General features: G+C 36.2%; 2 protein-coding genes across 2 annotated transcripts; one reads left to right on the top strand and one right to left on the bottom strand.

Moving 5' to 3' along the window:
• Window positions 1–22,065: 22,065 nt before the first annotated feature.
• Window positions 22,066–29,921, bottom strand: LOC121407465 (uncharacterized protein C20orf85-like). Its single transcript, XM_041598547.1, has 3 exons — window positions 29,710–29,921; window positions 26,932–27,013; window positions 22,066–26,075 (listed from the first exon to the last, which is right to left on the bottom strand). The coding sequence occupies exons 1-3, from the start codon at window positions 29,904–29,906 to the stop codon at window positions 25,818–25,820; spliced, it is 537 nt and encodes a 178-aa protein (XP_041454481.1). The 5' UTR covers window positions 29,907–29,921; the 3' UTR covers window positions 22,066–25,817.
• A 288-nt stretch (window positions 29,922–30,209) lies between these two features.
• Window positions 30,210–69,806, top strand: LOC121407464. The gene is made up of 4 exons (XM_041598546.1): window positions 30,210–30,812; window positions 36,502–36,534; window positions 54,821–55,207; window positions 68,704–69,806. The coding sequence occupies exons 1-4, from the start codon at window positions 30,755–30,757 to the stop codon at window positions 68,865–68,867; spliced, it is 642 nt and encodes a 213-aa protein (XP_041454480.1). The 5' UTR covers window positions 30,210–30,754; the 3' UTR covers window positions 68,868–69,806.
• Window positions 69,807–72,089: the final 2,283 nt, after the last annotated feature.

The raw sequence follows: 72,089 nt of genomic DNA, 5'->3' as shown, positions 1-72,089 counted from the left end.
TGATGTTCAAATATTTGCTAAGTTCGACACGTGAACGTCTGATTCGATGAGGGTATAAAATGTACGGCATGTGTTGTCGTAGGTGAAGTACGCCTGAATCCCAGTGGAAATGAAAACACAATGGCTTATACAAAATGTCATCTAACAAGGGGCAATACTTCATTTTTTTAATCTTTCAAATTTGCTGCAAGATTGCCTTCATCCCACATACAGCCATCGAATTAGATGCGGCGCACTTTTTACTATATACCCCCTGCAAATTTTGAAGAAAAAAAATCGACTTTGTATTTTGAAACTGTGTGAGCCATTTTAGTTTTGATCCGACCTAATTCAGATTCAGAATGCATTGTGCAAAAGAGATTGGTCAAAATAACTAAACTGTTAGGGAATATGTGTTCGATAGATAAATAATGGTCTAAATTAACGAACATTGTCATACTAACCAATAAATTGACTGATTTTGACATTGATCAGACACATTTGACATACTGACCAATTCCTTTTTAAGAGTGTAACAAACTTGAATTTGTTGGCAAACTTTAGTCTATCCATGTTGTTTTTTCACAGCTACCACTCTCTTATTTTATTCTAGGATGTAATTTTAAAGAAACGGCCGTGTTACAAAGCTAAATCGATATGTCTAATCTCGCTATGAGCAAGATATTTTGTATAATATACCGTAAATGTGACACAAGGTATAATATATTTATTTTTGAATTTCATTCTTGCCTTCAATAATTTTTTTTCATACATTCTTCAGAGAATAAATCTAAAGGTAACTAAATGTTAAATTGTATATCTCCCAACAAATTTTTACGAGGCCGCCATCATTATCAAACCTCATCGTTTACGATGGCGGTCTCCTGCATTCTTCTTAATCATCATTTTATTAAATGATTAATAATATGTTTTGTTATTCATTTTCATTGCTTACTACGACCACAGTATTGTTATATATTTATTACCTCTATATAATTTTATATTTCAATTCTCTGATGTGAATGCAAGGTCAAATCGAATAAAATATCTTTAATAGTTAATAACTTTGACGGGTTTTTTTATTTTTATCCCAAATCGATTAACAATGATTTTTCACTACTTGATGACGATCTTGTAAAGAAGATAATACATAACATGCTTCGACAACTCATTTAGGAGACTTAATAGGTAAAGAGAAGTGGAAACATTCAGCGAAAGTATCAAACAAGCAAAACAAAATCAAATACTAATCTTCATTGACATACTGGCGGGATGCCCCTTCCCAATTACAATATATTTCTAATCATGATAACTATAAGATTTTCCGACGCTTCAATCTCGAATGACCTCGCTAGCTTCACCAGTGCACGTTCAAGCGCGGATTTACTTTTTTTTTCCAAGGAGGGGGCTTGATTGAGAAATTTGACAACCAAAAAAAAATTTCAGGACCAAACGAAGGTCATTTTGGTACCACGAACTTTGAAAAGCACAAAAAAGGGGATGACTCCAAAACGTAGTTCATTTCTTGTTTTTTTACTTGGCAGCCCAAGGGGAGGAGGGGGGGGGGGGGGTTGAACCCCCTAACCCCCGTAGATCCGCCACTGACGTTATGAATCCATTCCAGAAAGAGATAAAGGTCAGACATGTGATTGTGCATATAGGAAAGGATGGATATTTTAGTGGTGATGCCCCATTTGGTTGATTCTCAGATTTTTTGTTTATTTAATTTTCTACTTTTTTGCGGGGTATTCACATGTATTATCTATCTGCGTTCATTTCATTATTCGTATTTATCAATTACTATTCATTATTTTATTATTACTATATAATTATATTGTAGTAGTAGTAGTATCTGAATATTTTATTATTATTATCATTATCATTATTATCATCGTTATTATTATTATTTGTTATTGGGTTTTGAGGATGGTTTTACCTTACAAAATCACCCCCCCCCATTTACGAATTCCTAGATCCACCGGTGCATATAACAAACAAAGATATCGGTGATTATCATTGGTATGCCATACATCGATAAGAAATTAATACGATCAATGAGGTAGGAAACAGTGCATAAATCATACCCATCATGAAAACTAGCGTTAGTGTAATAAGACCTCGGAACAGACAGAACAGGCATATGTAACTTGTATATTTGCTTTAACCGAGGAGGTTCCACCTATTAATTTATTTGACTGCAAATTAAAGAGCGATGACGTCATTGACAGACTGGAGACTCACGACTGTACAAGAAACACGATTTTACCTGCCATTTTGACCCTTTTTGATAACTTTCGTTGCTCTAGTTTCCTCTGTTCCTCAAACTTTTAAATCCATCCCCGCAGGCACATCAATGTTTTTTTTTCTTACTTTCAACTAATCATGTTTCGTTCTTATGCAAAATTCAACCGAATATGATGACAAGTAGTGATTCAAGCTTTTTCGGATATGGGATGATTGAATGTTTAGGGTGTAATGACGCATTAGTGATCTTTAATTCATGAAAATTTGAAAAAGTGTTGGGCGTTTGTAGTTGACTTTTTTGTTGTTGTTTAAGGGCATTTTTCTTGAATGGGGCACTATGCATGTCGTCAGAGCTGTAATGCTCAAACCCATGCAATTAAACAGATAATAAACGATGTTGATCTAATTATTGTATACCGTAGCATCCATGTTTCCTGTTTTGTTTTTTTTTTTAGGTTCAAGGATGGTGTTTCATAAAGCTGTTCGTAAGTTAAGAGCGACTTTAAGAACGACTGGTGATCCTATCTTGTGGTAAATGATATATTCACTGGCGATGGTTAAGCACAAGAAAGGATCACCAGTCGTTCTTAAAGTTGCTCTTAACTTACGAACAGCTCTATGAAACGGCCCCTGTTCTTAGGCACTAAGTCAGTTACATTGGGATATCACATGGCACAATAAATGGTCATCAGTCGTGCGTAAAGTCATTCGTAACTTACAAACAGCTTTATGAAAGGGGCCCCGGCCCCAGGCATTTCTTTGGGTCACCAACGAAAATTCTTCATGTTTGCTGGCATGCAGTCACCCCATGTGACTTTTGATGGCGCATGGCCCCATCAATCCCAATTTGATCATCATAAGTATTTTAAAAAAGTGACATTAATGGGTTTGCATTATGACTATTGATACATAGAGGTGTTGTGGCATAGTTGATAATTCTTCGGACTTTTAACCACAAGGACAGGGGTTCAAATCCCACTCGCGTCCTTCGGTATGGCGTTTATCTACATTTGCCACTCTCCACCCAGGTGTAGTTAATGTGTACCCGTATGAAGGAGTTCCTTTAATGGCCGACCGTCCAATCAGGATAGCCGCGTGTTAAAGGGATGGTCCGGGATGAAAATATTTATATCTAAATAAATAGAGTGAAATTCACAGGGAATAAAATGTTAAAAATTTCATCGAAATCGGATAAAAAATAACGAAGTTATTGAATGTTGAAGTTTATCAGTAATTTGAAAACGGTTTATGCACATCATCGTGAATATTCATCAAGTGGGCTGATGATGTCACATCCACACTTTCCTTTTTGTTATGTTATTACATGAAATAAAAAAAAAAATCATACACGTGCATATGTGAATGATGTGTCTCCATTATGGTGAAATAAGTTGCGGCAATAAACAACTACATTTAATCAGAACAAGTGGGGATATGACGTCATCAGCCCACCTAATGAATATTCATAAAGGAATGCCGAGAACTGCATGTTTTAACGGAAAAATGCAAATCTTTGAAATTCAATAACTTTGTTATTTGTTATCTGATTTTGATCAAATTTTCAGCAGTTTGCTCTGTGCATTTTACTCTATATGCATTGAGATATAAAAATGTCCAAGTAGGACCATCCCTTTAAAGCCGGGTTAATTGTATGCAGCGCTTACAGACATTAGCACTATATAAATGTGGCATATCATTATTAACATTATTAATAATGCATGTATATTACACATATTTAGGCACTTAACAGAAATATAATTGTGTTAGTGTTTGGGTGTGGGCGTGGATGCGACGTGTTCAACATTTTCATCAGTGCATTGTTATTTATGTGCAAAGTTTTTTTATTTTATGAACCAATTTAGATCATATCTGACATGCTTAAGAAAAGGACAAAATGTCACTGACCGGCCCTTTCTTTCGAAATAATATTCTTAAAAGTAATCAATATCATTAAAATAAACACAGGACTTCCTATGTCAGCAAGTCGGCCATAATAAAACAATTAATTAATTTACACAATTAATCAAACCCTACTTTATATCATTCTTTTTTAAAAGATATCAATAAAGAGAGTAAGGGTTAGTCTTATGCGCGAATACACTTTCCATCGTGTCCATAGCTTGCTGTTTTTATTTTCATTTCATCGGTCATTCGTCTGCGAACCAGACAATAAGAAAACCTGCACTTTTGTTCCGTCTGTTCACCAAAGTATGCCTAATGAACAGACATACAAGGTCTGTCAATAAATGAAAAAGGGGAGATGGAAATGAAATATGATTTTTATGTCTGTATCGCTTAGAAGGTTTAGATTGTATCAAGCATAGCAGTGAACTATAACCAATGATTTGATATATTGGGTTATTATTATTATTAGTGTTAGTATTATTATTATTATTATTATTATTATCATTATTATTATCATTATCATTATTATTATTATTGTCATTATCATTAATATAAGTAGTAGTATTAGTAGTAGTATTATTATTAAAATTATTATTATTATTATTCATTCTCTAACACTCTCCCCCATATGTCTTCCTGTCTCTCTTTATAAATCTCTCTTTCTTTCTTTCTTTCTTTCACTTTTTCTTTCCAGACCCTTTCAATTGTTATTCCTTTCGCCCTCTCCATATCTCCATCAAGGGTTTGATGACACGAGATCATTCTTTTTTTTCAGAGCCAGACATGAAATGGTAAAGCTACATTGAAATGTCAAGCGATTTGATCGGCCATTTACCTTCATATAGAAACCCATACGCACTTTCCAACAAGTGTCATTTGTTTGATGTTGAAGGAAGAAGTCCATTACATGGGAACACCTAGACTAAAATCAAAACGATTCGTAAAGTTAGAGCATAAAGATGTATAATAGTGAAAAACTCAACAGAATCATCAGATGGGGCATTTTTAAACATAAATACTAAAGCGAAAACGGGAACATGATTATGAGAGAAAAAAAATTCTGGCCGAAATCTTGCTTCATTTTGGCACTTCAATGATTTCTTTTCATTTCCTTTCTTTAACCCCCCCCCCCACCCATTAGAGATATCTGGCCGGAATTAATGAATTCAGATATTTAAGCATGATTAGCATAAATTGCACAATTTTCTACTCATGATCTGCAAATCGATCAATCTATTTAATTATTTTGTTGATAAATATGATAATTTTTAAGATAATTGGCTATGGCTTAATATGACACACCCTTCAAATGTCTTTCTTTATGCATTATTCATCAATTTTCATAAATGTGTACATGAATGATCACAATGTCATTCAGCTAAAAGAAATGACAAGAAAAGAAAATTTAATAAATTGTGTATATGAATAATCACAATGTCATTTAGTTAAATGAAATGCCAATAAAGATGTGAAATATATTGTTTCCTAAATATTATTTCAAAATCTATCAAAAAAGTGGGTATTTTGTTACAAACGTCACGGTTTTTGCTCGCTCGCTTTGCTCACTCGCGGCTTTTTGGAAAATGTGTCCCTTGCCCTGTGTCTGCCCCTCAATTTTTGGCGTGTATACGCCTCTGTTTGCAAACATAATTATAGTCATACATCAAAACAATTACAGAAGTTTCCTGAATATACCTGGAAGGATAAAGCATACTAAAAATAATGAAAATTATATGTATTGATCGTTCAGTACTACCTTGAATGTGCCACACCTGAATGACCATCATTAATAATTTGTCTGTGCGATTTGAAAGAAAGGGTTGTCCAATTACACGGTTGCTGCCGAGCTCAATCATTGAATATATTCCCCATTAGTATTTATTTTGTAGATTATTTTGGAATATACTTCCAAGGATAGGGAGGTTGGGCGTGGGAGAACTTGAAATTATCGAGAATGGGGTGGATCAAGGTTGATAGGATGGGAGGGGTTCAGAAACAAGGGGTGTGGGATGGATAGAGAGAGGGGTTCGAGGGGTTGGGACCACTGGCAGATCCAAGGGGCGGGGACACAGCTGGCCCGTGCCCCCCCCCCCTTTGAGAGGCACAATTAAAATGTGTGAATTAAAAATGCCGTTAAAACAGAAGTGTGCCCCCTTTTGAAAGTGAATACCCCCCCCTTTTGGGGGGTGTGTCAAATTCTTCCTCGGGTAAATGTGCCCCCCCCCCTTTCGAAAAATCCTGGATCCGCCCCTGGTTGGATTGAGAAGAGAGAGTCACGGGAGAACGTAGGAGTGAACAAATGGGGAGAGTGGAGAAGAGAGAGAGTTTGTGTGGGCGGGGTGAACAAGGGAAGCGATTAGGGGCGGGGTTTCATGTCTGAGTACCCCATCGTCAATAACGAAGTCCTTGTCACAAGGGGCGTATAGAGAGGGTGAAAGGGGATGGGTGGGTTGGAGGTTGCATCCCCGAAATTTCCGGGTGGGGGATGCAGCATATAATCAACGCTCCCAGGTTTCAAGGTGAAATATATATTAAAATTTTGCATGATATTCTTCAAATTATATAAACTAATAAATTATTGTTAGTATACTGAGTGTGGATATTACACGATGAAATCAAGTCAGAAAATTATATTTTTTATTCTTATTCGCTCCTATCAATCTCTATATTCAGTTTTGAAAAAGATAAGGCACTCGCATATGCCTACATGTATATACACACAAATACATTGACGTAAACATTGGGGCTTTGAGAGTACCCCCCCAAAAAAAAAAAACAATATCATTATAATAATGATAAATTAGAAATAGATAAAAGACAAGAGATTGAAAAAAGCAAAACAACGGTAAAATATGATATCATTATAAAAAAATCTATCACAAACATTAATCTGTAATTGTGAAAAGGAAAACATTATTGCTTGTGTTCTTTGCTCGCTTGCAATTTTAAAGAAAATTTTGCCCCAAATGCCATTTGTATTTCATTTGATTTTATATCTGCATTCGCATTAGTATCAGAATTTCAAAATCTACAATATACAAAGATAAAATATAACAAAACTTTAGTAATAGCAGTAGTATATAGGCAATGAAAATAAATATCAAGGAGATGTATTATTCATTTTACAAAAATAATGATTTTTAAAAGGAATGCAAGAGACCGCCATCGTGAGCGTTTGGGCTGGATGATGATGATGACGGCCTATTCTGCAGACCTCAAAAATATTAAGCGCATGACGTAACTGCACACACCGACTTTTTCAACATGTTCTTATTAAGGATTTCATTCAACAATTTACATAAACTTAAGGTAGATAATTACAACAAAATTTACAAATCTTCATTTACTTATATCAAAAAGAAACTACAAAAATACATATACATATGTATTCCTTTACCCCCACCAACACTTACCTACACACTCACCCGCATATGCATAACACAATTAATGTAAATATCATCGCGTTGCCCTTTATGAATACCCCCCCCATAAGAAGACATATCTACGGTACAGCATGTCACGGTGTCTATGTACATAAATTGTGTGTAATGGCTCAGAAAATAACATGTCTAGACAGATTTAAATCTCCCCGATCATATAGAACAAGCCATATAAGTCGAGAGCGTTAGGGTGTTCATTATAAGGGTAAGATCAATGAAAATAATTGTTTTCCCTATTGTGATTGTAAATGAATTATTATCTTATTCCTAATGAAAAACTTTCGCGTTTCCCAGAGTATCGCTACACATTTATAATCGTATGAAGCCAGTGGTATTTTAAAGTAGGTCTTTTCTGAATGTGGGCATGCAAATATCACATACTTTTTTAAAGTTATGATTTAGTTTAAACGTTTCCTATATATGAAAGAATATTATTGTGTTTTTCTGTATTCTTCTGATCTCATAATTTAACAGTGTTGATCTATTGAATCACGAGGAAGGTAAGGATGGAGTTTATGCAGAATAAAAGTGAGTTGCAATAAAAAAAAAACTAGCTCAAGTCCCGAAAACGCGCATTTCATCGATTGAAAATCAAAATTGCGCCCCATCTTTTTATAGAGTTGCGTTTACTTTCTCTTTTTTAGAAAAAGCAGGCCCCAGATCGCCTCGGAAATGATCGTTTGTGTCGTAACTTTCATCCTCGGCATATTATTTGCTTTCTTCAAAGAAAACGAAAGCGATTGGGAAGAAGAAAATGAAACGAAACAAAGCAAGAATCTTCAAGGTGACAACGCCAGACTTGATCATTGTGATTCAGCAAACAGGATCAATGACGGACACGGAGTGCGTATACCAATTTGAAGAGGAAGTAGTAACTGGCGTAAGGACATCTGACAAGAAGAACAATTATCAGGTGAACAAAACAGAGGGGTAACAACCCCAATACATCGGATGAAACCAGAGGTTGGACGAGATCGATAAAAAATGTTGTGATGAATAAGATGAATGTCATTGAGGGAGGATAAACAGAGAAAGTTGTTAAATGAGACGGTTTCTTTCATCACCCAAACTTTAATCCCCACACCTCTTATCTCCCATTTATCCTTCTCCCCGTTCACACTGACAGAAGGTCGTATCCGGGGGGTGAAAATATAGCAACGTCGCGTCGCGGCGAACAGAGGGCCGGCAAGGATGAGTACAGAATACGCCAAAATAACTTTCGTTTTTACTGTTCGTAAAAAAAAGGAGGCCTAATTTGATGATTATTTATTATTTTTTTTATGTGGAAAATGGAGGATCCTTGGGGTCTGCGTAGAGATTTCATCCAAATATCTTTTTCGAATATGGATGGAAATTTAATCCATGAACCATCAAACTCATTTTTACTAATGCATTTACTTTAATCCAAGGAGGTGGGGGTTGCGCAATGGCAAGTGTCTATTTTGGATTAAGAACATTTTTTATTAGGAGGTATAAGATTTGAGAAATTTTGAAAACGGCGGTAATTTTAAGTATAAAAAGTCCTACCGCGGGACATCAAAGTGACGAAATTAACACAGTGTTCTGCTACCCCCATTATTGATGAAATATTAGGCCTGCACTTCGGCTAAAATATGAAAGGGTAAAAAAGGTATATTACCCTTCAAAAGTCCTGAGGAGTGACAACATTATAAGGGTGGAAAACACTGTCATTTTTACCCTCTTCTTTTGTGTTTTTAGAGCGGCCCATATACATAGGTTTATTTCATAAGACTGGGAACTATTTCTTTCTTGTACAATCACACTTATTAAGATTGAGATTGACTATAATCAGGAAAATGATTTATGGAATATAATAACATATTACAAACCAACTGATCACTTTGACATATCTTCGGAGGGGGGGGGGCAAGGAGAAGGTTTAGAAGAGGGTAGACCCCTATCCTCGGTAAGGCATCAGTTTCTACGCACTGAGATGTAAAAAGGGTTACGCCAAGGAGCTTGGGTGGGCAGAAAGTGAAAAAAAAATCAGTTAAATGATATATAATAATTATGTGCCCTTTCAGCATTTTCAATAGAGGCACTATGCATGAAGCAATGAATGTGTACGTGTACACATTAATGAACATAAAATGAACATAAACACTCTTAAATGAACACATATAGGCTAAGTTCTGAAATACATTAAAACAAAAGTATAGCAATAGCAGTCCACAACAAAGGAGGATTTTTCATTGGTTTTTCTTTCTTCATTTACTTCCTTTTTCTCCCCCCTTCCTCTTCCAATCATTCGAAAAAATCACAGTGACGCCCCCCCCCCCCGATGGCGATCCAGCCTCTGCACCACAACACAGCATACGTAGACAATACGATCATGCCAAACACCCCTAAAATACACCTTCAAGATTTCGACCATTGAATATCACTTATCGTTCAATTTTCGTCACTTTTCAGCATCGATGATACAATAACACCACAGATGAGAAAACACTTGACCCGCTTTCACCATCAAAGAGCTGTTTCACACGTAAAACTCACTTTGAAGAAGGCGTTCGATTGGAGAAGAAATGGGCTACGGATATTTCTTTTTATCTTCATTTTTTTTTCTGTAATAGCTTCATGCAAATCTCACTTTCGCAACTCACTAATTTGTACGTCCTGACCCCCTAAAATAAAGACATACGTGGCCTCATTGCTTTCAGTACATATCTCAAACACATATTGGTGATTTTGACCTTAGCGGATTCGATAATCGATTTGTTATCGTCCATTCACTTTTTTTAGTCGGTTAAAATAAACTCAACTTCCGTAATCTTCGTGATGTGGAATGCCTGACATCTGATAATCAGCTAAAAATTCCGTCTCGAAATGTTTAAAACTTACCTTCGGTCGTTATCAATTTCATAGTTTGGTTGGTTTTCTTTGTTAGTTTGTTTGATCTAATTTTGTTTGGTTTGTGCTATTAAAATGATAGTGAAAAGGCAAGACAGAGAAAGCTAGAGGGAGCTGGGGGGGGGGGTCCCAATTTCTTCCCCCATCCCTTCCAACTTTTTTTATTTTTTCCCCTCCTTTTAAAAACACCCCCACAATCCAGTAGGATTGTGGGATGTGCGTTGTGGCGCGCGCCTGTAATCCAAGTTGTGGGGAAGTTGCAAATTGATGGAGAGTTTCTAGGTTCGAGTCCTGGTCACGTCTTTCGGATGGTGACGTTAAAGGTCGGTCCCACGTCTGACAAAGCTCAAATATACACACACACAGAGTAGAAAGGAAAGCTTATCGTCATTCAGTAGTTATCCTTCACGGTCTAATCCTCTTTTAGAGTAAAATGGACATGGGAGGTTATCTTATCGATCGGACAGAGAACAACAACATTATTTCACTCGTATAATGGTGTCGATAATGTTATATATAGATCAAGTCAGATCAGACGATGATCTGGACCTTTATAATAAGTGTATATAGGTCACCATATCCCTTATTCCACATTCCATCAGTTTTGTCAATTCTCCCCGCTTTCCGATGTTCCACTTTCATTGGTAGGCTCCACAAATCGGGGGGGGGGGGGTGAAAAGCGACCGCCCCTATAAGTTTTCAGACATGCTAAAATAATACTAAAGGACAACAAGAATGAAAGGAGAAGAAGAAGAAAAGGGAGAAAGTAGAGCAAACAAAATAATGGTCGTTTAACTCTACGTAATACCCTTATCAAATTAAAACCTTCTTAAATGTTATGATATATAAAATACAACCTTATTCATATTTTTTTTATTTTTTTAAATTTTGTTATGTACTATGTATTTTCTTGGTTATTTTGTAGTTGAAAAGTTGCAGAAATAATAAATGAAAATGAAAATGAATTAGGGTGCTATCATCCATGTGGGTACAAGACTACACTACTCAAAATATTACCTCGTGGGTTAGTAATTAACGTGGCCAGAGTGAAGTAGTTGAGGATTTGAGGTGTATTTGCTTCAAAAGAAAGTAATTTGGTATAATCCTTGATGACTCACTGATAAACGCATGATGCAGGTGTCTTCCTAGTCAAAATAATACTACAAAGAAGAATATTCAATTTCTACTTAACCTGCAAACTGTCAGTGTATCAATACACCCTTAAGGATAAACCTTAAAATCAATATTCAAAAGGGCTTTAAGGTGCTACTTTCTTTCTTCTTCAAAATAGTAGATTTTCATTTTCATATGTTGGATCTAACACTATAAGTACATGTATCTATGAAGATTAGGATGGTAATAAGTTGTCACTATGAGACTGTTAAGGGAGTGAAATTGGGAGAGTTTGGACTGCGTCATTCAACAATGTCGCCCATTAAGCACCGCTGTCACGGGGGGGGGGGGGATTAAACACCGAATTGAAACTGCCCCTACCTGTCTTTCATGTTCTCTCTAGTTATTTCTACTAGTTTTGTTTTCTTCCCAGTTATTACTTATGCCAATTATTTTCAACTTTTATTCAAAATATTGAAAACAATATTTCTTCAGATTGACTTTCCATCCATTTTCATGTAAAATACACAAAATCAATAATAACATGAAAATAGTAAAAAAAAAATTAATGTAAAATACAGTATGTAAATTAAGTATTATGGAAGAAGGCCAGAAGGCAGGTACTCGGGGCATCAGGATACGCCTCTAAAGCTATATATGATTTAACTATTTATGATATAAATACTATGGAAGCTTAAAAGTGCCACCGAGATGTTGAGATAATTATCTCGGGAAGTCGACATCTTGATAGCAAAAGATAAGATGACGAGATCCCGGATCTCATCATGTCGACATCTTTAAGAAGAGATGATGAGATGACAAGATCCCGAATCTCATCATGTCAACATCTTTGAGAAGAGATGATGAGATGACAAGATCCCGGATCTCATCATGTCAACATCTTTTAGAAGAGATGATGAGATGACAAGATCCCGGATCTCATCATGTTGACATCTTTTAGAAGAGATGATGAGATGACAAGATCCCGGATCTCATCATGTCAACATCTTTTAGAAGAGATGATGAGATGACAAGATCCCGGATCTCATCATGTTGACATCTTTTAGAAGAGATGATGAGATGACAAGATCCCGGATCTCGTCATGTTGACATCCAGTGGAAGAGATGATCAGATGACAAGATCCCGGATATCGTCATGTCGACATCTTTTAGAAGAAATGGTCAGATGACAAGATCTTCGGTCCATGATCATGTCATCTCATCATCTCTTCTTAAAGATGTAGACATGACGAGTTACAAGATCATGACATCTGATCATCTCTTCCACTGGATGAGATGTTCAATCAACAATTGAAAGGTTGGAGGACATTGAGGGGTGACAACCTGTTATGAATGTTGCATGTACCACTTTAAATGTTTCGACCCAACACTAAAGTTGGATTCAGCTTTATGCAAAGTTGGATAGAACATTTGGAAATGGTTTTCACTCCTCCAACTTTTCAATTGTTGACTTCAGTTTTTAAGAGTGTAATGTACGACTATAAATCATCTTTTATATTTTCTTACTCTACGCAATTATTGCTTCCAAATTATTTTGATGAATACTTTCAATATAAATAAATATAACACACGATGCGCCAACAAAATGTATGAAACATTTTATCATTATGTTTTTTAAGAACAACTGCCAGTTTAAAAATCTTGGAATCTCTTGCCCGATTACCTCAAAGAAACATCAACTACTAGTTCTTTCAGGAGAAAATATTAATTATATCCCCTTAAGTCTAAATAATTTCATCTTAATTGATTTCCTTTTATGTGTTTATGTGTATGTTATTATTAGTTTTTGAAGCGGGGTATATATTTTTGATGCGTTTTTTTAAAGTGATGTGAATAAATTGAATTGAATTCTGTTGGAATGCTTGGGGCCACGTGCTCTGTAGGAGGTAATTTACTAACTCCCCGAATGAAATCATTTTAAAAGTGGTTTGTATTTTTACCACATTTTGATAGTTTATATACGATAAGTTAAAAAAAATGCATTGAGGGGGGGGGGGAGGGCGTTGCATTAATATTTCTTTCACTTGAATGCGCTTTCGATATTTTTGTTTTCACTTTTTTAAATTTAATTTTAATTTAATTATTTGATTTAATTTCCAGGAACACAATTACGCTCATAACAATAGTAAATTTCAGTACACTGAACGGATTCACAGCCCTTCAAGTTACAAGTTTCAAGTTTATTTCATTTCTCAACTCAATACAAGATAAGAAATAATTGCACAGATATAAAATGATAACCATATACAAATCAATACAAATGAATATACATTGCAAGAAATATGACTATACAAGAAAAGTAAATAAATTTTTATGGTGAACACTGTATAACGTGATAATCATATTAACAATAACAATATATACAATGGAAATAGAACAAAGTGTATGCCATTCTCAATGAAAAAAGAACAAATAATTGCAAGGCTACCTTTATAACTCTTTTTTTTCAATAAATAAGGTTGAGTAAATGGAGGGATCCACTAAAAAGTAGGGCTTGTTGGGTGTGGACCCCTCAGAGAATTAATCAAAGATTTGTCAGTACAGGTATAAATGAAAATGAAAATGAGAGAGAGAAAAAAAGAGGAAGAAAGGTTGATGTGATGGTAGATGAAGAAATACCGAGATAATGGATGAATAATTTAATCAAATGGACAAGGTGGTGCACATATGTGGTTGAAAGAGGAAGAGAAATGGAGTAACAAAAAAAAAAGGAAAAGGGTGAAGGGCATAAGACCGATGAAGGAGAATGAGCGGAAGGGGGAGGGAGGGGGGGGGAGAAAGAGGAGGGTAAAAGGGATCGGTTATCGACTGTTCAATCGGAATTTGCTTTATATGATTCAAGAATTTGTTTCTTCAGTTTGATCTTAAAACAGTTCAAACTGGTCATCATTGCTGAGTGAGTTCCAGTATTTGGGGCCATATAGAAAGCAATTGTTTTTTGTGCGAAGAGAGTACGGATACGTGGAAGGTGGAAGCGACGGGATTGTGTGGTTGGATAATTGTGAATAGCATTGTTTTTTGTAAACATGATCATCAAAATGTTTGGTAGTTTATTTGTGTTCAGTTTGTACATGAATTGTCCTGTATGAAAAAGAAATAAATCCGGAAATTTGAGGAGATTCGACTTGTAGAACAAACCATCAGTATGACATCGAAAATGAGCATTGTGTATAATCCTTACAACCTTCTTTTGTAGAATAAGCATTTTGTCGATGAGACTCTTGTAGGCGTTACCCCAAGCCAGTATTCCATAATTAAAATACGCAAGTATAAGTGAGAAATAAAGTGTAAATAGTGTTGATTTTGGAAAGAAATGTCGAAGTTTGTTCATTATACCAACATTCCGCGTATTTCCCTTTACGTATTTGATTTTATGTCCATTTCCAACATTTATAATTTGTTTCGAATCTTTTGAAATACAGATATAAGCATAAAATACACACAAACAAATTACGTACAAAAAATGTAGTCAAGATTATCAAACATACAGGTTGGGATTTAGAAGGGGTCGCCTTATGTGATTTAAGGCGCTATAATAGATATCTTCATAAGATGTAGACATACGACCCTATACACATAAGGGAAAATGAACATATGATACTTCTTTCATTACATTTTATCCCTCCCTCCTTCTCTCTCTCCCTCTCTATCTGTTCCTCCCTCTCATGACCCCTCCCTCTCCCTCTCTCTCTGTCAGTCTGTCCTTACATGTACGTCTGACTTTGTCGCTGCATATTTTTCATCTTCATTGTCTAGAAATTTGTTCTCATTATCACCTCCGTAATTGCTTTATATCATATTGCTTCTTTTAACCGACGCTTTTACAATCCCGTTTTACATAGTTATTGAGCATCCATCCCCTAAAAGCGCGCCTTTTTTTTAAGAGGCGCGCTATCATTAAAATATGACGTAATCAGACAGACGCCAATATGATGGTATCGATCCGAGAACCCTATAGTACCGGCGTGTTCTCAATGACCTTGCCTCATAAAGCGCCGGAGCAAAAATTAAACGAGAAAACCACCGTCTCAACGGAGAAGATATTATATCTCTTGTTGTCCCGCGAATTTACACTTCTCAGTCTGATATCGATTATGTCGTTAGTATCTCAGGTGAGTGATATCGATTGACTCTCGTCTGCGACCGTAATTAGTCGTGTGGAGTTGGCAAGGACGAGTTTATAACAAAATCTAAACCGGGGGAGGGGGGGGGGTATGGTGTTTGAAGAGAGAAAATGCGATATAAAGGCGATCCACTAGAAGAGATAGAGATTGCCTTGGATAATGCTCTGCCATTAGCGCTGGAAATTCCGATTAATTTTGTTCGTTTAGTCTAGATCTATTGTTACGACATGATGATCCTCGTCCTTCAGAAGTTTCGCCCATCTGGAATGATCACGGTTGTATCTGTTGGATTTATGAAGCAAGTAGGTCCATGATATACTGTACCAGAAAATATTGATATATTCATATAAATTCATAGGTTAGTTAAAAATAGCCCCGATTTTGACCATTGAGTAATCGAAATGGTCGCGAAAGAACCCCAATATGAATATTATAAAGCCGAAATCATCCCTTTTCTTCCCCTCCTCCCCATCCTCCTCCTTCTCTTCCTCTTCATTTTTCTTGTTTTCGTCTTTCTTCCTTCTCATTTTTTTTATTCATCGCCTTTTTAGAAAACTGAAATGACAAAACGAGAAATCCCTTCATTTTATCCCTCATGAACTGATTAAGTTATTTTAATATTTCATCATTTTAATACTTTATTTTCATCTCGGACTTAAAAAATATATATATATTTGTGGAACTAGTCATGCACTTCATTCATCTCTTCATTTATCTTTAAGCAAAATGTATTGAAATTTCTTTTGATATTTTCCAGTTTTCAGAGCGTAATATCATTTAGCAATGGATTATTTAACAAAGTTTGAGTGCATATTTTTTTTTCTACGGGACCCATGTGGGTATATAAGAAGGGTTTCAAAATGGATTTTGCCCGGTCTTTTTTTTATATTTTAATATTTAAAAAATGGTCGCTTATGTCTATATTTAGGTAAAGGGGTGGCGGTCTTGAATCTATCCTAAAATTCTAAGTCCTAATTTTACAAAATAACAGAGCACTAAAAATTTTGACATGAGAGGGGCGAACCACCCTTTATTATATCTCCGTAACAGAATATATTTTTAGTCATAAGAAAAATTGTATTTGTCAATATACGAGAGAGTGCAGTGCCGAGTAGGAAAAGATATAGGATGAGATTGCGAATTTTTACTGTTTAAATTTGCAATGGGGATGTAATCCATTATGACGTGAGTTGTTTCTGTTTCATTTACAAGTGGGTTTTGAGGCGGGTGATGGGAAGAAACTCGAATTTTGAATTATTATATTCAATTCAAATCGACTATCTATTTCATTTCCATTCAAAGTGAACAATACAAAGTGATATCGATAAAAACATTATTGGGGCGCCACCTCCACATCCTGCATCCCTAATAAATAACAGAACGAAAGTGAGACAAAATTCCACTTGAATGAAAAAGGGGCGTTGACCGAGGTGGATTTTCAGGTCTGCTTGTCACACGAAAAAACCCTTTGGTTTCATCCTGCTTAACTTCAATGCGGTTAAATCAAATACGAAGGTTTTTAATTACACTGGAAAGCATTTAAAATCAATATAACGGTGTCATTGAAGACATAATAATGTAATGCCAAAATAATCGAAAAAAGGGGGATCAACTAACCGATTTCCGATTTACCTTGCACAGTATCAATCCAAAATCTCCCCCAATCCTTTTCTTTGTAAAATGTACTTTGTTTGCAGAGAATACCTTAATGTAATATTAAAGTTGCTGATTGGGCACCCCCTCCTCATTAGTGGAGAGGATGAAGAGGAGAAATCAGTTTTTTTAAGCTTGTGTATGGGGGGGGGGGTGGTTACATTGTAATAAAAATGAAGTGTTTTTAAATGTGAAGGAGACAAAACAAAACGAAAATATTGATTGATGTGCGGTAATTTTATTTGTACCAAAGTTTATTTTTGTTTATCCCGGTTCTACAAATTATGATATTTTTAACATAATTATGAAATTAATCGCTTTGGGAATAACTGAAAACACGCGTCTGGACCGTAAAACATGAGGTGTTAACACCGACACCAGTTGGTGTCCCTTGAGGACCACATCCTGAGGTGTTGTATAACACCAAAGAGTGTTAAAGTAACAACCAAAGATGTTGTAATAACACCCAAAGGTCCAGATTAACACTGTAAATTTAACACCGAAGTAACATGACTGTTATCGTCATCTATATCTACACCAAAGATTATGCTGTGTAATAACATCAAGGTATATATACCATTGGAACTCTGATTTGAATGGTTGCATGATGAGCCCTGTTGCCATAGATACCTGATAAATAGTAACTTTTTATGCAACGGGTCTCGATCTCCAAGGTTATAGTCGCATGTCTGATGTCTGAGATGAAGTGTTTTATTGTATCGTTGTCAGTATCATCACCATTATCCTAATCAGGTTTAACTCACTTCAGAAGGCTGAAGTTGGGAACAGGGCTCTGGTGATACAGTCACACCAAACAAACTGTCCCCAAACCGACCGATGGTCTGTCGTTGGTAATAACGTAATGGTTTTAATCGATCTGGAGTTGTTTCGTAATAGTATGACTGTAAAGGAGTGAAGGGCAGTCTGATGACAAACACATAAACATGGATGATTGTACAGGATTTGGTGTGGGTGTGGGAGCCTTCAAAATGCATTGGCCTTTCTTATATCCCTACCATTATTATCATTATTATTCTGATGGAATTGGAATTAAAAAATATACGATTATTGGCTTTTGTCTGCATGGGAAGTTAAGGAAATAAACATAAAATTACATATACATATATAAAAGTATGGTATAATGGAATAGCCTCGACTGGCGAATTTAGATTTTTTTTGTTGTTGCATGGGCGGTGCTAGTGGGATGGGAAGGGTTAGTGGGTACATGGCTGGGGTGTATAGTGTATCGCAGTGTCGGGTTGAAGATGACTTTCTAAACAAGATCTAAAAAATGTGAAATTCTACCATGGTAGAAGGGATTGGGGGATTCGTCAACAATTAGATCCTTCATTGTATGGTTCAGTGCCAAATGTTTATTGACCTCGCATCGCAAAGTCCCTGGTTCGAAACCATATTATGCCTATTGATCACTTCGCCACCTGTTAACCCCAATTGCACACTTACATCTATGCGCTTAGAAAAGCATCAACAAACAATCCATGTCGTTCAGTGATCCTCTACAGTTACATGTATTGTTCAGTATTACAATACCTGTCACTAATAAATCATAATCATGCTCACCAATAAAAATACAATTTCATACAAGGCTGATGGGTTGAAGGCCCCTATGGTTATATAATCAAGATAAACTATGATATAGGGTCAGCGAATCCTTCCAAATAGAATAGGCTATTATTTTCTTGACATGAAGGTCTCTTAATTATCCCATTCACAACAATTACCAGGTACATAATACTCGTATTTGTGCCTAAGTTTATATTCATTTTATCTTATCTTATCTTTTATTTATTTATTTATTTATTTATTTATTTATTTATTTATTCATTTATTTATTTATTTATGTATTTATTTATTTATTTATCTAATTATTCATTTATTTATTTATCTAATTATTTATTTATTTATTCATTTATTTACTTATTAATCAATTACTTAATTAATTAATTAATTTATTTATCTATTTATGTATTTATCTAATTATTCATATATTTATTTATCTAATTATTTATTTATTTATTCATTTATTTACTTATTAATTAATTAATTTATTTATCTATTTATCTATTTATTTATTTTATTAATTTATATATATATATTTATATATCTATGTATTTATCTATTTATTCATTTATTAGCTATTATTATATTTTTGGGGGTATTGAATAAATATCTTGTCAAGGGGTGTCAAGAAACTTGGCTCGGATTTGAACCCTTAAACTTATCGATTTGACGGCGTAAATAGGATCGCGCAGATCGATAAAGGCAAACACTCCTCCCCGCCATCACCGTGATCATGGCCATCATGTTTGAAGATGATGTGCCATAAATAAAGTCGTATTAATGCAGTGATGGACAGTCAATTTAAGGAGCACCAGATATCACTACAATGGTAAATGTGCTGTTGCAGTGGCGTACAGATGCGGGGGGGGAGTGGGGGCCATGTCCCCGAAAGGTCAACGACCAATAAAAAAGGAGAAGCATAAAGAAAAGGAAAGGACAAGGTAGAGACATGATGTTATCAATTTTTTAATTTTAGGTCAAAATTTAACAAAATATTATATTTTTTATTTTTTAACGATAAAAATATTTGCTCGGTCGCTTCACTTGTTTGAGATTTTTAAAAACATACACGCAATGTTGTACCCCTTCATTTTTTTTTTTAAATCCCATTGCGCCACTGTTATGTTATTTATGATTAAAATCTTACACTTAAACACGGATCGTCTCTTGAAGGTCTTCTATAACGATTCTCCTTTTTTAAACCTTCATTTTTAAGGAGAATAATCCCCAAATTTGAGTCCTTCTAAAGTAAACATGATCCAACTTATTGTGATTCGTGTTATTATATCAAACATGGTTGTTACGGGCGTCTTCGGTAACCAGTCAAAATGTGTACAGTTATCCTCTTCAGAATTTGTATCTCGTGCCCCTACATTACCCCGCCCCCCGACCCCCATCTGAAAATCACGGCACGACATCAGGGAACTTCCAGCATTGCGGATCTATTGTCTTTCATCCCAACCCCCTCCCCTAATAGCAAAGATAAAAATATTCCTATTGCTATAAAGAGAGCTTTTTCATGCTAACGTCTTTTATTGTGTTTTTTTTTTTGACAAACAGGAAAATATCAGAGGGTTAGAAAGGGAGTGGGACACTCCCGCCCCCGATTTGCGCCTGCTTCCGAGGTCCCTATAGCCTCAACAGTTATGGAACCTCAGATGAAAAAAAAAACATTGCATGCTTGTATGCGATCCTATACGTGTGTCCAATGATATTATGTGTTTCCCCTATAAAGAAAAAATTCACCCCCAACAAAACATTGATTTGAATAAAACCCCCCCAAAAAATCTAACAAACATAACACTGAAAATTTCAACATAATCGGGTGTAAAATAGGAAAGTTATGGCATTTTTATCTTTCTCTTAATTTCACAAAACAGTTATATATAACTATAGTCGGAATGCAAATGAGGGGACTGATAATATCACCCACTATTTATTTTATGTTTTATTGTAATATTATAATTTTTCATAATTTACTTTTAAAAAATGTATTCCTCCCTGGACATTTGATATTACCATTGTGTTAACATTTCATGAATTAAATCTATAAAATAAACAAAGAATTGTATGATTTAAACAGTAAAAAGCAAAAGCAAAAGTGAATTCGGGACATATCGACTCTTTCATTCGCACGTCACTGATTTGTGCACATACTGTTTTGTAAAAAATAAGCAAAAATTTGAAATTGTCATAACTTTCTTGTTTTATATCCGGTTTTGATGAAATTTTCAGCGTTATTCATTTTTTCATTTTTTTTCTTTGTTGATTCAAATCAACATTTTTGTGGGGATGAGTTGACATTTAATATACAGTTAAAAATAAAAATTAGGTTCATACATCGGTCATCGAGTCAATTTTTAATAATTAAATTACAATTCTATTTATTGCCTTTCGATTGTTTGATATACATAAGGGCGCTTTGTTAGCAATAAACGTCTGCCTGAAATTTATACATTATCATCCTTCATATAAACAAAGCACGTCGCTTGCATAGTATACAAGCGTAATAAACATTATTTTGATCATCTATGCTTTGATCATTGACAAGAAGAAAATTTCTGTACAGACGCAGCAAAAATATGTATTGAAAAAAAGTATGAGTGTGAATGGTTTTCATTGCCCTTATTTGCCCACGAATTAAGGAAAGAAATTTTTAGTCATGTAGTATTAACGGAAATGCCTTGATATTCTCCAAAGTACCGCTATATCATTGAAATACGCCTTCTTATATAAACATTAAACATGCACTGCGAATAATATTGTTGTACCAAGCGACACAGTCGAAAATGGCGCCCGCAAAGCATGCTTAAAACTTCTTGATCACGTGACTTGCTGACTGGCGCCGCACGGCATGACGGCGCCAAGTTCATTGCAATCCGATTCAGCAGTGACACAATGTTTTGCATGAGATTTACAAGTGTTTAGAAATATCTCTCCAATGAAAGTGTGTCCAGATAAATCAACTCGTGTTGCACATGTTGGGCAACAGTCCAAATCGTGATTACTTTCTCTAACATCACACCACACTCATCTCATCCCTTTTATCCATCAGTAATTTGTACACTCAAATCGCAATCATCAATGGGGGGAAATTATGAACAATAATAAGACACAGGCAGTCACGACGAGTATATATTTTGATGGACGGCGTCACTGATTTATTCATTCATAAAAACATTTCTCCTCAAAGCCCGCTGAAGAGATATAACAAGATATTTTTCTTTTGCACAACAGTGATATTTTAAGAACAAAAAGAACGTTTGAAAAATATTTTTAGAACAAAGTAAACGGCACATATCAAATCAAACAATTTAAGACACAATGAACATTAATCAAATAGATAACCACTATTCTGTTAGTTAAAATACTTGATTGCAAACCCAAAGGACAATTAAGAAAATTACCATATCGAACTGCATAAGCTTTTTTGATTCTACATGTATCTACAAAAAATGCCCTTATTTGTTTACAAAATCCTAATTCCTAAATATGTATAGTTTCCTCACAATTTACGTTTCAATGATTGAAACCATCCAACGTGGACGGTTTCAATGATTGAAACCATCCAACGTGGACTTTGAAATGTAAACGTTACAAAGAACCAGCATTGTAACACACCTCTTTTAAAAAAATACATCACAATTTAAAAAACATTGTAAAAAGCAATACAAGTTCATTCATTCTTTAGCTATTAGAATAATCGCAGTAATTGATGATATATCACGAACCAGGCAGATGTTTTTATTTTATTTGTTTATACGCCTGCCTACCTCAATATTTTCAGGATTGATGATTTTATGAAGTGAGAGTTCTGTGATTAAAATCACTGTCATAAAATATAAGTGGTCGAGGTGAAAATTTATGAGACCTCTTGGGTAAACTTGGCAGATATTTGCAATGACGTATGAAGTACCAGAAACATTAAATATGTTTTTTTTAAAGATAGATTTATGTAAATCTGTAAATATATATCCAGATATATATGTATTCATATTTCTTTTGGGAAAGAAAGAAAAATTGAAAATGCTAAATACATGTATCTAATCTGGCTTCTTATTTGGCAATAGCAATTTTGAAGAATAAAACCAACCATTTTTTTTCTCGCATATATAGGGTGGGGTAGGGGGTTATCTCATGTTTTCAACCAGCAGAACATTCACTGATAAAGAGGATATAAAATGTCCTTCCATAAATGAACCATTATTTGCTTTGAGGCAGGACAGACAATTGATAAACACTGTTAAATAATTGAATAAATATATTAATAATATTAAAAAATATTAATAAATAAAAGGGATAATCATTGAAAACCACATAGTCAAATTTTTATACCATTGCATCCATTAACTTTGATAAACATGTCTGTATGTATAAAGGTAGGCAAATTGTCACATAATATTAATGTCATTATCATGTATGTATTCTGCTACACTCCAATCACTTATACCATGTATATTTTTATTCTAATCTTACCATGCTCTAGACTGTGAACAAACTGACATTAACACACCAAACTAGTCTTGTGTCAACCACGCATGTATAAGTTCAGGAAAAACCCTACCCCCTTTTTTTTAAGGGGGGGGGTATAAACATACATGTATTCAGGTCTTGCAGCATTTGTTAAATGTAGACTTCCAAGTAAATTGCATACATGGTACAAAGCGTGCTCTTTTCAACATTAAACTCTGATTTTCAGGTTCACAATATTTATAGTTATCTTCATCAGATGGTGTGATGTAAGAATATATCTTTAATGAAGTATATGTGTATACCTGACAGCATACATAAATTTCACTCACAATACTTTTTTTTTCACTTTGACATTCTATGATAATAAATAATATACAAAGTGGTGTATCCATGACTTCAAAACCCAGGCGAAGCAAAGAGCAAACCTAAAAAAAAAGAGGGCGTACAGATGACATTTTTCTTAGATTTAATATGCATGTTCAGTTAGGGATTCTGAAAAACAGAGGGGGTGCATGCCCCGGGGTGCGCACCTCTCACACCCCTACCAGGATCTACCACTGTGTAATCTTTTACTCTGAATACATGACTAAAACTTCACTCTTTACTATTTTATTAATGTTTCATTTAGAAATATCAGAATATACATATACATAGATTGTGCATATCAGGGTTAGTATCAGATTTGATACATGAATGATTCCTCACTTAAATTCGAACCCCCATAAAAATAAATGGATCAAGAGAAGTCATGGGATATTCAAGAATATTGCATCAAGGTCTTCATACAAAATTATCATAACAAAATAAATTTTGAAAAATGGTGATAACCTGCAATGAAACTTTCTTCAACTGACGATGAGTCACATCACGATGACTTATGGCAAAGAACTTGGTAATCAGGGATAGGAACTAAGGATTTGATATGAACGACAATCAGCAGGAGACTAGATAAGTACTAGGGCAGAACAACAGCAATGCATTTTGTTTGATCTTGAACGCTGTGAAATCATCATCAATCCAAAACTACTCTACCACCTTATTACTGCTTCCTGATACAGAATAGGATAGACTATGTAGAGATGGCAAACAGGACACCTGGAGACAATCATGTTGAAATGTGGCTTGTTTCTGTTCCTGGTTAGCCTTTTAAAGTACAAAATACTAAAGGAATAAAGAATACCTCATTAAGAGCTGAAACTCCAATCACCAAATCCCAAATGGCCACATACAAAAAAATTTTGTGGGGGAGGGGGGGGGGGCAGCAATGGAAAAAACTCAAAAGTGAGGGAGTAAAGCGACCAAGCTTGTCATTGAGTTGCTTTTGGATTTTGTAAAGTGAAATTGATGGAATTTGTGTATACTTTTGGTGAACTTTGTGAAAAAAAATCTTCAGTAAGAAATGCAAGTTTTTACAATTTCAGGGGAGGGGGAGGGGGGCAACTGCCCCCTCTGTCCCCTCCCTGCATAAGGCCATGAAATCCCACAGAAGCAGTTTTGAATACGTAAGTTATCCTATAGCAATTCTTTTGCCCATCAAAATCATTTAGAATTACACTGCCTATGAAAGTGTATGGAACATACATGTATGATTACAGGAGTCAATTGACGATAAAGAATACAAAAAACAAAAACAAAACAAATGTTTTTATAAGCATTTTTAAAACAAAATTTGATAATTTCCTGATACTCTGCCCTCTTTCGGGGAGATTTTGAAATAAGGTCAATCCTGGAACTAATGAAATATATGACCCTTAAAAAGGTCTGTTTGATTGAATACAAAGTGACTGGTTCTTTCATCAACACTAATAATTCACCATTATGTAATAAAACCCTGAAAGATACTATACTGAGACATGAGATACATTGCCTCTTGAAGTATACTCACATTGTCTACTTTCCATTTGGTCTCATCTAACAGTCTAATCCTGGTTAATCTACCAAAAATTTGGTCTAATTGTCATTTACTGGCGGCCCAGTTAGGCTTTACCCATTCCGACCAATACCTATCTGGTCTAAATTTCATTTGTCAAAGTTAATACAAGTGAAAATGAGACCATCTGGGCATTAGATTATGTGGTTATTAGACCAAGTATTTAGACTAAGAGATGTTTGGACCAAATTGTTGTTAGACCAAGTGTGCTTAGCAATGATTTTTGACGATCTGATAAATTAGACCATCTGCTTGTACACTAAGTGAACACAAACCATCCAAGAGACTTCTGTTCCCATAATTTAGCCTCATCTGATGCATAGTTTAATTTTTGTATGTTGCACGGACAATCCCATCATGCAATGCCATACAAGAAACGTCTTTGCTGGGACATCATGTTGACCACACACACGCACACACATGGTAATCCGTAATGTCTAAACACGTAGGGTCACAGACAATGGCAAGTGCGAGATGACTCCTTTATAAGACGCCCTCTGGTGGCCAGTTCAGCTGGTTGATCAGACCTCCCTTGGGTCGTGCGTAACTGCCGTAGATTTCAAGTGAGTGCTGCCGTTCGGACGATCTCCATCCGATCTTTCCTGCAGTGGTCTGGGGGAAGGGTTTAGGGGAGGGGTCAACCTTGATATACCTAGAGATTGGGGTGATCGGAGGGAGGACCAATGGTGGAGGGAGTTCTATCTTCTTTACCTCGCGCTTCACAAAGTCGTCTTTCACGAGCTAAATAAAAGGGGAAAGAAACGTAATAACAAAAAGTATATCATTTAGAGATAATTAGGCCTACATGTATATGTGCAGTGTAAAATTCTGTATCACAGTATTCTATATTCCAAGAACACACTGTCTGTCAAATTTGATTAATATAACTGGTCATCCCACAACACCATTGCAAAAGCATGCCTTCATTGATATAGTTAAATAATTTTGTTCTCAAAATTTGAATTCTTCAGACTTCAATACATTATGAAATACCGATTGACACACAAATGGACAATTTTATGAAATTTAAGTTAGATCAAGAATGGATTTTAATATTTTGAGGAAGTTCGATTTCGAATAACTAATGAGTTTTGATGAATGTGGGTAAATGGAATGAAAGGCAACAGAAACTAAAGCTTTTCAAAAGCATCGTTATAATCATCTCAAGGATATATTCATACCTTATCTAGAATGATCTTAAGTACATGTTCAAAACTTATTTCAGATATGAATTCATGCTACCTTGAAGCTTAAATTTATCATGGTTACACAGTGCTTCAAACTAAATCAAATATTAACCTGTTATAACCAGATAATATAAAATGTAAGTAAGACAATGTTCATTTAACTTGTTCTAATGAGGAATTTCATCTCTATGTAAGAATGCCATTTAAAATGCTGTTACAGTTACTTTACCGTTTAAACGAGAAACTGTACATGTATATTTATTCATTTTTTCGTTGAGTCAATGCATTTTTGCTACTGATAATTTTTTTTAAAATTGGGGTGGGCTCCCCCTTTTCCTGATATACATGTGTCACTTGTGTATAGCTCAACCTTTGTTTTTGTTTGTTTTTAATCATTTGTTAATACTTACATCTCTGTAATTACCGCCTAGAAAACCCCAGTACTCTGGCCAACGTTTCGATGCAGTCTCTTCATATCTGATGTGGTCCTTCCTAAAGATAGAAAAAAGCCAAAAAAGAAGAGAAAAAAGAAAACAGAATAGAAACAGAAAATAAGTTAATAAAAAACCACCCTGCTGTATGCACACAATGAGAAAAAAAGAGGAAAATTAGAAGACTATCAAAGAGATACAAGTGAATACAGATTGTGTAACTACAGTATATAATACACTATTATTCAATGGGGAAAAATGATAATAATAAATGATATTTTATTGTGTGATTAATAATAATGATATTTTTTGTTTGATTGATAATAATAAATGATATTGTAATGTTCGAAATAGAAATCCTCAAAAAATTATTTTTGCCCAATTGATTTTGAGCCCGACAGCCGCTGGGCAGCATTAGATCAATGTTACTCTATCCCTTAAATCACTAAATGCCAAACAGAGTAACAGCAATCACCATCTTTTAACATCTTTTGGTCTGACACAGTCGGGGCTTGAACCCCTGACCTTCCGGTTTTGAGGTAGACGCTCTACCAACTGAGCCAACACATCGGTTATCACCCTTGCCCCCTCTATCAAAATACACTGTCACCATCCCTGACAATAAGGCATCAACCAAATTGGTAATAATGAATATAACCCCATCAAATTTTAAAAGTCTTGATAATTCGTCAGCGATTTTACGAATCAGCTTAAACCTTGGCTGGTCTCCAAAACATGATTTAGAGATCACACACGTAGTGTTTAAAGTTTGGATGTTTTTCAGATGCTCCTGACAAAAAGTTCAGAGTAAAAATATTGGAGAAGGTTTGAGGAAAATCCATCAAAGAAAAAAAGAATTATTAGAATTTTAATTATTTGATTTGTGATATGCGAGCAGCTTTCCTACATATCATTTTACATTACATTATGGGGCAGCTGCTCATTTATGACGTCATAAATCATAAACTTGAAATTATAATAATTTTCCTAATATTTAATGGATTTTACTCAAACCTTCATCAATATTGTTAAAGATTTTTTCTTCTATTTTTACAACAAACTTTTCATCAGAGTGAACTTCCCCTTTGAAGAATACATTCTATTATTTTTATGAAATAAACAAATTTTTGTTTGCAATTAATTTTTTTTTTTTGAAATGGAGTGCAGGTATGTATTTTAGAAACTACATTTTTACCAAAAAAATAAGGAACTAAGGCTTTGTAAAACAATGTTTTGAGCCAGTTTGTAGAATCATTCAATACCATGCGCATGTTTTTAGCGGCACAAACCACACATACGCAACATCTTTGTCGGATTTTTTTTTTACCTCTAAGTGCCATTCCAGAGACTTTGTAGTACACAAAGAATGGCTTAGGCCACTTCAGAAAGTCAAAGGAGAGTTTTGAGCCTGTACTTAAGAAATTTCTTATTCTTTAAATAATATGAATGTTGATCTGAAATTTGGTAATTCAATAAAGTGAATCACAGGCTTGGAGAATATGAAAAAAAAAAAAATAAAAATAAATAAATGAAAAAAAAAAAGGTTCGTAAATTCACTGATTTATAATGTGAATATAGTTCAATTCAATTCAATTCAAATTTATTTCCACAATTAAAAATATACGTATATACAAATCATTGACATTAAAAGATATATTACACGTGGAGGGGTCAAAGAAAGCATAACTGCTTGTATAAATTGGCCCCTAAATTATAGAATAAATCATATTAATATATATTAATTGCAGGCATATAGTGATGTTAGAACTGAAAGTTAGCAAAATCTAAAGAAATTGTTAAACACCTTTGATCTGATCTTACATGCTCAATTAAACTGAACACAAGCAAAATAATAAAAAAAACTTGAAAGTCAACGCATAATCAGTGACAGTATATTTTATTGGAGTGGAAGTATAGAATTGACAAGAAATAAGGGAATAATTTCATGGTTCCAGACTAGACTGGAATACAATAATACAATACATGTAAAAGGTGGCTAAATACATGCAAATATCCATTTAAAATAACCTTTCGTAAAGGTTATTTAGTTGCAGGGAAGGGACCCCCCCCCCCTTATACATGTACATGTAAATGCATTAAAAGCATGTGTAGTTATTTTTTTTCTTTAATTGCAGGCATAAGTGCCATGTATCATTAAAAAAAGGTATTTCCTCTGGTTTGTGTGGTTTTATTATTCTTCCAGAAAACCTGCTAATTTCTCTAGGTCATGATGTAGGCCTACATCATCATATAAAGACCAGAATTATTAAAAAAAAACATGACTAATTACCACAGTAATATTCATAAACTCTGTGTTTGTGAACTCTAGTTTAGTTTAGTTTACTCCAACGATGTTGTAGGACGAAGCCTGTTCATCGATCAAAGTAGAAATGTCTATTGTTGCTCTCCTTCAGACAAAATTAGATGCGCTACTTATGTTGGCATGGAGGGGTGGCAGGGGTATCGTAGACAGTGAAAAATCCCATGGAAACACACAAGAAACGAAAATTACTCAAAGTCATAGGGAATATACTTCTGAAATACAACATTGAGTATAAACAGATTGAAGTATTTATATATTTCTCGGTATCTATACATATAGTACATTATTCCAGCGGACTGTTCCTTTTCACTATCACATGTAGAAGTAGTCAATATGATCCTGAGCCTATACTACAGTACAGTATAGGTCTATAGGGTTAATAATAATAATATTCCGAGAGCCAAAGTTCAGCGAAATGCCGCGCTAATACTCACCAAACTTGGTCATTTGCAACAAAGTTGAATCCAGCCAGCGCCTTGCCACTCGGTTGTGGAGGTTTCTCCGCCATTTTAATATCTAAAATTCCCCAAAATGGAAAATATCTTGTCGAAATAAGTCTTCTACCACCTGCTAAAACAAGTAACACGACCAAGAATGCTTGTACACTACACTCTATTTGTATGCACCGCATGAGTATCCATAACAACTGGACGCCCATCAAGGTCAACTGGCCCGTAATGAATTGATAGACGCGTCCATTACACGAAGGGGTGAAAAGTTTGCAAGTGAGATGAGCAAATATGCACCATCGTATAATCCCTGAATATATGTAATGCGGCAGTAATATTCATTGAATAGCAATGGATATGTATTTCACAATGAACTCACAATAAAGAAAGAATAAAAAAATGTGAATTGGCGATTCGATTTTAGACAGTCTGCAGTCCTTTCTGAGGTTTTCTCCAGACATTTTTATATCTTACCTGTCTGCATTTTGGTAGTCGCCCGTCTGGAGAGGCTACTCATTTTCCACACTAGGTACTCGCCCCATTTGCATCGAAAAAAATCGCCAAATTGTAAAGGAAGTATACCATCTGGTCGTATGAATTGGATAAGTTTATGCTCTGTGTTGTATATCAGCCCGGTGTTCCTACTGTGATTAACGGGAAAGTGATCATTTTTTGCAATATTTCTCGACTGAAACCAGGAGAGGTGTGGACTATCGGGACCTTTCGGCTGCATTCGGAAAACCTGGCTAGACTTCGGCCTTGCAGATATTATTAGCCAGACTGGTGCAAATATACATGGCATGTATGCACATTGAAACGTGGGTATAGCATACAGCTAGCGGAATGCTCCTCTTGTAGGGAACCATGCAATGTAGTGTGTGCGCATGCAATGCATGTTTCATCGGACGAAGAAAATCATGGCAGGTGCAGGTACCACATGAAAGGTTGTAGGCCTAGATAGGCGCAGGATCTTACGCGGAGGTTAGCCGTTTTCCCGGGGAAGGTGCCGAGCCTGCCCATTCCTGCATATATGTGTCACATGAGTATGGACCGCCAAACCGAATCTTTTGTATGTTTAGGTCTGATAGGTGAGTATTTTTTAATACTAAGTTTAGGAGTCTAACGACACGTAACCGTACATTTAAGGACAGGGTCTTGTTTTAACAATAACATTTTGTTTCTTGGAAAGTGAGCTCAGCACGGGCTCAGCACAGCAGAGTCACACTCACTCAGGTCTGAGTCTTAACGACAACGTTTTTTGAGCTATTGACATAATTGAGGAAGACTCAAGCTCGAGTCAAGAGGAACAACAATTTGAAACAAGCTCAGCTCACTCAGGAGGTAGAGTGCACCTAGCTTGCTTGTGTCTTGTGAATGTTGACCCTGGCCTGGGCCTGGCTGTAGTGTAAGTTTGTAACTTCGATCTAGGCCCCTAGGCCCTACCAATGCCTACCCCTGGCCTGGCCCTGGGCCGCTGGCCTGAGTTGAGCGAGGCTGGACTTGGCCAGGTCTTTGCCTTACGACTTGGTGCCCGAGGTCTCGCTTCGCCCCTGGCCCTAGGGCTAGGCCTAGCCGCCTGGTGTTAGGGCCTGGCTCAGTAGCTGAGGCCTTAGCCCTGGCTTTGCTTGCCACACTCCGAGTCTTGGCATTATTTATTACCCAGGCCATGGGTATATCCTATATATAGGCCCCAATCCATATTTTTCATTTTTCTTAAATTGTATTTAATATTGTTTTTATTTTTTAAATTATTTATATCATTTTTTTTGGAGGGGGGCTCTCCTGGGGTTTAGGGGACCAAATTATTTGCACACAACATCAGTGAACGCTAACTTAACCAAATTAAGAACAACTTTAAGAATGACTGGCGAACCTTTCTTATGCGCTAAATATTCACCCATGGAAGTCTGATGGTGATTATCATTTATTACAAGAAAGGAGCACCAGTCATTCTCAAATGTAACATGAACAGATTTATGAAATGGCTCCTGGTGGGTTTTTCACAAAGCTGTTTATAAGTTAAGAGCGACTAGTGATCCTTTCTTGTGGTAAATGGTATACAAATGTCATCTTAACTTTGAAAGTATATGGATCTAGGCCATGGAACTTGGACATGAATAGGAAGTTTTACTGATTATCTTGCATGATCTTCAGGTCACATGATTAAAGGAGAAGGTCACCCTGACAAAAACTTTATTGTAAAAATAGCAGAAAAAATAATAAAAAATATTGCCGAAGATTTGAGAAAAATTCATCAAATAATTAAAAAGTTATTAGAAATTCAATTGTTTGATTTGTGACATCATATGCGAGCAGCATTCCTACATAGCGAATGGTAAAAAATCAATGAAATGTCATTTTCTCAGAAAATTGATAATGGTTTTCGCTGTACCTTTTGTATATCAATAGACAAATCATTTCACACCCGATCATGAATAGAAAAGAAAATCAAGTCATCAGGAACCATGCAAAATTTGAAATTAATGCTTTTTATATTACATAACACATGGGGCAGCTGCTCATTTATGACGTCAGAAATCCAAAACTTTGCACTCTAATAACTTTCTTACTCTTTAACGGATTTTCCTCAAACCTTCACTAATATTTTTTACTATTTTTTCTGCTATTTTTGCAACAAAGTTTTCTTCAGGGTGAACTTCCCCTGATTAAGGTAAAAGGTAATTTAGGGTCAATGAACTTAGTATTTAATCATCATATTTGGTGTTATGAATAATTATTCATAATTATTTTCAAAGTTGGCACTCCTGCTACAGTGAATTGTGTTACAAGTAATGCAGGCGACGAGACTGTCTAGGCATTTCACTTGCTTACAACAAGCAAAAAATCATCCCATTTTCAGGATGCTTGATTTTCTCTTGATTTATACTTTTGTTGTGGATGATGACTTGACCTTCAGTGCAAACTTTCTTACCAAGCTACATGTCCATGTACCCTTCCAAAACCAAGTGACATTTCATCCGGTTCCATGACAACATTTGCTCCCGCGACAATTGCTCCGCTGCAAATTCCATACATTATAATGGAATGACCAACTCCAACCCTAGGTTTAACACTATATGCTTTCTTAAACTTAACTCTAATCCTAATATAAAACCTTATCGCAACCCTAATGAGGCTAATCATATATCTTAGCCAGTCTGGATTAGTTGTCATCGGATGTCACTTTTCATCCTGTTCTGGGGTTTAAACATTTAATGTTACAGTAGTTGTGTGTAATAGCCTAAAGTTACATCAGGAGTTTTTCATGTTTCGTAAACGTTTGGCCCAACTTTACACCAATGGCTGGATTCCTGGACTTCAGTGACAAGTGTTGAGTTTAAAGTTTATTATTTGTCAAAACTTGATCAGGGTGATTGAAAATACAGTTCCACAGTACAGTTCCACACCATGGAAAATTTTGATGTATTTCTCAATAGCACAAGAATTTTTTTTTCAATTTGTTAGTTTTTTTTGCAAATGGTGCTTTGACTTAGTCCTGTCTACTTGCAGAGATCTTATATTATAACCAAATCTATGGACACCCCCCTTTCCGGTCATTAAACTTGGTACTGATAGTAATGATAGGACACAATAATACCTGGTTAGATTATTTCCTGATATTAAGTCACAAATGGATTTGACTAAAAATGTGCTTTGAATATTAATTCAATGCAGAATTACTGGCTTTCTTATTGCCAAAGATATAGCATGCGGTATATGATTCAGTAATTCATTCGTCTCTATACCCTTTTTTTATAGAGGAGCCGATGAATCACATTTGCTTTCAAAACCGAAAGTCAGTATGTCACACTCTGAAAGGCATTTGCCTCTTATGATGTCACCATGCCAAGTTACAATTCATGCTGTGACCAAACAAAACTATGGCAACTTTTGTTATTGTGTAAAAATATATATTTTTTGGGGGAGGGATTTTTTTTTTTCTATAGTGGTGTGATTGCTGATTTTGAATAGTATTATATCATTTCAAGGGTTACTTTTTTGTATTTAATAAGCAAATATACTGTAAGAGCGATTCAGATTTTTGTCTCACCTGCATAGCAGAGTGTGGCTATAGGTGCCGCTTTTCCAATGGCAGCATGGAGGCCCCGTGTAGAGGAGAGTCACCACCTTTGCACGTTAAGAACCCACTGCACTATTCGTATAAGAGTAGGGGGAAAACCCCTGTGTAGTGGTCCACCTGCATTCCCTTATATCGGGAGGAGAGACCTGCGGGTCATAGTGATTCAGTTCGCTTTTCGCCTCCCAGGCACAGGTGACGCCAAACAAATAATAACATAATAACATTATCCTGCCTAAGTTTCTGGTAATATGACCAAGGTCAAGGGTCATTTAGGGTCAATGAACTTAGACCATGTTGGGAGAATCAATATTGAAATCTAAACCAAGGTTGAAGTTTTTGAAATGTCATAACTTAAGACCTAGTTCATGAAAATTAGACATAAGGTTAATAGTGTATCACTGAACACCCTGTTCGAGTTTCAGGTCTGATGACCAAGGTCAAAGGTCTTTTAGGGTCAATTAAGTTTGACTATTTTTGGGGGTATTTTGTGGAATTATCATAAATTTGGAAATTTATGGAACTGGATCTAGTTCATGAAACTTAGACATGAGAGCAGTTAAGTATCCCTGAATATCCTGTTCATGTTTCAGGTCACATGACCAAGTTCAAATGTCATTTAAGGTCATTGAACTTTGGCAGTATTTGTTGAATTGGCATAACTTTGAACGTTAATGGATCTACATGTACACATGTACATTGTAGTTCATGAAATATAGACATAAGGATAATCGACTGTTTTGCACATGTCTTAGGTCACATGATCATGGTCAAAGGTCATGTTGGGTCAATGGACATAGTATTTTATTATCATATGAGTGTTTTCTTTTGTGAATAATTATTTAATAGCTGTTTTCGAAGTCAGCACTGCTGCTATATTGAATGGCATAATGCAGGCGAGACAGTAAAATTGCAAATGCCAGCTGAGCTGAGCGCATTATATTGAGCAATCACTTATCATTCACATCACAAAATTCATACAATTAACTATAACTTATCAGCCAATCATAGCTGATTGTGTATTTAATATCAGAATATTCCTGAATTTTAGCTGAATATAATAATGGTTTATTTCAGCTAGATGGGTGCGATCCCCAGTCTTCGTTTTCCAGACACCCAACAACAGGTTGGAAAACAAAGATCGCAGACCGGGGACCTGCGTATTGTCAATGGGAGAACACATCATGACATGAAGAAGGCAAATTCCAAAGTCCATGCTCCTTCGCGCAAGTGCATTGTACACGCTTGGGGTATGAGCAACGAATGCTTTCACACGAGTGTGATATGAGTCCCCGGTCTTCGGTCTTCATTTTCCAGACACCAATAAATGCTCTAGGATGCTTTTATTGGCCAGTTTTTTACCCTAGAATCATGATTCAAATCATGATTCTGCAGAATCACAATTGCTTTTTAATAGGCAAAGTGAAAATAAACGTCCTTCAAATAACAAACATGAAACACAGAAAAAGGGTTGTTTGGAAAGACGTTTCTGTAGATTTGAATCGTGATTCTATGACGTCGCTGTGTCTGGCTACTTTCGATTTGACCATCTCCTTGATTTGACTCTTGCGAAGCTTAAGGCGCACTACGTGTATGCTCAGTGTATGTATATAATGTGCTATGCATGCATTTCTTGTGACGTGCATTTAACTTCAAATTCATTGTTCGCTATTTTTTTGGTCATGTCTTTAAATTCAAGCTCTAGTAATGAACTGGACGGACAATGGTCTGTTTTTGTTGAGTTAATAGTGTCAATATGAAATTCGATCTACGCTGAAATTAACTTTGGAACACCATTTTCGATAAACTGACAAGATGAATAGAAGTAAACAAAATGAGTTATAATAGAATGAATTCTGGAAGCAAAAGATTGATTTTTCAAGAGCCGAAACAAGTGCGAAAAACTTGACCTTCCTCTGTCAAACTGCGCACTGGATAGGCCCAAATCCGAGGAGAAGCAGCATTGGAATGAAGGTCGTCTAAACCCTGATTCTGTGGTATTGTAATTCAGGTTTGTGTGTTGAACCATGATTCAAATCATGATTCTTGCTTGAGGTCGCAGAAACGCAGCCCTAAAGACGTGTAAGCTGGTACTGATTTGCAGGACTGACTGCCAAATCCACACCAATTATGCTCCATGTACATACTGTATTGTGAAGATTATCAACAAGTGCTTGACAAGAAACAATATGTACATGTACTTGTAGCTTGATGAAGTGGTTAGGAACTTAGTTCTCTGAATTATGCACAATATGTACACAGTATGGTAATGGTGTTTAGTTGAATGCAAGGGCGAGGTCATTGATGCATATTCTGATAAGGATTATGCATTGTGAGTATGATGAATGGTTATCAATATTTTTTTTTTTATTTGATATTCATGGGTATTTCAATTCTACTTTCAAAAGTATTTGCAGTCTCACAGTGAGAACACTTAGAGAATACACGTATACAGGAATGTTACTTTTTAGTGATATTTCATCCTTACATAGGCTGGATGATTTTTTTTTTATCAAGAAATTTGATTTTTTAATACATACGTGTGTCATGTATATGCTCAATATTATCTTCATATAAATGTTAATTATCATTATTTCTATGTACCTTCAGACAGTGCAACATTGCTATATCTGGTCAAATTTGTTTTTTTTTATTCATTCTCACTCTTCTCCTTTATTCAACTTTCTCATTTTCTCCAGTTATCCTGCTTCAAAATACTGGTAGATCACAAGGTAAGACTTGAATTGATTTATTCATACATTGAAAGATGACTAGATTTACATGGATACTGTCATGTAGTCATATCTGAATTCTCTTCCCCATGAAGGTGCCCCTTTCCCTGGCTAGACTGGCAGTGTAAGGCATTTATTAGCGTGCAGACATTTTACATTGGATCAAGCCCGTGCAGAGGATGCCTATACTTTGCATGCACTAACCCCTGCAAACAGACTGTCATAATTTTTCTTGGCTAGACGGCTCAAGACGTTATCTCTCTCTTTTATCCTGGCTCTCCTCTCGTACTGACTAGTCTACAGGATTGGTGATGTTCAGATCGTTGGGTTGTTGTAAAGCTTTCATGCATCGGAGCAGAACCTGGCTAATCTCTTCGAAAAGTCCTGTCTTGCCCTATTCTTAATAGTCCCTCATATCAAGTTAATGACGTCTTAGATTACATGCTGCCTTACTAATGGGCTATTACTATACACAAAGCTCTTTCCTTGTACACTATACTTGTACACTATACTTCTATTCCTAGGCTTGTGTTTCCCCAGTTGGTTTTAGAATCCATCCTTGATATTTCCTCAAACAAGCTTTTGGTCTTATCAAAGTAATACTGCCAAGATATGCTGATTTAAATGTAAAAGCCTGTAGGCCTACATGTAAACCTCCATGTTGGCCATATTTCAGATTTGCTAACTTTTTTCTTAATTTTAAAAAGATTTTAAAATTAAATGTCCTGTTTATTGAGAATCAAGCAACTTAAGCTAATCATTCAACGCTCTAAATTGGCAGCACAATGGAAACGACAAAATCGCTGTTTTAAAAATACTGATAACAGTGATATATATTTCATTAAAATGAAAAGAAAATGAGTGTTGCCAATTCAAGGAGCAAAAAAAGATTAATTTTAAATTTATGGGTCAATCAATATGGAAGGAGGTTTTGCAATACACATTTGACTACCTGTATGTACAGACATGTACACATTGTCTCAAAAGATGGTTGATTGTTAATTATGATTAGGGTCTTGTGGCTCTGTTTATAACAAAATATGTTGATTTTTGGTAATATTGCTGCCGTATGAAATGGTCCATAATATGATACCAAAATATATCACGACTGACATTAAATGTGAATGTGCCTAACCAAATAACCTGTTCCTTCGTTATGTCGTCATGTGAAATGGGCCATATGATAGCGTTAATAACTCATGTTATTACTCTAAAAAAAATCACCATCTGTGAAGTGAAATGGATTTCTTTGCACTATCAGCCTTTTAGCCTCAGACATGAAAAAGAAAGAAAAAATGGAGATGTGATAATGGTTGGAAAGTGACATTTGACAGAGTACCAAGTTATTCATGCCTTAATTTCCTTTCGATCTAGACTGAGACAGTTTCCTTTTTATTCTCCGCTATTTGTATGCTATGATGGTGACACGCTCCTGCGACATTTTCTCCGGAGGGCATACATAGGGTTAGATTTAGGATTGTAATAGTGTTTCGTTTGGAAGAATGCAAAGATAGAGATTAGAGTTAATTTAGTTTTTGGAGGTTATTAGGTTTGCCTTAAAGGGATGGTCCGGGCTGAAAGTGTGTATACATGTAGCTTAATAAATAGAGTAGAATATTCACTGAGGAAAATGCTGAAAATTTCATCAAATTGAATTTTAAAGGTTAGCAATATTTTGTGAAAATAGTTGTCATGAATATTCATTAAGTGGGCTGATGATGTCACATCCCCACTTGTTCTTTTGTATTTTATTATATGAAATTAGGTTTAGTCAATTTTTTTTCTTCCAAGAACTAGAAAAACTGGATTGGCAACTGGTTTAGTGCATTAGATATTTATTGCTGCAAATTATTTCATGATAAGGGAAACATATTCACACAAGTATGAAATAATGAAAAAAATATGATTTTATGTACATGTAATAACCCTAAGAAAACGGAGGGTGGAGATGTGACATCAGCCCACCTAATGAATATTCATGACGACTGTTTTCACAAAATATTGCTAAACTTTAAACTTCAATAACTTTATTATTTGTTATCCGATTTTGATGAAATTTTCGGCATTTTTCTCAGTGAACTCTACTCTACTCTATGTATTAAGATATAAATATTTTCAACCCGGACCATCCCTTTACCGTGCAGATTTTTGCATAGGAGCAATTCTGGGTGGAGAAAATGTCATGGAGCTGCTATGACAGGGTCATGGTGTGGATTTATGGAAATTCTAGGCCCTTCAACACAAAGTATTCCAATTGGTCTTATAATTTTATGCAATGAATTTACACCTAATGGTCAATGCAGTCAGTCATAAGAAGCAGCCGCATCATGGGGGGGGGGGGGCTTGGAAACCTACAGTATGGTACTAGATTGATAACAATAATCATCGTCATCTTTGTTGCAAAGTGAATTGATTTGTTTTGTCTTTTGTTAGTAATTCCACAGTCGTGATATGTACAGTAGGATTTTTATTCATTAAAATTTTTTTGCTGTTAGAATTATTGATGAGAATCATCTGAATTTATGAATTTTAAAGAATAGCTCCGTCATTATTTTTGGAATAGATCGAGAAAGAGTTCAAAGATTGGCACTCTATGCAGCGTAGGAAATACATGAGGGTGGCTGGCAATAGGTGGTTTCAGACCGCCTCGAAGTTCGCCAGTTCCAGGTATTCTCTGATCGGGAAATTTACCCCGATCAGAAAATACCAGGTATTTTGGTAATGTGAAAGCAAACTACGCGTAATTTCCCCGAAAGAAAATACCCGCTAAATAGTAGGTACTTGGCGAAATTACGAGAACTTTCGTGGGGATTTTTCCAAGGTCGCAGGTATTTTGGCGATGTGAAAGCAAATTACGGGAACTTTTATCCCACCGTGTCGTTGGGCGCGGCGGCGTGGGTGGCTGCTGGGCTAGTGATTTTGAATCTCGCGCCTTGCCTGCTTATCAGACCATACTGCGCATGCTCGTAACTTCGGGAACTTATCCCGAAGGATGTGTTTCGGGGCGGTGTGAATGCAGGAATAATTAACGGGTATTTTTTAGCCTTTAAAAGTTCTCGTAATTTAACGGGGATTCTTGTGATCGAGGCGGTTTGAAACCGCCTGGAACATTGTGTTGTGAAAATTTTAATTCTATGATCTGTGTTTGTCCTGATAATTCCTAAAAGTCAGGATTCATATCAATGAACTTTGAATAGAATTGAATCAATCATGCTCTTGTCCATCTTTGAAACATGCTTCAGTGTATGTATTGCACCCGCCCTGTTTCAATCCCATGCCCCCATTTCCCCTCCCTAGTACCCTCTGCACTGACTTGTGTCATAAAATATTTCAATTCAACAAGAAGACAAATAACAGCCAAAGTATGCAGCATGCAGCTTACTGTAGAAATTATTTGATTTGTTATTTGTTTGTTTAAAATTTGCAAATGAATGAGAATTTTTTTAGTGTAAACTTGTACCCCACAGTTTCTTGCTCTCTCTAAAATAATCGGTTTTATTGTACTTAAGCTGTTTGAAAATGCATTGATGATCATCATTCCAAGTAGAATGGACAGGAGGAAAAAGTGAGAGCTCTGATTGTATTCAAATGAAAATGATATTGTATCTTAAGTGATTCTCAGAGATTATATTTAGCGTGGATCATCGACTTTCAGAGTTGCGTGAGGGGGCAGAGAGTTCACAAGCTTTGTGGAATACAAATATTGCTACGTTGCTCAAAATATATTTCCCTGTCAAGTTTCACTTGCAGGCATTCGGAAGTGGAAAAAAAAGTTTTTAAAACATTGGTGCACAAGCATTACTAAAACGACCACAAATAATATTCTTGAATGAAAGTCCACATGATAAGTGCTGAAAGGGGTACTCTCTGGGCTGAAAATAATTCTATCGAAAATAAAAGAGTGAAATTCCAAAACAAATTGCTAAAAATCTCATCAAAACTGATTTACAAATATAAACCAAGTTGATTGATTTTAAAGTTTAGCAATATTTTGTGAAAACTGTTATGAACATGGGCTGATGTCACATCCCAACTTTCCTTTTTCTTACATGTACATGTATGTTAGTACTTGAAATAATAATTATTTCATATTTTCATACAGGTATGATATGTCGCACTTTCATCAGTGAATATCTTATGCAATCAATCAATTTTCCCAGTTCTTGGAGAAAAAACTTAGAATAAATGCAATTTCATGTAATAAGATACAAAAGAACAAGTGGGGGATGTGAAATCATCAGTTAGCTCATTGAATATTTATGAAGATATGCATAAAACTGTTTCTGCCAAGTAATGCAAATCTTTAAAACGTCATAAACTGTTATTCCTTGTCTGATTTTGATGAAATTTTCTGTGTTCTACATGTATTTCATAATTTTGCCTTATTTTTAGCTCATCCGGCCCGAAGGCCAAGATGAGCTTATGCTGTGGCGTGGCGTCCGTCTTCTGTCGTCCGTCCACAATTTCAAAATGCTACTACTTCGCCATTTCAAGTCCGATTTCATTTCTGTTTGCGTTATATGATAGCACTAGGTGGGGGATTCAAAACTTCAACACAGAATTTTGAAATTTATTAAATATACTAATTTATGCGCATTTTTTGCTTCCATCTGGTAGAGCTTCATGAGGTTCACCAAACTTCTACACGGAATTTTGAAATTTTGACCAGAACAATTTCTATGCTAATTTATGCGAAATTAATTTATGTAAATTTTGAAAAATTCACAAAAAAATGCTTCTTCTTTATTTGTTGACCAAATTTGATTTTTTTCTTCCATCTGGTAGAGCTTCATGAGGTTCACCAATCTTCTACACAGAATTTTGAAATTTTGACTAGAACAATTTTTATGCTAATTTATGCGAAATTGATTTATGCATATTTTTAAAAATTCACATAGAATGCTTCTTTTCTTCATTTGTGGAACGATTTTTATTTTTTTCTTCAACCTGTAGAGCTTCATGAGGTTCACCAATCTTCGACACAGAATTTTGATGAGAACAATATTTATGCTAATTTATGCGAAATTAATTTATGCATATTTTGAAAAATTCACATACAGTAATTTCTTCACAATTTCAATTCTATATCCTCAATTTATGTCACCAATATAATTCACTCCAGTGTCATCTGGGCTGAAATTAAAATTGTGTTAAATTTTGTCGTGAGATGCCGGATGAGCTCCACATCATTGATGTGCTAGTTATTATCTGTTCAAATCATATCATTTTCAGCCTTGATTATCCCTTTAAAGGGCTTGTTCATTACAAATATTAAAAGTATTAGAAAGTTGGTGGAAAATATTACTTATACCCTTTTTACACAGGATTTTCTTAGACCCGGACTATCGCTAACCCCGTACTATTCTTAACCCTGTACTATTTTCACACATGTCAATTTGTCATTGCTAACCCCGATTAAGGAATGCTTTCTTTTCACACATGAAACTCGCTAACCCGGACTAGTGGTAGCTCATGAATATTCACGAGCGTCGATGAGGAAAGTATTAAAACACGAATTCAAACTCGCTGACTTATGGCGCGCGCTTTTTCTCATCGCTGTGTTCGCTGTTGAATGAATATTCATTATGCTTACCACTGATTGGACAACAGGGCCGGTTCTGTTGCGGGGCATGAATGGGAGCGCTTAGCCCAATTTCGTTTTACACTGGCGGTCTTAAAACCCGTACTATCGCTCTTAGCACTGCAATTGCTGGGATAACCCTGCTTTTTTGCAGGGCCAAATAATCCTGTACTAAAGGTGGGGTTAGCGCACTTTGCAAAAATGCTGTATAAAAGAAAGTGGGCTAAGCTTAACCCCGTACTATAGGTGGGGCTAAATGGCAATTTAGCCCCACCTATAGTACGGGGTTAAGGAAATTTTAGCGTGTGTAAAAAGGGTATTAGGCCTAAATGTAAATTTAAAAAATCATAAGTAAAAAATCATAGAACAGTTGAACAATGCATTTCACTTCTGCTGAACTACATGTAGCCTGTGCGATTGATCCGATCAATCACAACTATGGACGGCCAGCAACGTCAACATCTATTATGCATGCTTGTTCGAAATATTTTCAAACAATGATGCAATGTTTATTCATGCATTCATCAGGCCTCTACAAAAAATTTTTTTGTCACTTGCCCTGTTGGGCAAGTGATGAAAAAATTTGCTTGCCCGATAGAAAAAACTGCTTGCCCAATTTTTTTAATAATTTTTTCATTATGACAGCACGACTCTTATTTTTATTAAGGTATACAAAATAACAATTGAGAATCATGTCCAGTATAAAAGAACACACATTGAAAAGGATATTTTCAGCAACGTAGGCCTGAGTCTTTACGTTTATTTTGGAGAAAAAAAATCTATATTTTATGGGTATTTAAGGTTTTAAAAAACCCTTCAACAAAAGTTGCCAAAATTTCATATTTTGCATCTTTAAATCCATGAAATGGCTACCTGCGTACCATATTTCCTTAGAATTGCTTTCATTTACCGTAGTTGGAAACTATAAAGAAAGCCAGTGAAAAATGTTCAACTCTTTATTGACTCAGAAAAAATTATTTTATCATCAAAAGTGGAGTGGCTAAAATTCCACATTTTGCATCTTTAAATCCATGAAATGGTCATTTATTTTCCATATTTCCTTGATTTAGAAAAAAAAAATTAGTTGGAAACCATCAAGTCTTTTCTTCATCATTTTATGATGTTCCACTCGGTCAATAATTTTATCTACATGTTTTCACATGCTACTTTTTTTTCTATTTTGAGGAATACCTGTTCACTTATCAATGAATTATTATGAATTATGAATTATTCATGATTGTTGTTGCAAAGTGAGATCGTGTTTTTTCAGTTGATATTAGTATTTTGTTGAGGATTTGGGATTAATTTCTGTTGCTTTTTGTGCGTTTTGAGAAAAAATGTGTTTTCCGTTTGAAAAGCCACTTTCCGTTTCAAACAGCCAATTCCGTGAATTCCGTCCGTTTTCCGCGATTGCGGAAAATCACTATCCGTACATATGCTCCATCGAGCATCTGTCCACTGTGATTTTATAGATCTGTGCAAAAAGTATTGAGCAGCACAAAACTCTTAGAACGGATGAACTTTCCAGCCGGATAAGATGTAAATCCACAACATGTACGAGCAACAAACATCCCATTTCCGTTATCCTATGTTAAACGTCTGTTGTATACTTTCTGCATCGCGTTGGCATCCTCGCAACTACTGTAAACGCTGTTATTTTTGTGGGATTAATTTTTCGCGCTTGGCGGCTTCAAATCGTATTCGCGGGTTTTTAAAAATCGCGCTGCACACTCCATAATCACAAAGTCACTTCCTTCTTGCCCATCTGTGAATGGTTTTAATTAGAATTTCAGCAACGAAATTGTATTTTCTAATCATAATTCTAGCTCTCAGGCGGCATTATTCACCATTGTTTTGATCTAATCATGAGCTTTCGTGACAATTAGCGCAACTTTTATTTGCAAGGCATACATCAGGTAAGGCAAAGCAGAGGCCCTGCTAGGGCTGCTGGCCTGGTGTGGACGGCTGAGCACTGGGTAAGGATCGGGGGATCACGGCTATGCATGGGATCAATCAACAAACATGGGCGATCGACCCAACGTCTTCTCCAAAACTAAACAGATCTAAACACTCACCAATCAAACAGCAAAAGCAATTTATAATTCAACCAAAATCATAATTTAAACACCGATCTGCGACTGTTAAAAAATGATCGCATTGCTTTGGAACAAATTCTCGCGATGCACATGAAATTGGAGCTAAAGTTTGCTTGTGAAAATGCTGCCCTCTTTAGATCAAATTAAAATCTATTTGCCAAAACGATACACACAATTGAACTGTGGTTCAAAGCTTGCATTAAAATAGATGCTCATAAATTCTCGTTTTTAAATTCGCGCTCGCAAATCTTGCCGCGAAATATGCGAAAATTTCCACTTTTACAGTAATACCCACTGCAGCTGAATAACGAATAGAGGGAGGAAAGATGAACATGGAATGTTTATACATCGTTAGTAGCACGGATATTGAAAAGGATGTACATGTATTAAGCGTATGCATCTCAAGTACCGGTATTCAAAACCCCTGGTAAACCCTTTGGAGCTGTCATCCATTTCCATCCATTTTAATCTGCTAGGTACATGTAAGCGTATGCATCTCAAAAGCAACCATGTGTCCCTAAATATCGTGTGTGAGTTTCAGATCACATGACCAAGGTCAAAGGTCATTGAGGGTCAACAAACTTTGGCCATGTTGGGGTTATTTGAGGAATTGTCATCATAACTTTGAAATTTTAGGGATCCAGTTCATGAAACGTGGACAAAAGAGCAATCAAGTATCCTTAAACATCCTGTGCAAGTTTCAGGTCACATACCCAAGGTCAAAGGTAATTTAGGGTCAATGAACTCTGGTCATGTTGGGAGTATGTGTTGAATTGGCATCATAACTAAGGAAGTTAATGGATCTAGCTCATGAAATATTGACAAGAGGATAATCAAGTATGAATGATTGTTTTGCACATGTCTTAGGTCACATGATCATGGTCAAAGGTCATTTTGGGTCAATGGGCATAATATTTTATTATCATATTAGTGTTTTCTTCTGTGAATACTATTCATTAGCTATTTTAAAAGGGAGCACTGCTGCTATATTGCATTGCATAATGCAGGTGAGGCTGCCAGAGGCGTTCCACTTCTTTGTGAATGATTATTGTATACTGGTAGTTTTCAAAGTCAGCACTGCTGCTAATGTACATGTATATCGAATTGCGTAATGCAGGCGAGACTGCCAGAGGCGTTCCACTTCTTTGTGAATGATTATTGTATACTGGTAGTTTTCAAAGTCAGCACTGCTGCTAATGTTACATGTAAATTGAATTGCGTAATGCAGGCGAGAGTGCCAGAGGCACTCCACTTGTTTATGAATTAATATTCAATTGTATAAATGTATTTTTCATTGTCGGGAGAGGTGTGTTCAAAGTCAATTTTTGTCATTGGCAGTTACATGTACTGTAGGCCTAAATGCTATTAGATAATTATTAAACATAATGCTTCAATAGTGGCAGTCTTTGAGTGTTTAGAAGTTATAATACATTTCTTTGAAACAAAAAAATTATCGAAAATTTTTCAGCGAGACATCTAAAATGATGACCCCCTTTTTCAGACCTAATTTTCAGTTCTCTCTACTCCGAATGACAGAAGTTCCATTAAGAAGCCGCCCCGCTTGCAAGACCCCCGTTATGAAACTTCTCAGTTCTCTAGCCCTACCAAAATTGTCCAGCGAGAGCTGCACGCACGGCTTCAAAACTACCTCCGCTACCAGGTCCATGCACCACTAGCGCCCACATTATGTATATGCACAGCGCTAGCGTGCACCATACCTACGTACTCTACGTACTGCGATCTTGTTCCGTATAAACCCTATTTTTCACACTGCCAGGTATTTAGTTCCCAAGACTCTGCATTTTACCCTTGTGGTCAGTTCCTTAGAGGTAGACCCCCCCCCCCCCCCCCCCCCCCCGTTTCATGGTTTCGTGAGGCACGCCCCCACCCACCCGCCTCCCCCTGGTTGGGGACTGCATAATGAATAATATATATACATATCCTATATATATACTCTATAAGTAGTATATAAGAGAATAGGAGTAGGGGGATGTCAGAAAAAGTGGGGCTGTGGGGTGGGGCTACATGTAGGCCTTTGTATTAAATATGGAAATGCCGGCTTCTCCCCTTATTAGTTATTTTGTCATTCTCTCTGCAGACGATATCCACTATAAGAGAGGTACCACTTACTTACCCCTATCTTGTATTACATTATTACTTACAGAATAGTTTATTTGTAAAGTTTTCATTATCCCCATACCCACCCACTAATATAATAACCCCATGTACACCCCTAAATTCCAAGGGATGTCCTACCTCCCCACTTTTTGGGGAACTCTTGAAGAAAGATACCGCTCACACACAAGAGAAAGATCATTCAAAGGGGTAAAAAAAAGACTCAGCAATGCCCCTGTATTGTAATGCTTGTGTCTGTGGTTTGTGTGTACATGTATGCCTTTTATGTCTGCCAGACATGCAAATGAACCCATTGCTATAACCTTCAAGGGAGCTCATGTTAGTACAGACATAGGGTGTGTATGTGTGTGTCAGCGGAGCTCTGTGTGTATGATATGTGTTGGGGAGGCGGAGGCTTGGGCCAGTGCACATACAGAATATGTTGTCTCCTGTATGCCTTGCTATGTGCCCTCATACAGCATGCACATTTGATAGAAAACTCTGTTGAGAATCCCATATGAAGTGAGCTCTAAAATCAGTATCAGGGAGAGTGGGGTAAATAAGGCCAGGGGGGTGTTTCACAAAGATTTAAGTATGACCAAGAGTTGCACTTAAATACCAAGTTGCGTACGGTATGGAAGGCTTGACCGCATTGGTCAGATCGTGTCATGAGGACGCGCACGACTGCGTATCTATCAATAAGATCGCGCGTTGCATATCATGTATGCGTCGGCATTTACGTGCGACTTAAGTCATACTTAAAAGAAACTCCCCAAGTCAGTTTCTAGCTCACTGCTCAAGTTAACCAGTGTCAATGGGATTGCTGTTAGTGTGGTGTTTGAGACAGATCCAGCACATCTTGAGCATAAACAATGTCCAATACCCCTTTCATAGTGAGAGCCGAAGTGGAGTTAGTCCGGAGTCCAGGAGGAGTTACTCCACTTTGGAGGGCAATATGAAAATTCTGAGATTAGTTCGATCCGGATTCAAAGCGGAGTACTCAACCCACTTCGAGAAGAGGGTTACAAACGGAGTTACTCCGCACCGGAAATGCGGTATGCGCTTATCGCTGTGATTCGGCCACACGTATGGCGCGAACTCGCTTGGAAACCATGGCAACGACTGCGGATACACCGCTGCGGTGCTTGCCAATATGAAAGGGGGTTTAAAGTCGGTCCGCAGTACAAGCGGATCAACTCAACCCGGAGTTACTCCGGAGTAACTCCACTTTGCCTTCAGTATGAAAGCGGTATCAGAGTCTTAGCACAGTGCACATGGGGCACACAAACTTAGCAGCAGTACTACTGTACCTGACCCGTAATGTTTAAATTTTATCTTAATTTGTATACTTTTGTAAGGCATTATGGTACATGCCAGTACTGTACTACTAACTCTAGAGTAAATTCACCTCTTTCCCTGACTGGAAGCCTATGAACTCAACATGCCTGGTGGGTGTTTCATAAAGCTGTTCGTAAAGTTACGAACGACTTTACGCACGACTGGAACATGTTCTTAGGTCATAACTCAATTACATAGGGATATCACAGAGCACAAGAAAGGATCACTAGTCATTCGTAAAATCATTTGAATCTTACGAACAGCTTATTGAAACACCCACCAGGTGGGGCAAATGAGGCCCCCCCCATATTAAAACATGATAACACTGTATTGTTACATCTCCTAAAACAGTCAAATGCAGTGTAGACATCTTCACATTTGCTTACTTACACCAGAAGTGTCCATTCCTTATAGAATATGTAGAAACATAATAAGTTGAAAATCCCCACTGACAATGATTTTTTTTTTCTTCATGATATTGGATAGGATTGATAAAGGAATCCTTAAATGGGGGGCTTACGGAAAATAAATATCAATCCTGTGTTTGTTAATAGTACGTGTAAATGTTCAATGATTGCATCAAACCGTACTGAAATATTATTACTTTGAATATAGCTACACAAAATAGTTTTTAATCAAGGGGCCTCATTTGCCCCATTTCAGGCCCCTGACACAATAGTTAATGCTCATCAATATGCATATGAGATAGATTAGATCTCATATTTGTATAATAGTATTGGATAATGTAGGTCTAGTGTAGACCATGTATACTGCTATGCATTAAAGGATAAGTCCACCTAACAAAAAGTTAATTTGAATAAAAAGGGAAAAATCTAACAAGCATAACACTGATTTTTTTTCCAAAATCAGGTGTAAGAGAAGAAAGTAATGACATTTTGATGTTTTGCTTAAAGGAGAATGAAATCATTGGAACAAGATAGCTTGTGTGAAAACAGAAAAATCAAAGAAACAGATCAACAAAAGTTTGAGAAAAATCGGACAAATAATGAGAAAGTTATGAGCATTTGAATATTGCGATCACTAATGCTATGGAGATAGCAAATTGGCAATGCGACAAAGATGTGTGATGTCACTTGTGAACAACTCTCCCCATTACTTTAGTATATATTTCACTTGAATTGCCTCTTTTATCACATCTATCCATAGATCATGTGTTCTTTCTACATGAGGGCAAGTAATACATATTTTTTAAGAATACATCATGGATAAAGAGTTTGTATCATCATAAGAAAAAGCAAAAAGAGACATTTTGAGGGTATTTTATAGTCCACCAAAAGTGACATCACACATCCTTGTCGCATTGCCAATGGGAGGATCTCCATAGCATTAGTGATTGCAATATTCAAATGCTCATAACTTTCTCATTATTTGTCCGATTTTTCTCAAACTTTCTTTATTCTTATTCTATGATTTTTCTGTTTCTACACAAGCCTATTTGTTCCAAAGGTTTCATTCCCCTTTAATTTCACGAAACAGTTATATATACCGGTATACATCCTGCTTGGTATGCAAATGAGGAGACTAATGATGTCATCCTCTCACTATTTCCTTTGTATTGTATTTTAAGAAATATGAAATATTTTTATTTTTTCATCGTTATGTAAAACAATGTTTTATTCCTCCCTGAATATGTGGATTAGCATTTTGTAATACTATATGGTTTTGTCAGTTTGTCAACTCTTTAACAAATGAAATATTGTATAATTAATACAACAACAAAAAAAGAAATGATGAGTGAAGGACATAATTGGCTGTCTCATTTGCATGCCACTGCAGTGAGTTGTGAATATACTGTAACTGTTTTGTGAAAAATAAGCAAAACTTTGAATTGTCATAACCTTCTTATTTTACATTGATGAAATTTTCAGCATCATGATTCTTTGATTTTTCTCTATTTATTCAAATCATCATTATTCTTGGGTGGACTTGACCTTTAAAAAGATATGATTGGACTTATGAAAAAAATGGCCTTTATTTACCCGACTTTCCCCTATGTTCATTTTGAAATTCTGTTGAAAAAAAAGAAAGGACAGTTAAATTGATTTCATTTCTCTTTAATTAAGGCATTTTAGGAGGTACGTTTTCTGGCAGGTGGATTCTACCTTTCGGGGTAATGCTGCTATTACGCTTGCACAATTTTCAGTTCTCGCATTGCCACGATTTTCTTGTGCCAGTTCGTGACGATTCGGGGCACGAATTGCGACAATGGTTCGTGACATGGTGAATGCCATGTAAAATAAATCTAGAAAATAATCTTTAAACCTAAAAATATGTACGTTGATGACTGCTGTAAAGCCTCTGTAAGGAAGTAGCATAAATCCAATCTAAAAAATATAAACCCTTTTTATCACACCAGTGAAATTCTTTTATATGAACTTATAATTCTTTTAAAAATGCATGACTTTTGATGGAAATTTTACCTTGTTCAACCAAAGTAAATTATGCATTATGCAGCTTTGATGCAGGGGATCATTGGAGGGAAACCCCCCATTTCACCACAGAGTGGCTAGGATGTGTGATAAAAAGTGTTTTAGTAAACATTCTTTATGAAACTCTTGATTGTATCTGATGTCAGCTACGCGTGACAATTTAGTGAATTCTAAAGTTCCATTTTGTGTGCATTTATGCAAAGTCACATGAAAGATATGGAGTAAAGTGCGGCCTCAAATTTGAATACTTGATTTAAGACCATTATCAAATGGCAGGTTAGAAGAGTAGGACTAATATTGGGGGAATTTTTCAGGGGAATCCACCCATATTGGAAAAAAAAAGATACAGATGAGAGAAGCAAAAACAATAAGAAAGTTATAAAATTTTGAATGTGATTAAAAAAATCACTGCATTTTTGTGAAAAGGTGGTAATAGAAGGGCGAATTGCTCCCAAATGCCAATGTTGGTTCAAGGAAGGACAATGTCAAATGGGCAACATCAAACATGCGCCTATTCCACCCCAAAAACCATGCAAATAAATAGAGTAATTCAGACTGGTATCTCAAAAAGCAATCAATCCAATAATGTGACTATGCCCTTATACTTGCAGAATGATGATGTGTAGTTGGATGCATGATGGATAGATAATGGAGGTCAAAATATACCAGTGTTTGGGGTCTTATGTTGAGGTTTATTTTGGGGCAAAGTGTGGAAGGATATGTTCTGTTATAGCATTCTTCTTTATGCTTTTCACATTGCATTTCCTTAACCCCATACTATCCTTAACCCTGGACTGTCCTTAACCCCATACTATCTTTTTATGGATTCGCTGTCTTTCTTAACCCCATACTATCTGCTTAGCCGGGGTTAACGCCTTAACCCTGGACTATCCCACAGCTCATGAATATTGATGATTTTACCATACAGCGCGTGATTAACGTGCAATTTCGACTTCTGTGATTGGCTATTGCTTAGCCCCACTTTTCCTTAGCCCGGTTTCGATTCACACTGCATCTCTTAGCACTGCAATTATAATGCTAGCACCGCAATATGCGGGCTAACCCTGCTTTTTTGCAGGGCCAGATAGTACCGTACTATTTACTGTGCTAGCCCATTTTGCTAAAACGTAGTGTGAAAACAAAGTGGGCTAAGCTTAACCCTGGGAAACTGGTGGGGCTAAGACCCCCCCCCCCATAGACCCCCCCCCCCCCCTTAGCCCCACCAATTTAGGACAAAAAGTGCAGTGTGAAAAGCATGCATGACTCCTTTGATTCTTTTCTCAGACTTTCCACTCATTGGTAGTGTGTATTGACACATTTCTTCTGTGGAACGGTCCTACGGATTCTAGGAGCCCGGGGGGGCACTTACATTGACGAGTGGATACCATGCGTGACCAAAAAACATGTAAAAAGGATGTCTTTTTCAAGAAAGGGCATGTTAAGTATGTAACGTAATAAGGGTATCAAAAACACTGAAATAATGAAAAAAGGGTATCACTTTTGCTGAGAAGGTTACATGTTTAGGGTCAAATTTGCAGGGGTATAAAAATCAAGACTTTAAAAGTTTATAAAGGATGTAGTTTAGAAGTCAACATGTGTTATTACGATTTGCACGAGTTGGACTGTACTAAACCCAAAACATTGAAATATCGTTGTACTTGTTTAGGGGTTCAATTCAGGGAATACTTGCCAATAGTATCGTTTTGTTGTCTCACCTGCGAAGCAAAGTGAGACTATAGGCGCCACTTTTCCGACGGCGGCGGCGTCAACATCATATCTTAACCTAAGGTTAAGTTTTTGAAATGACGTCATAATTTAGAAAGTATATGGACCTAGTTAATAAAACTTGGCCATAAGGTTAATCAAGTATTACTGAACATCCTAATAGAGTTTCATGTCACATGACCAAGGTCAAAGGTCATTTAGGGTCAATGAACTTAGACCATGTTGGAGGAATCAACATCGAAATCTTAACCTGAGGTTAAGTTTTTGAAATGTCATCATAACTTAGAAAATATATGGACCTAGTTCATGAAACTTGGACATAAGGTTAATCAAGTATCACTGAACATCCTGCATGAGTTTCACATCACATGACCAAGGTCAAAGGTCATTTAGGGTCAATGAAATTTGGCGGAATTGGGGATATCTGTTGAATTCCCATCATAACTTTGAAAGTTTATGGATCTGATTCATGAAACTTGGACATGATAGTAATCAAGCATCACTGAAAATTTTGTGCAAGTTTCAGGTCTCATGAGTAAGGTCAAAGGTCATTTAGGGTCAATGAACTTTGGCCAAATCGGGGTATTTGTTGAATTACCATCATAACTTTGAAAGTTTATTGGTCTAGTTCATTAAACTTGGACATTGGAGTAATCAAGTATCACTGAACATCCTGTGCGCGTTTCAGGTCATATGACCAAGGTCAAAGTTCAATGAACTTTGGCCGAATTGGATGTACCTGTTGAATTACCATCATAAATTTGAAAGTTTATGGATCTGATTCATGAAACTTGTACATAAGAGTAATCAAGTATCACTGAACATCCTGTTCGAGTTTCAGGTCACATGATCAAGGTCAAAGGTCATGTAAGGTCAATGAACTTTGGCCATGTTGGGGTTTTTTGTTGAATAACCATCATATCTCTGTAAGTTTATTGGTCTAGTTCATAAAAAGTGGACATAAGAGTAACCATGTATCACTGAACGTCTTGTGCGAGTTAGAGTAGTATTCAAAGTCAGCACTGCTGCTATATCGAACCGCGTGATGCAGGTGAGACGGCCAGAGGCATTCCACTTGTTTCAAATACTTGTTAAGGGTAGGGTTTTACACGCCAATACTTGTTAAGGGGTGCAATTTCAGAATATGGAAAATATGTGTTTAGGGTACTTTTTGAGATCTCATAGTCGCGCATGGTATCCACTCGTGAATGGAAGTGCCCCCCCCCCCCCCCCCCCCGATGTAGCTGTTCTGACTTTCCCCTGGTCTTGTATGCGAAATCCTACGTGTACCATGACCTAGCATTTTTGGGGCAAGGCTTTTATCCTCACTTTTTCATTTTTGTTCGGGTGCTTCATCGGTTTCTGGTAGGATGCAAAGCCTAGCAATTATTAGCTTTATTTTAATAGCTACTCTCTGTCATCATCACCATCATCATCACCACCATCATCACCATAATCATCACCATTATCATCGCCATTACTACCAGTATCATCATCATCATCATCAGCATTATCATCACCATTGCCATCATCATCACCTATACCATCATGACCACCATGATGGTTAGAAATTCAAAACAAATCTGGCGTCATCGCTGCGTTAATTGCACCCGTCCACTGGGCCTGAACTTGGCAATTTTTTTGACTGAAACAATACTTTTTTTCCTTCATTTTCCTTATTTCATTCATTCTATTATATCTTTTTTTCCATCCCTTGTCATCTTTTTTTTCTTTTTATTCTTTCTTAGCAGCCTTTCCTTCTTTCTTTCTTTTTCATGTTTCTTTTTTTTCTTTCTTTTCCCCTTTTTTTTCTTTCCTCCTTTTTTCCTACTTCAAAGAAATTTATAATTCATTTATGTTAAAATTATGGCTTTGAGTTTCTGGATTTCTGCCTTTTTTTTAGGTTTAACCTGTTCCCCTAATATTTTTTTTTAATACATGCAGAGTGGCTGCTTTCATTAATTGGTTTTCTTAGAATTGTGTTTTTTGATATCTTTACTTTTTTTCCCTTTCAATTTAAATCCATCAGTAGCATTTTTAGCTATAAATTTATCTCTTAACTAATGCCTTTACATACTCTATATGTTACCAGATTGCACAGTTTGACTTAATAAAAAAGATCTACATTGTTGGAGGGGGGGGGGGATGATACATGTACCTCCCCTACCCTTGCTCCGCCCGGTCCCACTTGATCGCTTTGCTCCCTCACATATTTAATTTCAGGATTTTTCTTGCTAACCACTTAAGCCTACATCCTTGTAAATATAGTACTCAATATATCCTGCTTTGTATTGATTAACTATCTGGTAGGTGTGAAAGGAATTACAATCAAATCCAAACTAATCACGTCATTAGATTAATTCAATCTCATGTTCTGGCATGGATGTGGGCAATAGGCGTATCTGACATACCTTTGTGCACGTGTCAAACCTCAATCTTAACTTGCAAAACCGCAATATTAGGCAATACTAACCGCAAAGTTTAAGAATGTCTCACCGCTAAAGATTACACATTTCACGGGACCATCCCTGTAGACTGCTTAGTGTATTTATTGCATTCTCTGTGATTGTCATTCATGTAATGGATGTCTGGTTTTCATTGACGTTTGAACCTTCAGTTCCGCCTTGTTTGTTCTCCTGTAGAAGCAGTGGGTTTACAAATCTCCCGTTTTATTGATAGACCAAAACCCACAATGTTTCGACTTGTCAACGTTAACCACAAATATTTACTCTGTCTGGCAAAGTGAAATCAAGTTTGGCATCTTATCTTACAAGTCATCGTGAAGTGGAATTTAGTTTCATTTTCCACCTCTAAAAACCCAGTGTTGTTACATGTATCGTAGATTGATTTGAAACTAATTTATATAGATGGAATTTTGAAGAAGTTCAATGATCGCCATTACCTATTCGTGTGCTGTACAGACACTGGAGTCATTTAGAGAATACAGACATTTTCACTGTTTGATATGTTTCACATTACAGCTGAGTGTTCCAAGAGATTCAACGACCTGTCTGGACAAATCATTGACACACTTCACAAAGACAATAGAGGCAACAGCCGAGGAACCACCCACACATCTAGCTGTCGCTACCGGGTCTGCGCCCCTCCGGACCACTACATCGTGCTGAACATAACCCGGCTGGACGGCACTCCCCTTCCCATTGGACACGTCTGCCTGCCGAGGGTTGTGATAAAAAGCGGTGGCCCCTTGGGTAAGGTCACTACCCCACTGGCCACGCTTTGCAGAGGGGAGCAGCCCCTGCCGCTGGTGGTGCAGTCACAGGGCAACGAGCTCCGCATCGTCTTCAGGAGCAAGGGCTGGCTGACAAGCACCTTCCAGGCTTCCTTCACTTTCCATAAGCGAACAGGTGAGGGTGCTACACTTGATAAACACCCAAATTTAGAGCTTGTGATGTTGAGATTCAAGCATCTTTCCCTTTATGATTTTAAAATCATTATATGGTGCAAATTCTTTTGTTGCTTGTTTAATAATTTGTGTATCGGAATAAAGAATAGGAGCCATAATGAATAACAAGTAAGTCACAACATTATATTTAGTCAATATTAATCCATCGTCAGTTGATTAAGGTTACTTCAGTTAAACGCTTAGAGCATATTCTCGGTTAATTATTCAGTTTGTTAAGAGATTGAGCTTGTTGCATTTAATAAAGCAGTTAAAAGTCATGTGGCCCAAAGTTCAAGAACTTCAAACTCTTGCATTTTATTATCCTGTCTAGTTATATCAATAGGGTAGGTTTCATAAATGGCAAATGTTGAAATATACAGGTGTAAATTCACGTTGTTAGGATTACGAATCAATTAGCATTATCAGAGATGCTCTTAGAAAATTGAAATTCCAATTATACCTTTATTAAGATGTTCAATTGACATTAGAGCAAATCACCAACTTTTGTGTATGATTCTTGACTTGCAAAGTACATTTATCGAGCATTATTGCATGCTGCCATTTTTCCCTGGAGCTGTTACAGTTGAATGCCCTCCTCTCTTCTTTCGATCTGTTTGACATGGGTCGTGCTCTATCAAGCTTGCTTACGTCGTTTCAAATGTAATGGTTGACAATATAACTTGAACTTAATCAGTCGCTTCTCTCGTCCCGCGATCTCTCCACCTGATTAATTCTAAGACGATGGCATATTGTGGCAAGCAAGCCCTAGTTTTCCCAACTTACGGTAAGCCTGGCTGTCTAGTCACGAGTGTTAATCCGTCTGGGTGGCGATGAGGTTGCGGAGCAGCAAGCCATTCCACGTTTTGAAGTATGCCGCGCCCTCAGACAAAACAATTACAGAGAAATTACAGGGTTGCCTGTCATCACCAGCACATAGCCTAGATTAATCAACGAGGATGTCTCTCATAGCTCTTTGGTTTACATAATTCCGTCATTAAAAGTAGCATCAGACATTTTGAAGCCAGGAGAGGGATTTCATACCCTTAAATCAGGGTAGTTTCTTCAGGGTAGCATGGACGAATGTAATCAAATATTAGAGGTAATGTTATACAGAATTTTCTGCGTATTTGGGAAACATTTGATTTTTTTGTCTCACCTGCATAACAGAATGAGACTATAGGCGCCGCTTTTCTGACGGCGACAACGGCGTCAACACCAAATCTTAACCGAAGGTCAAGTTTTTGAAATGACAACAAAACTTAGTATGTGGACCTAGTTCATGAAACTTGGCCATAAGGTTTATCAAGTATTATTGAACATCCTGCCTGAGTTTTATGTCACATGACCAAGGTCAAGGGTCATTTAGGGTCAATGAACTTAGACCATGTTGGGGAATCCACATCAAAATCTTAACCGAAGGTTAAGTTTTTGAAATGTCATCATAACTTAGAAAATATATGGACCTAGTTCATGAAACTTGGACGTAAGGTCAATCAAGTATCACAGAACATCCTGCATTAGTTTCATGTCACATGACCAAGGTCAAAGGTCATTTAGGGTCAATGAACTTTGGCCGAATTGGGGGTATCTGTTGAATTACAATCATAACTTTGAAAGTTTATGGATCTGATTCATGAAACTTGGACATAATAGTAATCAAATATCACTGAACATCCTGTGCAAGTTTCAGGTCACATGATCAAGGTCAAAGGTCATTTATAGGGTCAATGAACTTTGGCCACGTTGGGGGTATTTGTTGAATTACCATCATATCTCTGTAAGTGTATTGGTCTAGTTCATAAAACGTGGAATTACAAGTAACCAAGTATCACTGAACATCTTGTGCGAGTTATAGTAGTTTTTCATATAGTACTAGTAGTAGTTTTATAGTAGTTTTGTCAGCACTGCTGCTATATTGAATTGCGTGATGCAGTGAGACCGCCAGAGGCATTCCACTTGTTTTCAAAAATCTAGAAGATATATCATTACAATCATTAATATGTGTTTTGACTTGGCCCCGTTCTCATAAGTCCTAAAAATAGTTAACTGGAAACCAGTTTAGTGGAAAGTAGGTTAACATGTAAAAAGCAGTCTTGGAAGCTATCTTCCAACCAGTTTGGAAAACCACTTCCAAATGTGGTTTTCAAGTCTTCTTTGCCCGTCAAACTAGTTTATTAAAGCGTAGGTGAGGAAACAACATTTCTTTGCGAAGCGATCTTCGCCCATGGTTAGTATGCTACTCTACACACTGTGTGTAGAATTTCTACACTGCAGTTTATAATTTGGCGGGAAACATGAGTGTTCCTGTAGTATCAAAATCGGCTTACGTGAAGTGGTTTACACAGAGTAAATTAGCGTATGATTTTTTATTTGCACTAACAATCTAAAATGTTTTGAGAGGAATAGTAATTGTTTTGCTATTTGTAACAATATTGCAGTATGAATACATCAAGTAGTGAATTAGTGTGTTAATGTTCAAGTGGGCCTAGTATCATACAGGATTACACTGCTTAGAATGTTGCAATATGGGTTAGAAACCTGGCCGGGTTTGAGGAGAAAAGATCACGTTATTACTCTGTGCTTAGCATGTGATTTATATGCGCACTGTCATCGTGTTCGTATTGAATTTGGGGCCTTTGGAAAATAGACTGCCTGAAAAACATTTTTCTTTTTACCAAATGAGCCCTTAATTTTTCCCTCTTCTGCATTTGCCAAATTTGATGTTACATGTAGGCCTATAATCATCTGTTGCATGCTTTATTTACTTGATACATATACCAACTTGAACTGGACATTACATTTTTTAATGTCCCATGGAAACAAATGTACACAATGCATTTGAAATTATATGTACTACATGTATTTGCATCCATATTTAGTCACTTCATGTTTCTTGTTTACATTCTGCATTGGACTATGACTACCCCTACTTCAAACTACAATAGAAGCGACATTGGGTCACATGTGTGTAAATGTATAGTGTACATAAACATGGAACAGAAGCAGCAGCAGTTGCCTACCCTGCGCCCCTTGTTTTCTTACAATGAGGGCACCCAATGACCCTTAGAACCTGTGCGTGCTGGTAGTATTCACCCTTGCCTTCACCCTATGTGACACTCAGGCAGCCAGTGAGGTGTGCACCAACACATTCTCATGGTCTTGGGTGAGCCAGATAGCATGAGAATGCATGGAAACATCAATGTTGAGAACCGACAACATTCTGTTTTTTTTTCTTGTTCAGTATCTTGTGGAATGTTTCTGGTATTTTGCCATATGATGATAGCATGCAAAATGCAAGTAGCAGATGGTTACAATGTAGGCATTACATTATACTGTACGTCGTGTCTGAAAATGTTCCCCCCAAAAAACAATACTGTAGCAAATCCTTCGAGAATCAGTGTTTTGCTCATACATGTAATACTTAGCATATATGTATGTAATATGCAAATAATCAATACTGTACAAAACTTCCTTAAATTATGTGAGATCCTGTACATGTTGGGCGTAACATATAGTTTCTTTATTAAACAGATAAATTAGATTTGATTTCTTATTAAATATATATTTTTTAAATCTGGACAAGAATTCAGTCACATATCTTGATGAGTATATTTTCTTGCACATCGAAAAGACAAAAAAATTGTGAGGGATAGTTGTCTGTACTGTTGATCTTGTCATTATGCTGATCAATGGGTAACCAACCGTGACCTATGACCTTTCTGTATGAAGTTCATGCACAATGTACCATTTAATTCAAGTTATTTAATATAATACTTTGTGGTTGTCGATTGTGTTGAAATATTAGCCCTATGTGTATTTTTATTTTCTGCATTTGTACTGAAGCAATTTGTTTTGTTCCCATTATTAGAAGAGAAATTGACTTTATTCGAGCCCATGGACTATAATTGGACATGTTATGAATGAATTGCTATCAGAGAACAATGGGTAATCTTCTTTTTTTTCACAAAAAGAATCAGAAAGCACAAAAATTGTTTCATATTCCCGAATCTTACTTTCCCTTTAAGATCCCTTCAAGTTCTTGAATATTGTTTACAAATTATGGTTGGTGGATTTTAGATTGAAAGATAAACAGATTTGTGAAAATCCGCAGTAAATGTGAAATCTATAAATTTATAAATATTGATATCGCTAATGATAGAACAGTTTTTCATGGATTACCAGAGGCATTTGGATGCATATTTTTTAAAAAACCCCGCTACATGTACAAAAGAGTTAAGTGGACTATTAAAAGAGTGAGAGTGAAACAGGGGACATAATACTGTACTAAGTTATAGACCATGAGGACATGGTGTGTAGAAGAGTAGATCACAGCCCCAACCATCCCCCCAAAATAAAAAGGAAATATATAGAGATATATCAGGTTGAGATATATGAGAAAGAAAAGGGTGAAGAAAATAGAAGCCTAATAATATGTAAATTGGAGTACCATGTCTAGACACGGTTCCTTATGACTGCTGGAGGGAAATACTGTCTGTCTCTTTGGAATATAGAATACCTTGTCTCATCCTCTCGCTCTTCCCTCGCTTAACGTCATACGTTACATCACGTTGCGTATACATGTGATCTTTATATAGGATATCTGCTTCTATTCCTTTTTTTTCCTGAGAAGATTTGCATGGCTATCTTACCCTGGTATTGATACATGTTTATTTTGCATATGACTACATTGTTGACCAGTAGAGGTACACATTTCCTTACAGTCAAGATTCATCTGTTTTTGCTGCTCAAATTGGCAACGTCTTACTTTTTTATCCATTTTCATGATTTGAACAAAGTTAGATATGGATATTACACAAGTCAATATGAATGATGAAACCGGTATTATTAGAATGAATTGCAAACATGCATTTTTAACCAGCAAACTTGTTGGTAGCATCATGTTGCCATTTAAGAGCATGTAATGATTAGCTTATACCCCCCGTTATGCATTCACTCTATAGCCAGGATTGAACGCAGATCAGAATAATACCGTATAAATAGTTCGCTTTATTTTTTTCACAAGCGCGGCAAGGAAACGGTGCGGCACATCATCTTGGTGAGCCAGTGCATTGCCTGCGCATGGGAAACGTGATATAACTAGACCGCAGAATAAGCCGCATTATTTGAGGATTCCGTTCATGAATATTATTAGATGATGATAATTTTGATATAATAATGAAATCTGCATCCACGAATTCATGAAAGGGATAAATGGATCTACATTGTAATTCAGGATCAACACTACATGCTGCACAGGAAATTGTAGTATTTTTCAGTACCTTTTTCCCTAGAGCTCTCATCATAATCTGTGAATCATTGCTCTTCTTATTCAGGATATTATAAGTACGATATCGGTATCAAAACCAAGCTGCAGTGAGTGATAGTATCAAGGGGAAGTGTTTTTTTTAAGAGAAAGTCCATCCCAACATAAAGGTGATAATAATAGAAAGAGGAAAACCAAGCAAAGCTATACACTGAAAATTTCATCAATATCGATTTGAAATAGAAAATTATGACATTCTTAAATTTCACTTGATTTCAGAAAACGGTTATATGTACATTGTGGTTAATATGTAAATGAGGGAACAGATATTGTCACCCACTTACTATTTTATATGTATTACACATGAATTTTAATTTCCTTCTATTTATGATATGAAAAAAAGATTGAGCTTTTTCCCTGGACATGTAGGATTTCCAATGCTCATAAATTTGATGAATGGGTTTTGTGAAATATTGTAAAATTAATATATTTTAGAGTGGACTTGCCCTTCAAAGACTCTCAAACTCTTCTCCCCTCAAAATCTGACATTGTTCGAAACCAGCATTTTTGATCTTCTTCTAATTTACAAGTTTTAATCGAAAGTGAGGAATATTTCATAAGAAATTAGAACCCTGACCAGTGTAAACTTCCCCTGATTACATAAGGTGGTTTCAAACCGACTCGAAGTTCATCAGTTCCAGATATTTTCTGATCAGGAAATTTATCCCGATCTGAAAATACCAGGTAATATTAGGTGGTTTCAAACCGCCTCGATCACAAGAATCCCTGTTAAATTACGAGAACTTTTTTAGGCTGAAAAATATCCATTAATTATTCCTGCATTCACACCGCCCTGAAACATACCCCTTCGGGATAAGTTCCTGAAGTTACGAGCATGCGCAGTATGGTCTGATAAGCAAGCAAGGCACGAGATTCAAAATCACTAGCCCAGCAGGCAACCACGGCGCCGCACCCAACGACACGCTGGCTAAAAGTTCCCGTAATTTGCTTTCACATCGCCAAAATACCTGCGACCTTGGAAAAATCCCCGCGAAAGTTCTTGTAATTTCACCAAGTACCTACTATTTAGCGGGTATTTTCTTTCGGGGATGTGAAAGTTTGCTTTCACATTACCAAAATACCTGGTATTTTCTGATCGGGGTAAATTTCCCGATCAAAGAATACCTGGAACTGACGAACTTCGAGGCGGTCTGAAACCACCTATTGGCAATGTGAAAGCATATTATGCATAATCTCCCGGAAAGAAAATACCCACTAAATAGTAGGTACTTGTCAAAATTACAAGAACTTTCGCAGGGATTTTTCAAGGTTGCAGGTATTTTGGCATGTGAAAGCAATTTACGGGAACTTTTAGCCCAGTGTGTAGTTGGGCGCGGGTGCCGTGGGTGGCTGCTGAGCTAGTGATTTTGAATCTCGCGCCTTGCCTGCTTATCAGACCATACTGCGCATGCTCATAACTTCAGAAACTTATCTCGAAAGGTATGTTTCGTGGCAGTGTAAATGCAGGAATAATTAATTGGGTTTTTTAGCTTAAAAAGTACTCATAATTTAATGGGGATTCTTATGATTGAGGCAGTTTGAAACCACCTATCATGACCCTAAATTACTCATTCTCATTGTCAACAAGGAATTATTAGCAAGAAAGATTTTGACTTTTTCTTCACATTGCTCATTGCTATTTGGGGAAAGCGCATATCAATAGGCATATTCAGACCAACTTGATCACCAGAATTCTTGTAAATTAGTATGAACTTGTTCAGGGCTAAAAATACCAGATAATTATTTCTTGCATTCATACACGCCTGAACCAGGTGGGTGTTTCATAAAGCTGCTCGTAAGTTAAGAGCGACTTTAAGAACGACTGGTGATCCTTTCTTACGTGCTGAACCCTCGCCAAACAATGTTTTGGTGTATGTACCTTTTGCCACAAGAAAGTATCACCAGGTGTTCTTTAAGTCGCTCTTAAAGGTCAAGTCCACCTAAGGAAAATATTGATTTGAATCACTAGAGAAAAATCGGACAAACACAATGCTGAAAATTTCATCAAAATTGGATGTAAACTAAGAAAGTTATAACATTTCAAAGTTTCGCTTATTTTTAACAAAATAGTTATATGAATGAGCCAGTTACATCCAAATGAGAGAGTCGATGATGTCACTCACTATTTCTTTTGTTTTTTATTGTGCGAATTATACAATATTTCAATTTTTACGAATTTGACGATTAGGACGTCCTTGCCTGAAGCACAAAATGTTAAAATAATGGAATTCCACGTGTTCAGGGAGGAATGAAACTTCATTTCACATGACGAGAAAATAAAAATATTTCATATAATAAAATACAAAAGAAATAGTGAGTGAGTGATGTCATCAGTTCCTCATTTGCATACTGACCGAGATGTGCATATAACTGTTTTTTGAAATGAAGCGAAACTTTAAAGTGCCATAACTTTCCTATTTTACATCCGATTTTGACAAAATTTTCAGTGTTGTGCTTGTTGAATTTTTCTCTTTTTATTAAAATCAAGTTTTTGTTGGGGTGGACTTGTCCTTTAACTCATGAACAGCTTTATCCTTTAACTCATGAACAGCTTTATGAAACCACCCCCAGATACTTCCAGGCTAATTTCTAAATTTTCGTATGGTGTTAGTTGTACTGTAGATGAGACTTTCGATTAAAAATTGCTCAATCAGCTACATGTACCCCAAGACGATCAATATACATGTTAATTCATATCGCAGTGGCAATGATCGATGGGATGTAAGTTATAATTTGCATTCAGACTGCCAGAAATATCTGCGACCTTGAAAATTCCAGAGAAATTTATCATAATTTTGACAAGTACCTACTTTATAGCAGGTATTTCTTCCAGTATTTTTAATTATTTTGCTCTCACGTTGGCAAAATATATCTGGTATTTTCTTTATCAGGGTAGAGCAGAGTTAATACCTGGTATTCTTGAACTTTGAATCAGTCTGAACACATCTAATGAAGATCATGACCAAGTGGGAGTCAGGGATGGGATGACGACTGCCCTTGGTTCCTACTTGTGCCCAGGAAAATTGAATCTAGCATGCTGTAATTATTCATCGATTCAGTATGTAGGAGAGATGCTGCATTAAATACTTCATGTGTTGAGCTGTCGTCTCCTGAAGCCCATGTAAACGATTATTATGATAGATCCAAAACTGATTAAATACGGTGTCAAGTTATCTGGATCTCGTATTTTTTGAAAATTAAGCAAGAGATAGAGAGAGAAGTGGGGGTAGGGAGAGATGCCGATGACTTGCACATTAACATCAAATTAAAACCAAGATGCAACGAATTGAGGATGTCTTCATTGTGTGGACCACAAATGGTGCTCAACATTTCGCCGGCTTCATCCGAACCGTCGTATCAATCAATTTTGGTCCACCTAAAAATCAATTTTGAGATTTTTGCAGAAAATTAAAGTACAAGTCCTATTCTATACATAACTAAATTTCCAAGCAGCAATTTATTTTAGTTTCTGAAAAATGAGGGGTTTTTTACGATTACAATGATTTTTTGATGCCATACAAATTGTTGATAAAATGCACAAATCCCAGTGGAAATGTGGACCTTAGCAGAGTAAACAACAGCTGCGCGCACTTAATATGCAAATATGCAGTCTGCCAAACCATCATGTTGTCATTGCATGGACTTTGCATGTGAAAAAGCAATATGACATTTTGACTGATTGCGCGCATTGAAATTGTGGTCAGGGTAGTTGAATCCCTATGGCGTGTTTGTACAGAGATAATCTAAACCGCTCAAACAGAAATTACAAGCATGTACCTCTTTTGCGATATTTCATCTGATCTGATCCTTGTTTTTGTGTAAAAATAAATACATGTCAAGCAGTTGTCTTGGTCTTTCCAACCGTGTATTTTTCTATCATTGAATATATTTTAAGGCTGGGGGAACTAAGTCAGGGCCTGACCTTTTTTCTTAGGGAGCCAGCCGGGCTCCTCAAGCACTTTTTGAGGGAGACTGCAAGGGTTTTAAGGAGCCCAAGTTTATCACATTTTTTTGCATAACACTGGTCATTAACTATTCAAGAATTAAAATACACCATCATGATACGTTTTTTAAAATAATCATCAGCACCTGGGGAGTGTTTCATCAACATTTTTGTCCGACAAGTTGTCAGATCTGACATCTTTCTCTGACTCTGATTGGCTGTGAGGCACTGTTACTATGGTAACTGTCGGATAAAATGGGACTTGTCGGATAAAATGTGCGACAAGTCCTTTCATGAAACGCTCCCCTCCCCAGATGTATTTATTCAGGGTAAATCAGATTTTAAGTGTTTTAGTGTATTTTAACACCCAACACCCTTAGAGACTGGTATACAATATCACAAACACAGACTTATTTTTAAAAAAATTAATGATAATAAAAGATAAATAAAAAAAATGAAATAAATTAAAAAAAATGAATAAGTATATACAATGTCTAGGGAGAGAGACTGATCTACTAATGATACATCTATTTTTTTTTCATGCTTAGAATCATGGGTGTGTGTTTGTCCAGTGGACTTGGATATACATGTATATTAGTTAAAGAAATTGATTCATTATCTAACACAAACGGACAAGCAAAATTTTTTGGGTGGCTCCATTCGTTTTCATCTGCTCCAAAAATGGACAAACCTAGCAAAAAAATTGCAAAAACATAACAGAAACTGATGGACGTTGGTAGTATTTAGAATTTAGCGGGGATGCCAAACGGATGTTCATCGGAAGCCTTGAGGATGAAAGCAGATGGAAGTGGATGACAGCTCCGAAGAGGTTACCAGGGGGTTTTGAATACTTTATTTACGAGATGCATACGCTTACATCCTTTGTATTTTTTCTGTGCTGCTGACGACGTATAGACGTTCCATGTACTTTCCTCCCTCTTTTCCGTTGTTCAGCTGCAGTGAATATGAGTTGCGAGGATGCCCAGAAGACGCAGAGAGGATACAGCGGATGATAACGGACATGGGACGTTTGTTGCTTGTATATGTTGCGGAGTTACATCGTAAACACTGATAGTTCATTCGTTCTAAAAGTTTTGTGCAGCTCAAACTTTTGGCACGGATGTTCGATGGATAGAACGTATGTAGCATGTATGCGATGAGTTCGCAATGGATGCATAGGGTTTTTCAACAGATGGCTATTTCTTTACGTTTTACATCCGTTTTGCATCCGTAAGTGCAGTAGGACCAGACCTTAACCAGAATAGCTGCTTAAACTTTTAGCTGATTTTCAAGTGGGCCCTACATAACATAATATTAATTACCCTTCTCCTTTTAAAAAAAAAATCAGGCAAGGAATCCTTGTCTGCAGTTAGTAACATACTCAGAAGTTAATGTGTGTTTAATGCGATGTTAATTTGCTCATACTTCAAATTATATTCAATCATGTGGAGCACCCATTGGTGCTATGTCAGGTAACCATGCCATTCAAATATCTTACAGTGAGGAACCAGATTTTTTATTTTAGATATCAAACATTGAAAATTCATTTAAGAAAAATCAGGGTTTGCTCTTGGTCAAAGTGATTCTAAATTTGTATGATTATTTGTAATTCTCAATGATGGGATAAAGTAATTAGAAACTTGATTTTAATTAGAAAATTATTCATTTTACTATATCTTGAATGTTAACTATCTGATGTTCAGCCCTACACACCCTCTCCATTTCTATCAATATTATTATAAGTATATTCTCACTGAGGCTCATTTACTAAGTGCAGTACTGATGCTTGCCTTGTGAAGAAAAGAAGGAAGGGGGGGGCAGGCAATGCTGCACGAGCACTAAACAAGTATTGGAGGGGAAAAAATTGGTGATTATGCGTAGCCTGTCTAGACAAGATGAAGCGTGGTGGAAAGCAAAGTTATTAAAATCCATGGAAATTTCCTGTGGCTGTTCATGATACATCGGGGCTGGTGTGTTTCTGTCTGCTTCGTAAAGAGGGCAGCCTCGGGTAGCCCGCTGCTTGACGGATCGCCCGTCGGCCTCGTGTAGGCCTATATGTGTGCACATTCTCACCCAAAGGCACCTGTAGGTATTGATTGAGACAAGGACGCAAGGGTCGGCGCAAACAGTGTCTTTGGAAGGCTCAAGGGAGAATGATTACTGTTCGGTTTGTTGTGGGATTCATGCGTTATGCTCTTGGTAGGTGCGTATTAATTAGATCTCATTGGCGGGGTTTTTTCCCCTCTATCTCTCCATCAGCCATTGTCTGTTGCGCATGTTTTGCGTCACAAATTTGCATTATTGATATTTTAAGTATGCTGCGTCTGAGCGAAATATGTCAAAGCGTAACAAATCAGAGGGAGGGCTGGGATGCATTAAGTGACTTCTGGAAATGCAGGGGTTTGAAATTTTGTGACCTTTCCCTTCCCTTCTCTGTATCTGCATCTTGAATTCATTGGCAAGTGAATTCTTTTGATGACTGAATTCTGTAATCTTGTCAGCCTGGTTCCAGTGTGCAACAGGTTAATGCAAAGATTTATTAAAGGTCAGTGAAGGGGGGGGGGGCTCAGCTTTTATCTTAGTCAAGAAATGCCCTTTTATCATCCTATGATACATATCCTTATCAATGAATATTAGATCACATGAAAAATCAGATTGATATTGGAAAACAAAAGAAAACCAAATTATACACGTGAATAAAATATACCTCGGAAAGATGCTCTTTTTCCATGTATTTATTTTTCTCTTTCTTCTTTAAAGCATTACTCCCCTTCACATTTGGCATTTCTGACACATGTTTGATGTGCTCCAAGGATATTATGTCTAAACACAAATAGGCTACCCTTTTCTTCCAGACTCTGGTCGTGCGTATGTGTACAGCGATTTTGATCAATTTTTCCAGGCAGTTTGACCCCATGACAATACAATGTTGGTCAGTAGGTGGCAGTCTTCCAAAATTGAACAGATATTATGTCGGGGTAACACCTGGACCATGGGTCGCCATGTAGAACAACTGCCTACTGTAGATGGAAAAATCCCAAACAATGTGATGCTTTTCCTAACAAATGCAAAAGTTTGACCTGTTCCACATGAAAAAACCTACAAATTGAGAAAATGGCTCGCTTTTGATTAATTTCAAGCATAAGAAAGTTGTCACGAAAAGAAGGCCCTGCCATGTATTAAAATAAAGTTATTGATGCACTTTCAATCTGTCCTGGCAAATTTTTGCTCTATTGAGTCCGGAGAGGCTGACTCTTCTCTTTGGGCGATTGTCTGAACAAGAAAATATAAACGGCTTTATTTAATGTACTTGTATCCCCCTTTTGACCCTTCATATTATTAGTATGAAGCTGTATATTGTGTAAAGATACCCTTGCCAATGATGCCATTAAAGGTAAATGCTAGTTTTGGTAACGATATCAAAATGAGTTTGTACAGAATCCAATGAAATGACCACCAAAGTGTCTGTTTGTATAAATAAAACGTATGTGCCCAAGGATTCTGGAAGAAATTGTGTAATTGCTGAGAAATCAGCAAATAAGCACAGGATTCGGGTAGAGCGTCGGGCCCGACGCCCTAAGCAATAATTATACATTGTCCCACGTGCGCTTACCTGTGTTGGGGATCTTCGGTGTGAACATTTTTTTAGCGTAGATTTCAAGATTCACAAAGTTCAGTTAATGTAACTGTACCAGATCTAGATCCTTGATGATATACTGACAATTAAGCCTTGCTTTACAGACTTTCTCATGAAATCAGTGTTTACTGCAACTACTGGAATTTCTCTTTAAACAGCTAAATATTTTTATTGACAGCAAGAGTATATACCGCATTGTCCTTTGTTTGCTTAATGAAAGCTATACATTATACACTTGTTTATTGGATAGAATTATATAAGAATGTTGTTTTGTAGTTGCATAAGTCCCTTAGGAAGAAATTTATTCTCATTATGCTGCACTCAACCCAGGTGAGGTGATTGGAGCTAAAGCCAGGGTGATTGATATACATGTACATGTTCACCAATGAGCAGGAACCAGATAAATGCTACCTCGGAAATGCTGTATTTATTATTATTATTGATTTCCGAAGTGAAATTCTTTGCACTCTTTTCTTTGTTCAACTTTATCAATGAGATTAGTTTGATTGACAGTGGTATAATTTCCTGTTCTGTTCATATTTGTACCATGCACAGGTCCATCTTCTTGTATAGCATGCCCTTTGGTGCAAAAACTCAACGAGTCAATGAATGCTTCTCTCACGTCTCAACCTCAGAACGAGTCCCACAGCCAACTCGAGGTGCCAGATGGTGAGTTTCAATTGAATTCCCCCCCCCCCATTTTAACTGTTATTCTTTAAACTAACAATTCATTTGTCTTTATATGCTGATAATCTTGTATGCCGAATGTGAGGATTTGTCTCATGTGCCGTATGTGAAGATTTGTAATTTTTTAAAAGGATTGCTTTACATGTGCCTTACGTCATTTGCGATGATGTTGGATTTCATGAATCATAGGACGGAAGATTTGTTGAGTATCATTAAACATGCTGCAAGAATCAATGTCAGAGTCAAGGCGAGAAGCCATTTTACGTCAACAATTAAGCCTGCGTGATCACTTAACATCTTGGCCCGGTCTTACAGAAAGTTGCGATTGATCCGATCAATCGTGGCTCTATAGAAATCCATCAGCGTCATAATTTATTATCCAAGAAAAGTCCTTTGTAAACAGAGAGGCACACTGAATTGTCAAGAAAACAATAAATTTATGAATATATATCGTATCTAGAAAACATTTTGAACAAACATGCATTTTAGTTGTTGGCGTTGCTGGCTTTCCATAGATGTGATTGATTGGATTTATTGTAACTCTTTGTAAGACGGGGCCCAGGACTGGAACTTGAAAGCTTAGTAGTTTGAATGCTACATGTACGATGTAATCGTGAAAATATCACTTCTTATATCACGCTTTATCTACTTTAATTCCAGATAATTGGATTCTGTCTGAAATGAATCCAAAATTTGTTTCTTTGCATCACCACTGATCAATATTGTAAACATCTAAACAAAAGACTTCAGGAACGCCTACATGTTGTTTTGATCAAAGTCATCTCTTTTTATAGAAATAAGTTTACCAAGCTGTCTAGAATGGTTATTTTTGGTAAAGAGGGCTGCACAATATTGTTTATGACGGTATTTCCATTTTCTCCAGCTGAAAAATCACAATATGTTGATATTAAAGGACAAGTCCACCCCAACAAAAACTTGATTTGAATAAAAAGAGAAAAATTAAACAAGCATAACACTGAAAATTTCATCAAAATCGGATGTAAAATAAGAAAGTTATTACATTTCAAAATTTCGCTTCATTTCACAAAAACAGTTATATGAACGAGCCAGCTACATCCAAAGGAGTCCATGATGTCATTCACTCACTATTTCTTTTGTTTTTTATTGTTTGAAATATGAAATATTTTTATTTTCTTGTCATTGTCATGTGAAATGAAGTTTCATTCCTCCCTGAACACGTGGAATTCCATTATTTTAACATTTTGTGCTTCAGGCAAGGAGGTCCTAATCATCAAATTCGTAAAAATTGAAATATTGTATAATTCAAACAATAAAAAACAAAAGAAATAGTGAGTGAGTGACATCAACTCTCTCATTTGGATGTAACTGGCTCGTTCATATAACTATTTTGTTAAAAATAAGCGAAACTTTGAAATGTCATAACTTTCTTATTTTACATCTGATTTTGATGAAATCTTCAGCATTGTGCTTGCCTGATTTTTCTCTATTGATTCATATCAACATTTTTCTGAGGTGGACTTGACCTTTAAATCTCTAGTATGTAATTGACAAAAAAATTTCATGTACCATGTATCCTTCAGGTAAAGCTAAGGCAAACACATGAAATGGAAGGGGGAGGGGTGTTCACAGGAAAAATTGGTTAAAGGGGAAGTTCACCCTGAAAGAAATGTTTATTGTAAGAATAGTAGAAAAATAATGAAAATTATTGCCGAAGGTTTGATAAAAATCCATCAAGAATAAAAAAGTCATTAAAATTTCAATATTTCAATTTGTGACGTCACGTATGAGCAGCTTGCCAACCTATCATATGTTAAAAAAATAATTGTCATATTCTCAGAAAATTGAAAACGGTTTTTACTGTACCTTCATTATATCAATAGACAAATCATTTCACACTGTTTCTTAAAAGAAAAACAAAAATAAGTCCTGAACCATTAAAAAAAAATGAAATGTATGCATGTTACATTACATAACATATGAGGCAGCTTCTTGTTTAGGATAAGATTTTAACCCCTTTTCCTTTAAATACTTTTTCTTTTTCCTCTGGAGGAAACTGATTTAGCAGTGCTTAGAACTGTGACCTGTACCACATATTGACATTTTAGTGCTCTTGCTCTGTGTTACGTCAATTTGGTATAGCCCCCTCTCGTGTCCTGAAAATGCCATCAGGCTAGACATAGAGTAAATAAAGGTTATCAGACTACTATCAACATATGGACTTTGAAATGGTGTTGTGTTAAATAAGCATTTACTGTACTCACGACTTCTGTCATTAGATGTATTCATACCAGTCTTATCATGAAAATAATCATAAATTGTGTGATTTTTTTTCAGGCGTCACATTGCATTTGTTTGTGCACTCAGTCATCTGAATTAAATAACTGTCCTGTAGATTCCTTTGTAAAAAAACTTTATTCCTATGCATATACAAAGGATAAGCATTACATATTCTACTTGTTTGCAGTATAACTGCAAATCTCTCTGTGACATTTTTTAAAAAGAAATTCCTGGAAAAGTTGGAATTTTGAAAAAGACTTACTATCGCTTTTGTGTTCACAGGGCCTATTACCTTGTCAGATAAAAAAAAACCCTGCTATTTTCTGTGATTGAGCTGGTATGAATTCAAATTACCTGTCTATTGTTCATAATGTGACTATTCTCATTGGGGAATAGGTAGTAGTAGTGGGGGCTGTTTGGTTTGGTTAGGGTTGGTTTCTCAACAGTTGCGTGAGTTTTCTTTATATGTGGGGGACGGGCGGGGTGGAAGGGGTTACATTCAAGAACTTTTAAGTTCAAAGGGTGGAGACAGAATCAACAGTTGGAAGTTAGAATTGCTGTTAGACAACCCTTCTGATTTTGTAATTCACATACTGTTTAAAATCTATTCTTATTGTCAACTTGCCTGATTGTATCCATTAATTTTGTTTGACAGATTTTTTTTTGTTTGTTTGAGCATTCAGCAGGGGAAAATTTTGACATGTAGCGGTTAGTGTGGTATTTATATGGATGAAAACTTGATACATGAAATGTTATTCTTTAAATAAAAAAATGAAACACAGAGCTGTCATTGCCCAGATCTTGAAAACAAATTCTGAAGGGGTTTTCCCCTTTATTCATGAAAGCAAATATAATTATCGATGAACATGTTTGAGATTTTAGTTGTATTTTCTTTTAACCTTGCCCTTGCTGTGCAATATTATAAAGATTGGTCTTCTAGTTGTAGAAACAGATGTTGTTTACAGAAATGATATTGATTTCATATTAGGAATTCA

The sequence above is a fragment of the Lytechinus variegatus genome, chromosome 2 (genome assembly GCF_018143015.1).
Source record: "Lytechinus variegatus isolate NC3 chromosome 2, Lvar_3.0, whole genome shotgun sequence".
Classification (NCBI taxonomy): domain Eukaryota; kingdom Metazoa; phylum Echinodermata; class Echinoidea; order Temnopleuroida; family Toxopneustidae; genus Lytechinus; species Lytechinus variegatus.
The sequence above is the reverse complement of the archived record's forward strand: the minus strand, read 5'-3'. Positions and strand labels throughout refer to the sequence as shown.

Excerpts from the sequence above, each read along its gene's own strand:
- LOC121407464 (XM_041598546.1), top strand. The coding sequence starts at position 30,755 with ATGTGTCACATGAGTATGGACCGCCAAACCGAATCTTTTGTATGTTTA. Across the intron at positions 36,535-54,820 it reads AAATACTGGTAGATCACAAG|CTGAGTGTTCCAAGAGATTC; the intron begins GTAAGACTTGAA and ends TTCACATTACAG. Across the intron at positions 55,208-68,703 it reads CACTTTCCATAAGCGAACAG|GTCCATCTTCTTGTATAGCA; the intron begins GTGAGGGTGCTA and ends TACCATGCACAG.
- LOC121407465 (XM_041598547.1), bottom strand. The coding sequence starts at position 29,906 with ATGCGGTGCATACAAATAGAGTGTAGTGTACAAGCATTCTTGGTCGTG. Across the intron at positions 27,014-29,709 it reads GTTGCAAATGACCAAGTTTG|GAAGGACCACATCAGATATG; the intron begins GTGAGTATTAGC and ends TTCTATCTTTAG. Across the intron at positions 26,076-26,931 it reads TAGGCGGTAATTACAGAGAT|CTCGTGAAAGACGACTTTGT; the intron begins GTAAGTATTAAC and ends CCTTTTATTTAG.